The sequence below is a fragment of the Elephas maximus genome, chromosome X (genome assembly GCF_024166365.1).
Source record: "Elephas maximus indicus isolate mEleMax1 chromosome X, mEleMax1 primary haplotype, whole genome shotgun sequence".
NCBI classification, from domain to species: domain Eukaryota; kingdom Metazoa; phylum Chordata; class Mammalia; order Proboscidea; family Elephantidae; genus Elephas; species Elephas maximus.
The window spans coordinates 162,837,259-162,892,708 of NC_064846.1; the positions used below are offsets into that span (position 1 = coordinate 162,837,259).

Below are 55,450 nucleotides of genomic sequence, written 5' to 3' on the forward strand. Positions count from 1 at the left end.
TTTTTACATTAGCAAGTAGCCCTGTGGTGCAGTGGTTAAGTGCTTGCTGCTAAGCAAATGGTCAGTGGTTTGAACCCACCAGCTTCTCCAAGGGAAAAAGATGTGGCAGTCTGCTTCCTTAAAGATTACAGCCTTTGAAGCCCTGTGGGACAGTTCTACTCTGTCCTACAGGGTCGTTATGAGTTGGAATGGACTCGCCAGCAATGCGTTCATTTTTTATTTTACATTATTATCTTCATGAGAATATTATTCATATCCTAGTCATAGTGTCCTGTGAATACATTACTTTTTTGTTCAACTTTATGTTTTGTCTGAGTTAATAATTGCTTTTTTTTGGTTTGTTTTTAAAAATTAATTTGTGGTGAAAATATAACAAGAAGTTTGCCATTTTTACCTGTTTTTGAGTGTAGAAGTTAGTGGCATTAATTACAATCACTACATTGTGCTACCGTTATCTCTATCCATTTCCAGAAGTTTCCAAAGAGAGAAACTGGTAGCAGATATCTTGCTTTGAAATTGTGATTTTCTTACTCGGGAAACCAAATATTTACTTCAAAGAAATCACTGACCAAAATGAATCCCCCCTTCTTTCAAGGGAAATTGCAAATCCTTTCTTTCCCGTTGGAAGCCAGGCTTACTAAATTTGAATTTCAAAAGGCATGGCTGGGTGGGGGTTCTGAGACCGTCCGGTGAACTGCTATCCCTTGATCTCCGTAAAACGGGAGGGCAGGGTTCCACCAATCCTGTTAAGATTAGCCAATGGTTGATCGTCTGTATTTCTCCCTCCTCTTCTCTTTATATGCCCCATTGTACCTTGCTTCTTAGAGCCATTTGCTTTTTCTAGAATCAAAACGGGCTGCCTATATGCATATAGAATAAGTGCTCAGAATAAATTTTGGTGAGTGTTTATTATTTTTAACAAAGCTTTTCATCCCCCCAACAGAAACTCAGGCCCTCTTCAGCAATAACTCCCATCCCCTCCTCCTCTTAACCCCTGGTAACCACTAATGAACTTCGGTCTATATGGGGCGTCCGCCGAGACTTCCCCCCGCTCCGCCACGGCTGTCCGTGTCCCCGCCCCCCCGCCGCAGCCCCACACACACAGCCCACCAAGCCACGCTTCTAACTGCGGTTTGGTCAAACCAGCTGCGGCCCTAACCCTGGTGTCAGTTTGGTGCGAGAATCCTGCGCATGCCCGAACCAGGATTTTGGCGCATGTGCAGGACGTGGAGCACTGTGTCCTCAATCTGTCCTTGGACCGGAGCATCACCGACTTGGTTCTACACCCGGACCTCCAAATGAGGACATGGGAAGGCTAAGAGCAGAGAGTTCTGGGCACCAAACCCAACCCCCAGATGCCACTGGGGATAAACTCCCCAACCCCCTCAGACAGTGAGCACGTGGTCTTTGGGCTCCTGAGCCCCCTGTTGCTCCTTGTCTGTGCAAACAATAAATTTCCACTTTCTGTTTCCCTTGCAGCTGGTGGTGTGGCTTCTGTCTTATTTCAGTCAGCTAATAGGACAGGACAAGAACCCTCCTGCGGCTACAGATTTTGGCAACTCTGCCAGGACTTGCAGACTCTGGAACCTGAGCAGTGAGTATCCACACCCCCGCAACCCCTTAAGGTGTGCCCTGACCTATTTGGTCGGTAAGAAGTTTCGAGTGGCCACCGTGATCCCTGCCCCAGGTCGAAGGTTCGCTGAGTCCCCACGTCAGCTCAAAAACAGAAACTGGAAACTGGATGGGAAAGATCTCTGAATTAAGGTAAGTGGGCAGGACCAGGTTGTTCCACTGGTCATCTGAGGGGGGCTACAGTCCCCCAGGGGAGGTGGGCAAAGGAGAGGGTGGCAACAGCACAGTCCTAAGACCGGACCCCAAGGATTGTAAAATGAGAGAAGTGGGGGTCGTGGCCCCTGTGACCCATCAGCCTAGCTGGGGTCCCTTGCCGCATCTGAAACCAAGGGTATCAGGTTGCCCCGCCATTGGTGATGATTGGAGAGGTTGAGGCAGGACTAAAACATGTCAAGGCCTGAGCTGTAAGGAGGGATGGAAGCCCTGCTAAGATTGTCCTCGTCACTCCAGAGGTCACCCTGCCATCAGCCACGATCTTTCTTTGGGAACACTCTCCTTTCTCTTTCCCTTTCTCTCTCTCTACCTCTGCTCTCTGATAGCAGAAAATGGGCAACTTAGTTTTTCGTCGTTGATTTTGGTTAAGCTCAGGTTTTGGTTCTGTTTATGGTTTGGGTTCAGGGGATGTCCTTTTTGTATTGGTGTTCTTTGTCTGTCTTTCTGGTGGACGCTCTTCTAGGTTTGGGGGGACGTCTTTTTGTTTGAGTACAACTGGAACCAGTGTTCTTTGTTTGTTTGTCTTCGTGCAAGTGTATAGGAGTAAGAACATGGATAACACTAGAAGTATTCCGGAGTGTTCACCCTTAGGGTGTACTTTAAAGAAGTGGGATAAATTCGGCTGTGATCCTAGGGAAAAAGAAAAAGTCCACTGCAACCCTTTCGACCCCAGCGATGCATGCAGCTCCCCTTCTGGACCTGTGCCAGGAGGGAAGGAACAAAGAATCAAACAGGAAGGGCCGTCCAAGTGTCCTGGGGATCTTCCCTTGCTGTTGCCCTATACGGGGGTTGTGTGGCGGGGGGAGACAACACTCCATCAAGGGACTAATGTGGCCCAGGGTGCTGCAGAGCCAAGAGGGAGGGCCAGCTTCCAGCCAGTATCCCCTCTGCCAAACAGCTCCAGTGGCAGATGGGGGCCTGGTTCAGGTTCAGGTTCCCTTTAGTACAGTGGACCTGATTAACTGGAAGAAAAATACTTCAGGGTGTCAAGAGAAGCCAAAGAAAATGTATGAGCTGTTTTCTGCCATCTTAAACTCTTTTGATCCCACATGGGCAGACTGTCAATCTCTCTTAAGCACCTTTCTCTCCCTGGAAGAGAGGCAGATGGTCGTAGACAAGGCCTGAGAAGAAACCCAGAGGTGACATGACGCTCAGCCAACCGGAGATGCAGTTGATGACATCTTCCCCCTCCAAGACCCTCACTGGGAACACAGTCACACCGGCAGAGTACGGGTAGGCTCGCCCCGTATCGGGACTAGTGGGCCTTAAATGTAGAGTGCCTAGGCTCTTAAATTGGAATGAGGTATGTAAAATTAAACAGCATAAAGATGAGAATCCTTCGGCTTTTCTTCAAAGGATTTATAGAGCCTTTAGACGATATAGAAGCCCTGGTGGCGTAGTGGTTAAGTGCTACGGCTGTTAACCAAGAGGTCGGCAGTTCGAATCCACCAGGCGCTCCTTGGAAACTCTATGGAGCAGTTCTACGCTGTCTAGTAGGGTCACTATGAGTCGGAATTGACTCGACGGCAGTGAGTTTGGTTTTTTTTTTTTTTTGGTTTTAGACAATATACTGATCAGGATCCAGAGGACCCAGCAAATGCTCAAATGGTCAATAGTATTCTTATAAGACAATGTGCCCCAGACATTGGGGAAAAACTCTGTAAGGTAGAGTGGGGGAGTAACTATGAGTATCAGACACCTAGTTGGGATGGCATTCAAGGCCTATAATAACAGGTAAGACAAAGGCAGAAAACGCCAGGTTACCTTACCGCCAACAGCAGTACAGAATGGGCCCCCTGACAGGAGAAGATCTGCGGGCCCTAGCAGGGCCAGACCCCGAGCCCTGCTGGAAAATAAACAGTGTGTATACTTTAAGCAGGAGGGCCACTGGAAAAGAGACCGTCCCAAGAGAAAGAGTGAATACCAAGCAATTCAACACCAGGCCTCTCTGGTTGATGATAATCCCAGCATGTTGGCCCAATCTGTTGTCGCTCCACATTCGGCCACCCCTCTCCTCACTTCACCTCTGGGAGACTCCATCCACCAGGACTGTGTCCAGGCAGTGGGCCTGATCCATGCCAGCCACCCAGGCTCACAAGATCGATCTCTAGGGAACGCTGGTTTAGAAATCTTCACAGGCGAGAGTAGCTTCGTTGAGGGTGGCCAGCAGAGAGTGGGCTATGCGGTTGTCAGCCGCACCGAGGTCCTTGAGGCAAACGCTCTCCCAGACGGAGCCTTGGCCCAAAAAGTCGAACTGATTGCGATACTCCAGGCCTTGTGGCTGGCCAAGTCCAAGCGAGTGACCATTTATACAGGTTCTGAGTACGTGCTGTCAGTTTTACACGTACACGGGGCTTTATGGAAGCAGGGGGAGCTTCTGAATTGGGCCAGGAAAGAAATCAGACATGGCCAACAGATTTTACAACTCATTGAGGCGGTGTCACTCCCCGCCGCTCTGGCTGTGGAACACTGCAAAGGACATCAACAGGAAGATACAGGAGTGGCCCAGGGCCACCAAAGGGCCAACTTAGAGGCCAACCGGGTGGCGAGAACCATGACCCCAGTAGTAGTGGCTGATTCTAGCTTGCCGCAAGTTACAGAAGACCTGTATATGGGCCATTCATGATAATTGCAGAAATAGGGGCCAGACAGGGGAGAAAGAGCTAATGAGACTTGGATGGGTAAAAGGGTAGAAAGCAGGAAGAATGAAGAGAAAACAGAAAGTGAAAAAAAGAAAAGGCATAGAAGAAAAGAAGTAGAATAGCTAGAGAAGGAAAAACAGGGAGAAAGGAAGAAAGAATAAAGAAGTGAAAGAAAGGTGAGAAGGAAGTAAGAAGGTACGGGAAAAAAAGGGAGGGATGGCTCCAGACTGGACTGTCCTGGGTTTCCTGGAAAAACCTAAAAGTAAATATATTGATTTATTCTGCTACTGGATCAGATTTTAGAGTCTTGTGAGCAGTTGGCTCTGTACCACCTGTCACTCTGAATGGTCTCTCTCAGTATTAAAGACCACTATTTGCAAAAAAAAAAAAAAGACGTAACAAGATCTTCTCAGCAGCGTCTGAGGGGACTAAGCACCAAGGATATGTCCCAGAAGAAGATTGCAGGAAAACGGTAAACTAGACTATTGAAGCCCACCAGGCCAAATCTTGCAAGAAGACCTGATTAACATGGGTTAAGGCCCTTCCCTCGGCTCTGTTCAGGACTAGGGTTGCACCTTGAACTAAACTTAAGGTAAACCTTTTGAGCTTATGTATGGGCGTCTGCTCCTCTGTAACTTGTGGGAAGGCTTCCATTACTCTGAGTCCTGAGAATACGTTGGAGGCCAGAAAGGGAGCATGGATCCATCACTCTCGCATAGGGCCAGCTCGTACTCACCATACCGACCAACAAACCCTGCGGAACAGTAAGAATTGGCAGGACAGTAATAATTGAGAAACTCAGGCTCCAGAGGATTGAAAGTGGTAGACAATTGTGCCAGTTGATTGTCATCCCCTGGCAATTGTGCAGGTTGTTATTCATGACTCTGTTCAAGCTTACTACCTATATGTGGCCTTATATCCTGCTTGTTTATCTCCTATGTCTCTCTGGAGGGAAAGCAGGACCCCCAGAATGGCAGGATAATTATCTCATAAACACCTTAAACGCTCTCCACTTAAAAGATCACTGGGTCTGCTTCACCCCCCCACCCCCACCAGTTCAACCAGGGCCCAACTTCACAGGATATCTGGGTTATAGTAAAGGCAACAATTCCGAATTTAACATGGTGTCTTCCACTTGTAAGATCCTTGGCGATGGTCATCCTGCTGCTTGTATTTGGGCCTTGTTTGTTTAACGTTTTAGTAAATTTTGTGTCTTCCAGAAGGTCTACCTGAAGGTGATGCTGTGATGGGGATATCACCCCATCTCCCCTGACCAGGTTGCAGCTAGAGCCCAGTTCTGTGCCAGCGCCCCTAGCCAGCAGGAAGAAGCTATAGAAGATGAGGCCTTTCACCCTAACCCCTTTTAAGATTAAAAGGAACCTGTCAGAGGGGGATTGAAGCCTCCACCGAGACTTCCCCCTGCTCCGCCGAAGCTTCTAACTGTGGTTTGGCCTGACCACACTGCGACCGTAACCACAGTTTGAATTTGGTGCCAGAATCCCACTCATGCGCAAGCCAGAATTTTGTGCGTGCCAGGACCTGGAGAGCTGTGTCCTCAATCTGTCCTCGGACCAGAACTTCACCGACATGATTCAACATCCAGACCTCCAAATGTGGACATGGGAGGGCTAAGGGTGGAGAGTTCTGGGCACCAAACCCAACCGCCAGACACCATTGGAACTAAAAAGCTCCCCAACCCCCTCAGACAGGGAGCATGTGGTCTTTGGGCCGCTAGGCCCCACGTTGCTCTTTGTTCGCCCAAACAATAAATTTCCACTTTGTTTCCCTTGGAGCTGGTGGTGTGGCATCCATCTTATTTCGATCGCCTAATAGGACAGGACAAGAACCCTTGTGTGGTTACATCTATGCATGTGCAGGAATTTCTGAAAACATAGACAAAAATAGTGAAAAAGGTCATAATTTCAACCACCAGACAATTACCAGTAACATTTTGGTGTAAGCCTTCCAGTCTTTTTTTTTTTTTTTTTGATGTGCATACATGTCCAACAAACACAACACATGCATTTTCACAAGACACGGTGTAATTACATTCAATACATTTTTGTAACTTGCCTTTTGTTTTTCATCTGACATATTGTGAACCCTGGAGCCCTGGCGGCGAAGTGGTTAAGAGCTCAGGCTGGTAACCAAAAGGTCGGCAGTTGGAATCCGCCAGCAGCTCCTTGGAAACCCTTTGGGGCAGTTCTACTCTGTCCTATAGGGTCACTATGTGTTGGAATCGACTCAGTGCACACAACAACAATTCTGGCTCTACTCCTGCCTTACGGAGCAATCCCGTCTCAGTGCATCAGAATCACTGGTGGTGTAGTGGTTAAGTGCTACGGCTGCTAACCAAAGGGTCGGCAGTTTGAATCCGCCAGGTGCTCCTTGGAAACTCTGTGGGGCAGTTCTACTCTATCCTATAGGGTTACTATGAGTCAGAATCAACTCGACGGCACTGCGTTTGGTTTTTTGGGTTTATTGTGAACCTTCTTTCATGTCAAATACAGAACCCCGACATGATTTTTGTAAGAGGTCAACAAAATCCTTTAGCCTAAAGAAATCACACTCCGAGCCTTGATGAACCCAACAGATCCAATCAGTTTCCCAGGTAGAACGAAGACTGGGTTTTTCCCCTGCCAAGAAGGCTGTAGCTTTGCCAGGAGTTACAGAGTGAAGTTCAAGGGCGATGACTCATGTTCTCATTTGCATAATCAGTGTGCTGGGAACAATAGATATTCAAGTTAAAAGCTTTATGGTTTCTTTTAAAACCATGCTTTTATCTCAAAGAATGAGATTTTTCTTTACGCAGTTGACTGAAAGAGCTGCAGCAGGTATTTAAATTGGGATTCATTTCCACCCTCAGTGTACTAGGAGTAGCAGTTACCTGGCAGCTGTCAGTCCAAGCGTGGTGGCATATTCTGGTTTTCCTTCATATCGCATAAATCTTTCGCCTTTTACTAAAGATTTCCGTGGAGGGGAACAGATTTGAGTCTTAAACCAATTTTTTGGGGGTCCTGTTTATTCAGGGCTTGTATTGGTATATATAATATTAGACCTTCTCTTTGTTTTTTCTTGTTTATGTAGTATGTAAGTTTTTTGGCATTCATTTTTTTTGTTTAATTTTTTTTTAAATAACTTTTATTAAGCTTCAAGTGAACGTTTACAAATCCAATCAGTCTGTCACATATAAGTTTACATACATCTCACTCCCTACTCCCACTTGCTCTCCCCCTCTTGAGTCAGCCCTTTCAGTCTTTTCTTTCTTGACAATTTTGCCAGCTTCCCTCTCTCTCTATCCTCCCATCCCCCCTCCAGACAAGAGTTGCCAACACAATCTCAAGTGTCCACCTGATATAATTAGCTCACTCTTCATCAGCGTCTCTCTCCCACCCGCTGACCAGTCCCTTTCATGTCTGATGAGTTGTCTTCGGGGATGGTTCCTGTCCTGTGTCAACTGAAGGTCTGGGGAGCATGGCCGCCGGGATTCCTCCAGTCTCAGTCAGACCATTAAGTTTGGTCTTTTTATGAGAATTTGGGGTCTGTATCCCACTGATCTCCTGCTCCCTCAGGGGTCCTCTGCTGTGCTCCCTGTCAGGGCAGTCATCGATTGTGGCCGGGCACCAACTAGTTCTTCTGGTCTCAGGATGATGTAGGTCTCTGGTTCATGTGGCCCTTTCTGTCTCTTGGGCTCTTAGTTGTCGTGTGGCCTTGGTGTTCTTCATTTTCCTTTGTTCCAGGTGGGTTGAGACCAATTGCTGCATCTTAGATGGCCGTTTGTTAGCATTTAAGACCCCAGACGCCACATTTCAAAGTGGGATGCAGAATGATTTCATAATAGAATTATTTTGCCAATTGACTTAGAAGTCCCCGCAAACCGTGTTCCCCAGACCCCCGCACTTGCTCCGCTGTGTTTAATTTTTTTATGTGGTTTTGTTTCACCTGTATTTGAAGTCTGTGTAAGCAGTTATTCTATTCTTTTGGGTTTTTTTCCCCCCACAATATTGTGAGATTACTACGTGTAATTGTTGTTTCTTCGTGTTCTTTGCTGTTCACTAGGGTGTCACGTTGTAGTTCTAGTTCCATTCTACTGTTGATGGACAGTTGGGTTGGGTGCAGTTTGAGGACACTCAGAAAAACAAAAACAAACCAAACCAAACCCACTGCCATTGAGTCTATTCCAACTCATAGCAACCCCATAGGACAGAGTAGAACTGCCCCATAGGGTCTCCAAAGAACGGCTGATGGATTCAAACTCTCGCCCTTTTCGTTAGCAGCCGAGCTCTTAATCACTGCACCACCAGGGCTCCTTGAGGCCACTAGGACAATGCTGTTATGAACGTTTTTGCACATCAACCAGTGCACATGTCATAGGATAGACTATTTATCTTTCACTTTACCAAGCAATGCTAATTTTGTTTTTCATAAGTGGTTATGCCATTTTATACTCCCTAGGACAGGAATTGCTGGTGAAAGAAAAGTGTATATTCAACTTTTCATTTAAGTAATGCCAATTTTTTGCTTTTTTCCTGAGCGACTGTATGTGTATATACTGTACACCAGTATATTGACCTTCCAGTTGTATCACATGCTCACAGACTCTTAGTATTTTCAGACTTAAATTACACCCTGCTGGGGTAGTGGTTAGGAGCTACAGCTGCTAACTAAAAGGGTGGCAGTTTGAATCCACCAGGCGCTCCTTGAAAACTCCATGGGGCAGTTCTACTCTGTCCTATAGGGTCACTATGAGTCGGAATCAACTCTACGGCAACAGGTTTCGTTTTTTAACAACACAAGCAAAGGTTAAAATAGAAATTAGTAAAAGGGCTAGAGCAAAAACAATTCTTAATACCTCTATAGCACTTATTTTTATGATAGTTATTTACCGGTCTTTGTTTCGTCTCTTGAATAGCCACTTAAGTCTTTCAACTGGTTCATATATTTAAAAAGGCAAAAGTGGGAAGCAGACAAGCTTGCTGCTAGAGTTATGTCTTTTCAAGTCTTAGGAATATTACAGGGTATAAAATGGGCAAAACCATTGAAAGCTTCACGTTTTCACAAATTGGCTATAAACCATGATCTTATATTTTAAATTATCTTTCTTAATGACCATTGGTACAGGTTTCAGTAACTGACAGTCAGGAGGGTCTTCATTGGTCCAACCAATTTTCTATTCACTAAATGTTAGAAAAAAAAAAAAGGAAAGTCTTTTGTGTTCTGGCTTATGTGAGAGGTTCCCTAAAAGATATTTTTCTGTCTTAAAAGATAATTTCTAAGATTGTCCCATCTATTGTCTTTATCTCAGGGCTCAGTTGATGTGTCCTTGTGAGTCCTTGTGAGCTGGAGCTGGGTCACATTCTCAATGTTCCAATATTCTTTCTTAAATCATTCTCTCCTTTTGATGAGAGATTGGAGACAACACATTGATGATCAATACCTGGACTTAATCGAGTTCCTGGGTGGCGGCCATTGCAGGATCTTTAAACTCATGGTGCTGGTTTTCCACCAGATACCATCTGGTTCTTCACCAGGATCTTAAGTAAGAAAAAAGTTTTCATCAATTGCAGACTCAATGTACATCAACATTTTAGCCTGAGGCTTTTTGTTTGCCTTTTAAGTATGTAAGACAATAAAGGATAAATTTTATTATGCCTAATACTATCAGGACTATCTCTTGCAGTAGTGATCCAGTTCATGTACTTATTCTTGATGGTAACCAACCCTATAAATCTGGTGTTTGTAAGGGTGTTACAGTGTGTAACCAAGTAGCTTGCTGGCCAATTCTGTGAGTTCTACTTCTGTGTTATGTGTCTAAATGCAACAAGAGGTATTTGTTACAGCACAGATTACACCCTTTTTAGGGGATAAAAAAATCTCAAGTCTATTTCGTTATCTCATGTCACCTCGGGTTAATGAGGTCAGAGATCGCGGTTGTGTTTTCATCCCAGTAGCAACTTTGTCTGTTACTTGTCCCATAGTGACTGATAAATTTCTTAAAGATTTCTCTAATTCAACTATATCATAAATAGGAATTAAATCTACCAACCACACCCTGAGTGTTGGAACAATAGACTTTCTTCTGACTCTTGTTTTTCAATGGGTAACAATTTAACATTCCCTTTCTTATATTTACTAGCATCATTACTATGAATATCTAAAGGCAATGTTAAGGTTCTCAAAGTGCATTGTCCCACGCATCTGTCAGGACTCTAAACAAGAGATTACTCACGTAAATTCACTGTCAGTTTGAAAAGGATCATCTAAATTGGTTTAGTTTAATCTATCACACACAAAAAACATATCTATAAAGCACACAAAGTTTGTCTAGAGAAAACAGACGGTGTAGAAAAATTTACATGTGACAAACAAGTTTCTATTAAAGAATACATGATTAGCAAGATAATACAGGATGGACTTCACCTGTTGGAGGTTTCCAGTTAATTTGCTTTAAACATACTAAGTGTTCTTCCCAAGTGCAAGCTGTCCCTCCTTGGTTTACCTATTAACAGTCAGGGTCACTTTTTTAGAAGCAGAAGTGAAACTCGAGAGAATGGAGTCTGAGTCATGAGGTCAATTTCCTCTGAGAGCTTGGTTTCTTTAAGATACATAATTCTTTGTATAGCAAGAGGGTGAGAGTTTGATTACAAACATTAGACAAGTATTTCATACAACATTGTCCTGAGGACTGATTAAACTGATTACTGATTTACACTAAACATAATTCCCAGTCAGTTTCTCAAAACAGACTGAATTCTTCAAAAAAAAGCACAAAGTCCAGAGCAAAATGGTCTTGCTAGTTTATCTGGACTACTGTTCGACTCAAAGTGGCTTCAGGAATCAGTTTTTTTCTCAAAGCTCAAGGTTCAAAAGGACACACACCCAAAAGCGATGGCCTATGTAGGTCGCCCCAACCTCCATGAAAGCCAGGAATCTGGATTCCAGGAGAATTACATACAACTCTCTCATGGTTCCCTTCTTTGGATCATGACCTCGTTATAGAATCTTTGATCAAAAAATGCTTGATAAACGGTAATTTGGCACTATCTGGTTTTTAAGATCCCAGGCACCATACAGCAAATCAGGAGGCAGAATAGAAATACTAACAATACTATTCGGCCAGTTGTCTGACATAACCGGTGAAACCATGACTCTAAGGGCTTTGAATCAAGGAAACAAATTTCATGAGGTGTTCGTTTATGCATAAGCAGCATCAGTAACTGATTTTCATGTGCCTCAGAAGCAGCTATATTTTGCAAAACCTCAGCTTGTATATTAATATAAATATAGCAACAATTATCTATTAAGGCACAAAACTGTTCCGAAAGAACTAATAGGAAATCTAATGCTATTTTAATTTGTAAAATCATAGGTCAAATTTCAGACACTTCTCTGGTTATGATATTTACAACTTTGTTAAATTTATCAACAGGAACTTCTAATTCAAGAGTTATAATATTTAAACCCACTAGTTAGATTTTTTTTTTAGTTTAGTTAGATAATTTAGGAGAAAGGAGTATGACCCTAATACTCCCCAGCATGTTTTCTCTTTTTCAAAATGGGCGACTGAGAGGTGGACATAACTAAAGCCTTGATAAACCTGTAAGTTCTCTTTTTTCTGTCTGCCCCCTCTTTCACATACCTCTGTTAATGACTTTGTTCTTTGTTTTAAACTGATGCAAATAACTTTTTTTTGTTGTAAGTCTGTCTACCCATGACTTACAACCCTCCACATGGAGATTAGAGCCCAGGTGTCTGATATGCATGCCCTTAGCCCCCCCCCCAAAAAAAAGTCCTGTTACTGTTCTGCAGTGAAAAACTCTTCCCACCATCTGTAGGCTACAAAGATACTTCTAACCCCTATAAAACCCCACACAAGCTCTAATGCAAAATCACTCCACAGAGACAACCTGTGCCCCTGCGGGGTCCCAGATGATGTACACATCTGTTAAACAAACCTTTTCACTCTTTCTGACTTGGAGTACATTTCATTGTCTCCACTGTTCCAGGGCACCGACCCTAATCAGGCAGCAGGAAGAAAATGGTTTTTTGTATCTAGATAGTAGGATCTTAAAGCATTTCTTATTTCTAGAAAGAAAGACTTTAAAACATCAGCAAAATTCTCACATAAAACCCATAGTATGTTTTCGATTACTCAGTCTTATTTTTTTTTTTATGTAGTTAATTTCTGTTCCAAGTGATTCTGGATTGACTGCAGTCTGTGAACCCATCAACTTCTGCATAGGAGTTCTGGAAATCTTGACTGAGCCTAGTCACAGTCCTTTTCATAAGTCCAGTATAGTCCATCTTTTTTTTGTTGAGATATTCTGGTCAAATGTTTTCAGAAAATCAGCAAAGTAAAAACTTATCTGCAGATGACAATACTTAGTATGGCCATGATTAATTTATAAACATAACTCTTCATAGTGAAAGACCTGATAGAAATTAATTACAAGCATAACATAAAGGCCAAATAAAATCAGTTAAAAAAACTTTAGATAAAAGTATTTGTAAATATAACCATTAACCGTATTTTTAAAGAGCTTCAGATGTAATATATAATAATCTTGAGACTTAATACCATTGATTTAGGAAATAATATTGGAATCATTATTCCTTGTCCTTGAGCAGAGAGAATGTGACCCAGCTGGAGCTGGGCTCACAAGAGCTCACAAGGACTCACAAGGACACATCAACTGGGCTCTGAGATAAAGACAATAGATAGAATAATCTTGGAAAATATCTTTTAGGGAACCTTTCACAGAAGCCAGAACACAGAAGACTTTCCACTCTTATCTTTTTCAATTAACATTTAGTGAATAGAAATTTGCTGGACCAATGAAGACCCTCCTGACTATACTCTTACTGAAACCTGTACCAACGATTGTTAAGAAAGACAATTCAAAATGTAGGATCACGGTTTCTAGCCAATCTGTGAAAAGGTGAAGCTTTCAGTGGTTTTGCCCATTTGTAATGTTAATGCATACTGATGACTCTGTAACCTCGTCCATTTTCCCCTTCTTGTTTATTCTATAACATTCTCTGGACTCCGGCAGACATGGCTCTGGCAGCATGTTTGTCCATTTTCTCTGAACTGAGGAAGCCATGAGTGTGGCAGCATGCTTGTCCACTTCTCAACTTTTGTCTTTTTGAATATATGCCGAATAAAACTTTCTTTTTGCTTTACTGAACTTTGTGATGTTTTTTCCCCCCAGAACACCATATAGACAGGATATATTAAGAATATACCAGGATTATCAAGTCTCTAAATACCTGAATAGTAATAAAAATAACTTCATAGGGAAATTCATAGTATGTGAATTCTCTAATCAAACCATTGGCTTTAATGATGCTAGATTTAAAAAAAAAAATTGCAACCAAGTTAGCAATAAAGAAATAATAATAAAATTAATGACATAATATTATGTGTTTGCTGTCTAACATTAGGCAAAAACACAAGAGGAAATACTAACATATACATTTTAACCCAAAGAGAAAGAATCAGGCACTTCTCATGATTTAACTTGTCGGGAGTTTATCATAAGTTACCAAGAAACAATACTTTAGTTATTTAACTAAAAATGTTAAAGTAAAAACCTTAGTTTTTTTTTTTCCCTAAAGCCATGTGGCTTGGTTTCTGACTCAGGAATCTTATTGTAATGACAGACTGAACCTTAGTCTTTGAAGCAGATTACACAGAGAAGAGATTAACTCTTTAACTCAGTAATCAAAGAAAATTTTGTTATTTTAACAGCAAGAAACCTAATTCTTTGTTTTATACGCTATTTGACATTAAAGCTCTTAAAAATCGCACAGATTAAACCATTAAACTTTAGTCAGACAGATAAAACTTTTGACAATTATCAAGTAAATTTCTTTTTTTCAATAAACCTCTTAAACATTCTTTGTTATATATCTCTTATAGTACCTCCCTTTAAATGGCAAAAATGAACTCACTCATTAGCAGACCCAAATATACACATATATATTTTTCTTTTTGGCTTCTTAAAGTTCTCTAACAATAGAGAGAACTTGTTTATAGTTCTTTTTTATGATTGGGATCCACCCAATTTCTGATAACTATAATAAAACAGCAATTTTCTTTATCTTTTGTCTTAAAAGGGTCTCCACCTAGTTGAAAAGAGTCTTCAAAAGGTTCTCTGGAGAACCCCTGAGGGAGCAGGAGAACAGTGGGATGCAGACCCCAAATTCTCATAAAAAGACCAGACTTAATGGTTTGACTGAGACTAGAAGAATCCCGGTGGCCATGGTCCCCAAACCTTCTGTTGGCCCAGGACAGGAACCATTCCTGAAGACAACGCATCAGACATGGATTGGACTGGACAATGGGTAGGAGAGAGATGCTGATGAGGAGTGAGCTACTTGTATCAGGTGGACACTTGAGACTATGTTGGCATCTCCCGTCTAGAAGGGAGATGGGAGAGGGGAGATGGGAGGGTAGAGGGGGTTAACCCCAACCCAGTGCCATCAAGTTGATTCCGACTCATAGCGACCCTATAGGACCGAGTAGAACTGCCCCATAGAGTTTCCAAGGAGCGCCTGGCAGATTTGAACTGCCGACCCTTTGCTTAGTAGCCGTAGCAGAGAGGGGGTTAGAAACTGACAAAACGGTCACAGTCACGAAAGGAGAGACTGGGAGGAGGGAGCGGGCTGACTCATTAGGGGGAGAGTAAGTGGGAGTATGTAGTAAGGCGTATATAAGTTTATATGTGAGAGACTGACTTGGTTTGTAAACTTTCACTTAAAGCACAATAAAAATTATTTTTTTTTAAAAAAAGCTTCTCTGGAGCTATAGGACCCTGGAGAATAGGGACTGGGGGCTGAGAAGGCCTGATCTTGCCCCACCCTACCTACCTTTTAACTGATGGTGGAAGACAAGATCAGGCCATTCTAATTCATTTACATATGTTTAAGTTGACCTAGACATTTTTGAAAGGCAAAAGATAACTTTCCCTTTTACTGTTCTGAAACTGTTATTTTTACTTTAAGACAAAATTATCCTTTTTGGTTGTTGTTGTTGCTTGGTATTTTGTACACTCTCACTTTTAATGTCTTTTTTTCTTTACACCAGCTGCACTGGTCTCTTTTTAAAGGGGTGTGGGGCCTTCTTGGCTCCTGTGGCATTGGTCTCCCTCCTTTTCTTTGTTTTCTTGGGGGATGGCCTTTAAGCCTACAAGGCAGCAGTTAGGAAGACTGCCTGGCATTTTTGGTCTTCAACTTTTCTTTCTTTAATTGATTGTAAGAAAAGAATTGCCGATGTTTAAGAATGCACCCTAGGGGTGAATCCCCTGGTACGTTCTCTTGATTTCTCATTCTGTCCAATTAACTGTTCCCAAGAACCTAGCTTTTTATTTTTATAGGTAGTTGATACCACCAGCTTCTTCTTTTAGTCCAGCAGGAATTTATTTGTCTCTCCTGCTCTAGCTAAGAGTTTTCTCAGCTCTGGGAGAGAACCTTTTTAAAATCTTAACACTCTGCCGGGAGTGTTCTCTGTATTGTGATTCAAATCCCAGTCTAGACTGGAAATCCATTCACCTTCTGCATTTCTTTTTTCAGCCCAATCAATAAATTCTCAGGAGTCTCTATAAGTATGTTCTAATTCAGCCTGAATTATTTTTCCCACCAATTAATTTCTATGCATCATACATAAATTACACATAAGACACAGACAGAGGCGATGGAGATAATCTTGCAGTCTCAACCTCCCAGCCAGCCAGCCAGCCTCAACCTCCCAGACAGCCCCGGCCACACATAAGATTCAATCATAAGACGAACAGACAAACAGAGTGCTTGGACCAGACAAGCCAGAAAGGAGAGGGGGAACGAGGATGATCTTAGCGAGGTCTAACATATTACTAGGAATGTCTGAATCTCAACTTCAATCCTCCAGATAACTCCTATCCCCAGTACCAGACGGAGGGGCTTCAATCTCCCAATCTAAACAGATAGAGAAGTCTACATCCACTCCCCAGAACCAGGGTGCACCAACCAGAGACAGACAACATCCAGACACACAAAACCGATGGCCGCCACACACTCATGTACCTCCAAATTCTAGAGTCATTAAGAGTCCCTCCTTGCAGTCCTACTCATGGGGACAGTCATCTAAGGCACCACTGGCCTTAGAAACCAATGGCCCAGGTCCAGTTCCAGAAGCTACACTGGCTGGCTCTACCCACCCAGCCCCCGTGTACAACAGGGAGAGAGTCATGGACTCACCTCAGGATCCTAGTCAAGTCTTGACTTCACCCATCTCTTTGGCACGGTTGGGCACCAGTGGTGCTGCAGCAAGCCTGGGTCCAGGGACAGCCTCCTGGGACAAACTGAGTCCCCAGCAGCTGCTTGGTGGAAGAACTGTTGATCGGGCCCAGGCCCCACCACAGGGCCACCGTGCCTCAAAAGGCTAGAAATCCCTGTACGGGCCACCAAATTGTTACCACAATTTCGCAAGTTAGAGCTGCCTGCCACAAACAGCCAATTCTTGAAACAGGGGTGAGGTGGGTGGCAAGAGCTTTATTAAGATATATACTGGTATATGGAGACAGAGGGGAATGATCTCCTCCTAAAGCTATCTCCAGGAACTGCAGGCCAGCTAGGGTTTTAAAGGGAAAAGGGGCCATAGGTTTTAGGAACTTGTAGAATGTGCATTCCCTGTTTGGTTTCGGTGGTCCTATTTCAAACATGTTGATCTTTTCTTGCCATTATCCCATCAGCTCAAGGGGTGGCTGGCGCCATCCTTCATCCTGTTTGACAGGCTTAGATTGATATCACTTGTTTTCCAGGGTCCTAGGGGAAACAGTAGTTAACATTTAACTTTTAGAGGAGTTAACAGAGACAGGCTAGGGAAAGGAAAAATGGCGCAGGTTCTGTTCGAGATATGGCTGAACACAGTGGTGGTCTCATACCATATTTGTACTTTTGTGATTGACTTATTTCACTCAGCATAATGCCCTCCAGGTTCCTCCATGTTATGAAATGTTTTACAGATTCATCATTGTTCTTTATCGATGTGTAGTATTCCATTGTGTGGGGGGAATATACCATCATTTATCCTTTCATCCATTGATGGGCACCTTGGTTGCTTCCATCTTTTTGCTATCGTAAACAGTGCTGCAATGAACATGGGTGTGCATATATATCTGTTCGTGTAAAGACTCTTATTTCTCTAGGATATATTTCAAGGAGTGGGCAGTGTATAGCGTCGCTGTGATTTGGAAACAACTTGAGGGCACCTAACAACACAACTTGGGGTGGGGAACCTCCCACAATAGCCTTAGAGTAGAGGCCTACTGACTGTAGGTTAGAATGACCTTTTATTATTTATTATGAACCCACTGAATTTGAGTAGAAGTGTATAGTTAAATGTGTTCTTACAATTCAACATCATCTCAAGGCAGTTTTACTTCTAACAGTGGGGGCCTACATACCACATCACTTGGAAACATTTACAGGTCCTCTTTTACCAGAATAGAATCTTTATTTAGGAAAAACCATTACAATTTGTACCTTGCCACTAAAAGTGATGTGTATTAGCTAGAACAGAGTGTAATGTAGTTTTTCATTTTGGAAGTAAATTGGGATACAGTGATATTGATTAAATGCTGTTTAAAAAATCCATTTAATAACTGAAATCCTAAATGGTTTCACTTAAACAAATCCCTTAGTGTGAAGAGCAGATATTTTGATGATCTGAAATATATAACTGCATAAGATTAAAGCTTCATGACTATATATGTCATGTCATGACTTGTTAATTTCCTCTCTAAGCACCATCTTTTTTTTCTGATACTGTAACATGTATTTTGGAAACCCTGGTGGCATAGTGGTTAAGAGCTACAGCTGCTAATTAAAGGGTTAGCAGTTCAAATCCACCAGGCGCTCCTTGGAAACTCTATGGGGCAGTTCTAACCTGTCCTATAGGGTCACTATGAGGCAGAATTGACTCAACAGCAATGGGTTTGGTTTTTTTGGGTTTTAACATGTACTTTGTAATTTAATTTCTTCATATCAGTGTAAGCTGTGGAAGTAATCATCCATTAAAAGGGCCCATCCTTCTTACAATAAAACTGATTATAAACCATATCAAAAATTCCACCACTTATATTTTTAAAAACGTAAACTTTTTTTTTTTTTTTGCTAAAATTAAATGCATCTAGTTTTCATAACTGAAAAATCTGTACTTAAAAATTGGGGGAAAAAATTTAATACCAGAAAGTGACCATATCAAATTAAGTTATAGAAGCACATTCGGATCCCCAGCTCTTATACCAAAAACAATCAAGGAGGTAAATCAAACAGCACAAATTGGACGTGATCTTGTGTTTTCTTTCGTTGCCGGTTGCTGTCAATTCCGACTCAGAGTGACCCCATAGGACAGAATAGAACTGTCCCATACGGTTTTAACAATTTTTACTCTGAAAAATTATCCTGGTTATAATAATAGGGCATCTTAAATCACTGAGTCCGAGTACCACTTTTGAGTATAAGGAGAGTCTGACAGTGTAACTGAGTTTGCTGTAGTGGAGTAAAACCTTTGGCTCAATTGGCAGCACCAGCCAGCCAGAGACTTACCTGGTTATTACAAAGCCGCTGTCACCACAAATATTATTTTGGTTGACTTCATGGGTGTGAGCACTGCAAACACGGGGACCACCACTGCAGCCAGCATCAGACTTCAAGTCCTATCAGCTGATGCAGCTCAAGCACCTAAGTGAAAGCTGGTGGTTGTCAAAGAACCTCCTAGAAGCAGCCTCTGTAGTTATTTTCCTTTGAAAAGTACAGTATCAGAAATGTCTGGATTAGTACGCTTATTCATCTCTCCCTGGAAGCTTGCTTCTTAATTGTGGTAGGGCAGCAAGGGGGAGTCAGCAGTAGGTGACAACTGCCATACCAGAGGAGACACCTGTAACACCGACTAGCAGGACACTGTTATCCAAGGACATTCAGCGGAACGGTAAGCAGCAGAAAGCACCAGAACGTCAGCTGCCCTGAAGGCATTTGTGTATTAGTGCAGCGCTTCTTAAAACTGAAGTGTCCACTCCAGTCCCAGGGGGTCTTGTTAATAGGCAGACTGATCCAGCAGGTCTGGGGCCAGCCCGAGACTCTGCATTTCTAAGCAGCTCCCAGGTTGCTGCTGCTGCTGGTTCCCGGGCCACACTCTGAGTAGCAACGTAGAACACCCATCGTGTGATGAAATATGTTCAGTCTCACTTTATGAGGCTTGTTATGTTTTTAGGCTTAGTATATCTTGTTGGCTAACCCCCAGCCGTGTACTAAATACTTAGAAAGTTTCCACCCAACATGGCTGCAAATTCTCTTGACCTTCAATAAAGGAATCACTCTTCAGTTACCTGTGTAATTTACTAAAGCAGAACATTTTACTCCTTGATTCCATGAAAATACAGCATTATTATATTCTGATGGTCTGTAGAAAATCTTAGCTTATCCTTTCATTTTCATGGGGGAATGTGCAATTAGGTTATTTTTAAATGCAGTGCATGTCCTGTAAAATTGTTAGTAACGACCACACTGCATTTCAGTGGTTATTTTAGGCTTGTTCCTTTCTCTGAAACCTTTGCTTTTTTTGTGTGTTCCTTCAACATTCATCGGTAAGGATTTCAGTGCACATACTCAGAGCCAGGCCCATCATGTTCTGATCTGTTTGCGTCCAGGAATTGTAGCTACTTACGCACATTTAACAGGTCTCTTTTCATCCAGGAAATCCTATGAAAACAACTTTTCCTGTCAATGGGAGTATTTCAGAAGTTGCCAGCTACCATGATCTCTGAACCCAAACTCAGTAACGGACAACTGTAGTACTGCAAGGGGGAGCGTGTGGTCACGGGGTCCGTGGTTTCAGAGAAGACGAGTATATTACTAGAACCCAAGTGATGCGAGCTGAGAAAGTCAGGCTTACTTCCGTGTGTGTATCCCAAACTCTGAATGGAAGAGCAATGCTTGGCCCTGGGCCCAGTTCTCTTGTTGACTACATCTTGGCCCAGAGGACACGGACTCATTTTTATGGGGCCAAGAATATGCATATGTACATTTTGCTTACAAAGCAATTTTTGAATTCTGTTCTCCTTTATGAAATAAAAGGCTCCCTGAGAAATAAGAAAGGCTCTAGAAGCAAATGCTTCAGAAGTTTTCTGACATTAAGCACCTTGTTCTTATAAAATAACCATATTCTAGGAATACGTGCTTGCTGGTGTAGCAAAATACAAGTAGGATTCATCAATAAAGTCCCATCGGTTGCACTCAGAAGAACACGCTCTTAATAGACTGACAGTTTAATTAAGATAAACAAAGCTAAAACATTTATACGTAGTGATGATTTAAACAAGAGACGCTGAAGCGGACAGACTTCTGAAGGTCCTTAATACAAAAAGGATCAAAGGCCCTGCTTTCTACAAAAATCACGACATGAACTTTAAGAGAACATTATTAAATGTGGTATAGTTAAAAAAAAAAAAAAAAGGAAAACCCCAAAGAAAAACAAATGTTTTTGCACAGTATTTCTTAATGTCAAATTGTGATGTTTAGACCGTTAAAACTGTTGTAATTATTTTATCCTTTGGCTGCCACACGGAATTTTAGAAAATATCCATCGAGAAAATAATTTTGCAAGTACTTCCTCTGAAGTTCTTTGGTGTAATTTGGTCATTCTCATAGTCATCAATTCATGTATTAAGTCAGCATGTTAACGAACATGTATCAAAGAAATCACAATGAGTACAAATGTTTACAAAACCATGATTAAAGGATAAATTAAGTTATATTTTTTGACTCATAGAAAACAGAGCTCTAATATTTTCACTTTTGTTTCTGTGACAAAGATATCCATATTGACTACAAGGACATGTGTAACTAGTTTTATATTAAAGAAATATTACATTAAACATCCCTTTTCAATTATTAGGATAACTGTTCTAGATAGATTTTTTTAAGTAGAAGAAGCAAGTTTCAGCTTGAAAAAAGGATAATGCTGGCTGAAGCAATTCTGAATTTCAATCAAGTTATATTCTTCTCTGTCTTCTGGTTCAGTAAATCTGGACACCTAGGATGTTAGGGATTATTTGTTTATTTCAGCAAACAGCTAATTTTCCTCTTGAAGCATTTTCTCTATTTCCTTATCCCAGTTTTCATCTCGTTTCTCTGATTCTGCCACCACTTCATATTCTTGAAGTTCCTGTTGTAGCTCTTTTTCCCAATCTGCAGAATCATCTGGAAAAAACCAAATGAGAAGGCAAAGATTCTTTCTGAACTCATAATGCTGGTCTTAACACTTCAGTCAACTTTAACGACGTACGTCAGCCCTAGCTGTGATTGTTCATGTATCAGACCTCATCACCATGTAGCCTCAGAAAAGTGGAACCAGTTTTAACAATGACCAAAGAGAAATTCATTGTTAGTGTAGCAGCAAAGGTATTATATGTCATCAGTAAATTTTGGGTGTGATTTTGCCTTATCTAGGCTTCGGCTTTTCCTTTTATTTAAATAATTGATAATTAGTATTTGGTAGCAAGTTAATTTTTACCACCACCAATGATGATGATGGTAGCAAAAACACCCAACTGTTTATTGAGCACATACTGAGCCAGACACTGGGCTAAGTGCTTTCTGTTTATCACTCTTTTTATCCTTAGAACAACCCATGGACCAGATACCACTATTCCACACATTTTATAGATGGGGGGACAGAGGCTTAGAGATTAAGTGACTTACCCAAGACCACATGGCTCGACAGCCACAGACATGCGCCTGGCCAGCCCAGTTTTACACTTCCCACTTGCTTCCCTTTTCCCTGCCAGCTCCTCACTCCTTCCTGCCCAAGCCCCTCCTCCAGGCCCTCTTCCAGCACCCCCCGCCACTCCAGCTCAACTTTGGGAGGCCAGTTTTCTCATGGGACATCCAGCTGGCAGAGCCAGCTGAATGAGCTACTGCTCTTTGTACCACCGTGGGAACAGCTGGCTTCTTGAAGGCACTGCACACCCTAGAGGGCTTCATGGAACACTCTTCGTGTGATGACGATTAGCCAACCCTTTGCTTTCCATCCAGCAGAAAGCAAGGAACATGGCTGGATGTGCCAAAGAAAGCAGTGTCCCTCTTGCTTTGGTTCTCTTTTTTAAATTAGTAATTGAAGTGATGTTCTTGCTGTACGCAACAGCTGGGAAAGGAACCTTCTACTCGCACGTATAAACCCAGGCAAATGCCAGCCTTTCAAGTGGAAGGCTGGAGAGCAGCATCTCCACGGGGATGGTGCACACGCATCTCGCCCTGACCTAGCCACATGTCTTTGGAGCTGAGGTACCTTGGGCAGACCAGTTAACCTCCTGGGTCTTGGTTTCTCCCTCAGCAATGGGGGTGGGGCTGGAGAGGGTTTCATCAGAGGAGCTCTAAGATCAAAGCAGACTCCAAACTCCTTTGGTCCTCTTCTGGTCATGCTTAGGGCAGAGGATGTGAGGTCTGGTCATATTGACTGGAATCCACCTTCTCGTGAGGAGCTAATTCAACATTTTTTACAATTCAGTGACAACTGATTACCTTCATCACGTTGTGCAATTATCACCACTATCCTTCTTCAAATTATTCCACCACCATTAACAGAAGCTCAGGGCCCCCTACACAACTTATTTTGCATGTCTGCTTCAGAATAATAATTTTCCACAATCAATTTAGGAATTGGGGATGAGAACAGTTTTTCTGGCTTGGTTTAGTTTTTACCTTCTAGCACAGCTGTCTCCTCTTCCTTTTTGTCAAGCACGAGCTGCTCCATTTCTTTCCTCAGATCCTCCTGATTGAAGTTACAGGCATCGAAGGCATCGCTGACAAACTCAGAAACACCTGGGCTGGTCGAAATCTCTTCCTCATCCTGAAATTCAACAAAGGAGCTCTGGAAGCGGTTGTCTAAGTGACATTTATGTGCCAGAGTTCTTGTTACAGTCCTCTCACAATTTAACTCAGCGTCATTTTCACTTCCTTCCTCTTCGAGGTCTATGACAGGATGGTCACTCCTCTTCAGCCTTCTAACTCGCAAAGTTGCTCGGTAACTGAGCGAGTTACCACCTGAGTCTATTATTCTCACTTACAGTTTGGATCACTCGAATCATTCTATCTAATCCCCAGTGAGCACATCTAGAATTATCTACACCAGTAAATCAGCTCATGTCTCAGCTATAGATTCTCGACTATTCAAGCCCCGGATGCCTCTTCTTCACCACAGATAAGACCCATACTCCTAAGTCGTTTTAACTGGCATCTGAGTTAGTTAACACAGATTTAACTTCATTTCTAGACATCAACCCGCTAGGTACAATGTAAAGCTGTATTACCTCTTGAGTTTTAAGCTGAGATTTGATTACAACAGGTGGCGTTTTGGGCCGTACTGCCTCTAAGAAGTGAGAATAAAAGAGACAATAATTGCTTGATTCAATTCTGAATACACGTTATAACAGCTAAAATATCCACAAGTATGATGATATGAAATAATTCTCCAAAATAAGGTTTTGTGTTATGCTTTCAGCTTTTCTCAAGTTCTTACAAGAACTAGCCATGTGTCATGGATTGAATTATGTCCCCCCAAAATGTGTGTATCAACTTGGTTAGGCCATGATTTTCAGTATTGTGGTTGTCCTTCATTTTGTGATTGTAATTTTATGTCAAAGAGGATTAGGGTGGGATTGTAACACCACCCTTACCCAGGTTACTTCCCTGATCCAATGTAAAGGGAGTTTCCCTGGGGTGTGGCCTGCACCACCTTTTATCTCTCAAGAGACTGAAGGAAAGGGAAGCAAGCAGAGAGATAGGGGGACCTTATACTACCTAGAAAGCAGTGCCAGGAGCACAGCGTGTCCTTTGGACCCGGGGTCCCTGTTCAGAGAAGGCTCCTAGTCTGGGGGAAGATTTGACGAGAAGGACAACAGACAGAGAAAGCCTTCCCCTGGAGCTGACGCCCTGAATGTGGACATTCAGCCTTCTAGGCAGGCAGTGAGAGAATAAATTTCTCTTTGTTAAAGCCATCCACTTGTGGTATTTCTGTTACAGCAGCACTAGATGACTAAGACACCATGTGAAAACATCTTACTCTTGGGGATATTGTTCAATATATCATATTCAATGCCTTTTATATAAGATTTCAAGCAGGAAATCCTTTTTTACGTCATTGCTAAGAAAATCATTATAGAATAGCTCTGTGAGTTCTTTCAGGATAATAAGAATTAAGTTATTTATCAAGTTTCCCCTTTTGTCATGAGGCTAGAAAGCAAAAAAGTCAAAATTAATGCTCAGTCCGGTTAGCATCCTTGTCTTGCTCGCTGGCCCTCTTTTCTATTTTATTAACCATACCAGATACATAGTCTTTATGGAACACTTTCTTAAGTCCATTTTGTTATACAGGCATGATTTAGTCAAGTGGCATTTTCTGGTAAAATAAACAATGCTAAAGACTGACAACTGGGATTTGTGTTAACATCTCTGTACAAAATGGCAAACTTTCCTGTGTATAGCAGCTTCATTATATTTCCCTGGCCCTCCATGCAGTGGCAGATCACTTCCTAATAAGACTGTAGAGCCTGGACCTTATGACACGCTACTGTCTTGGTTAATCATTTAACACTCCATAAGCCACATTCCCCACTTCTTGTGGGGCCAGCTTCCAGTTGTCATTAGTACCTAGACACAGCAGGTGCTCATTTAATGTTAAAAACCAACATAAAACACATTTCTTGTTTCAATGATTATTACAGATAATTTCTTATTTCAATGATTATTACAGATATTGAAATCGTTGCTAATATTATAAAACCTCTTTCCCAACAACCCAGGATAAACTGTCACAATGCGAGTGAGCAAAAGGTTTAGTTTCCTAGTGCCTAGCTCAGAGCTGGGGATTCGTAGCTTGGACTGGAACAGAGTTTTGTTCTGCTCTACCAACTCTGCTTATTCAGGAAACATCAGGCCTAATCGAAGACAGAGAAAGAACAAAGAGGAGGTGGCGTGAAGTAGAGAGGAGGAGAGCAGGTCTGAAAAGCCCCCTGTGGTAAAGGGCAGGGAAAGAGATGTGGGGATGACGATCAAGGGGGAAAGAAGAAATAAAAACCAAGGGATGAGAAAAAGGCAAAGTACAGGACAGCCTGGGGAGGACATTTGTGAGCTGGGTCAGAGGGATGGCAACAACGAGTATTTCCTCTGGAAAGGATAGACTTTTTCCACAAGATGATGACACTTCTGGTATATACAAGATGACAAGCTCATGACAGTCCCTAAGTTAAGTTCAAAACTTTTAAAGTCATTCTTTCTGCAGAGTGAAGTATTCTTCTGTGAATGTACCTGTCAGCGGCAAATCCCCTTCTCTGCTGTGGCTTCTCTCCTCCTTTCCTGCGGCCTGCTGCTGGGCAGCCAGGGCAGTCAGCTGAGCCGACTGCTTGATCAGGGAGACGCGGTAAAAGTAGTTCCTCCAAAACACCTCCTCCTTCACACTGTGACAGAGACAGCAATCCATTGAGAATGCGTGCAAACCAGTACACACAGGGGCTTTCTGTTTAGAGGTGAGCGGAACCGGTGGCATTTAGGAACACTTTCTAATCCAAATGAGGATCAAACGAGATTCTCATTTGCTTTAGAACTGAAAAGCTGAATACCAGCATAAAAAGAAGAGTTATCTTCTCCGCAGCAGCAAAAGACAGCTTACGGAAAACCAATGAAACCTCAGCATTTCCTGGGATTTTAATAACATCACTCTGCCCTAAGCAGAGGAAAACAGGGTAGCTCCTGAGAAAGCTATATGATCAATTTGAGAGATGGGCTGCAGAGCCAGGCCTCTATCAATTAATTGCTGTTTAGTGTATTAAATGCTTTCAAGCAGTGAAAAGAAAAGATTAAAGGGGTTGTTCCTTTTGAAAGGAAATGTTTGGCAGCTTTCTGATAACCAGCACTCAATAAGAGTTAACGACGAGGTGGGAGACGGTTAATAAAAAGATCTAAGTACAGTTCCACCTGAGAACCCTACAGGGCTTCTCAAACTTGGCTGCATATCAGAATCATCCGGTGCAGGGTACTGGCACCCATGTGGGACAAAGGTAATTGTCTACACAGGGGAGTGGCCTGGAATGGAAATCAGAGCTTGAGCGGGGAGAGGAGGGTGTCTGAGCAGGGGAGGAGGTGGCAGAGGAAACGGGAGATCGGTTACATCCAGGGGGATTGACCAAGTAAGTAAATATATTAAGCTTTCTCACTGTTGGAGAAGGGAGTTACAAACACAGAAACGGAAAACACTAGAATGGTCCCTGAAATGAGGTATCACTGTGAATACATGGTGTTCGATACAGATGCAATTGAGTGTATACATGTGTACACAATACACACATATTCCCCAGCTCTGTCCACTGAGGGCCACAGTAGTGATACATACCTCAAGAGGCATGAGCACACCTAGCGCCCAGCTCTTGATTTCTAAATACCATTTTCCACTAAAATGAACCAGGGCTCCTTGGATAAATGGCTGATTCTAGGGTTAGAGCAGGGAAAGTACAAGATGACCATGGAGACTCTTGTGGCAGAAAGCAAGGAAGTCCTCAAAGAATGATGGGACATGTCAAAAGGGCACAGAAGCCAGCCTGAGTGGTTCCTACTGGCCAAATCTTATTGAACATCAAACTAATTAACGATAGCAATGGACAATAACCTACTCCATAAAATAGGCCTATGAGTCCATACTGATATAAATACATCAATACATTGAGAGTCTGATGAGGAATGGAATATCTGTGTAGTTTCATAGTACCTCCCCACAAAGTACTTATTAATTTCAGAGAGCAAAAGAGTAACTTTACAGTTAAGAAGCCTGGCAGACTCCACCTTAATCAAGTGATCAAAGGGAACAGTAATGGGGCAAAACGATGGCATGTGCCACCTGACAGGACACAACACACAAAGGAGAATGAAGACACAAGAAAACCAAGTGCAACGGGTGAGTCTGACCTGGGTCCTTTTGCTAAAAAAGACACCATTGGGAGAAATGACGGCTTGAATAGAGTCCGAGAATTAGATGATGGTAATGTCCAAAGAAGGAGCTCTGATGGTGTAACGGTGACGTCCTCGGCTGCTAACTAAAAGGCTGGCAGTTTGAATCCACCCTGTAGCTCTGAGGGAGAAAGGCCTGACAATCCGCTCCTGTGAAGACTGCAGTCTAGAAAACCCTATGGCACAGTTCTGGTGTCATATGGGGTCACTATGAGTCGGAACCAGCCTGACTGCACACAACAACAATGGGTAAATGGTAATTTCCTGACCTGGATGGTTATATAAGAAAATTCCTTGCTTGCAGGAAATACACACTGAAGCATTTTGAGGTGATACGGCATCCGGTCAGCCATTTACTCTCAAATGACTCCAGAACAAAGTTCTTTAGGCTGTACTTCTAACTTTTCTGTCAGCTTGTGATTGTTTCAAAATAATAATAAAAATAAAAAACATGGATGGCTGTGCTCCCCTTGGAGCAATTAAATAAAAATCTCAAAGGTGGAAGACAAAACAAGACTGAATAAAAACATAAAACCTACCCACCCTAACAGGCACACCCCCAAACCAAGGGGGCACTGAGGTACGGGTCCAGTGACCTGCAGGCTATGTGCAGTGTTTTCTTTTTCCTGGAGGACTCACTAATTTTGTGTTCTAAAAATGTCTTGCTAGTGGAAATGACAAAACCAAAAACCAAACCCACTGCCATCAAGTCAATTCTGACTCATAGCGACAAAAGGGTAGGAGAGCGCCCCTCTGTCCCTGGTGTACTAGTGAGGATGCTGGGCTCTTAGGATGGGGGGACATCTAGCATGAAGGCAAGACAGAAAAAGACCCTGGAGGAGGGGAACAAATCAGTGAGAAGGAACAGAATACACTGACGTGGGCTTCTGACTCAGGACTGGCTATCCTTAGACAAAGACGTCAGAATGCAGGATTACCACATTCGCAAATGGTGAAGCCCGGCGAGGTAGCTGGCTTTTTAAGCGAGAGGGAAAATGCAAGATGATCTACATAGGCTAGGCCAGGCAACAGGAAGCAGCCCGCCTCTCTCGTTCGTTCCTGATTCCACAAGCATTTACTGAGCACCACAGGCAGGAGGACCATGCGAGGTGCTGGGGGCGCAGGGATGAGTAAGGCAAGGTGCCAGGAATTACAGCCTCTGGCTTTTTATGTTCTTAACATATACCAAGTGGCATTTCCCAAACTTCTCTGCCTGCTGAAATCTTTCTCATACCATCTCTTGGAAGTAGTTCTGCAGGAGGGGGACCTGGCTTGACAGCAGTTCATGAGGGCTTGTAAGTGAGCACGAGTTTTAGCTGAGCAAACAAAAGTACACTGTAGCTGCTGAAAGCCCTAAAGGAACGTGTTTTGTAGTAAAAAGTGCACGATATGACGTGCTACTTGGTGGCTGGACAACATATACTCGTTTCTGGGAACTCACTCAATGACAACACCGACAAAACCAAGGGTATTCAGAGGTTTAATAACTCATATGGTGAGGTGGTATAGACAGAGACGAAGGCACCTGGGGACCAAGTGAAGGAACTGGGGCTGTCTGCCCTGATAAGTTCAGGGGTCTTACCCCCACCTCAAGCTATCATACGGACTAGAACCAGATTTATCCTGTGTTGCTCTGGAAAACCCATTCCTGTGTTGCTCTGGAAGACACTAAAAAAAAAAAAAAAGACAGTACAAGGCTATAGATTTTGGTGCCACCTAAGAAATGACGTTAATAAGAAGCGCAGCTATACAAAAGGGAATTTGGCCTCTCCAGCAGGAAGTAAGCTGCCTGTCGATCTTCAAGGCCCCTTTTAATTCTGAGCTCTAAGGAGCATGGGCAATGCTTGCTCTCTTGATTGATAAACACAAATATTCAGATGATGTTTGCTTTCCCAGAGTCTCTTGCTCTCAGTGTGAGGAAGAGGTCCTAGAGGTACATTCTGATGTTGCAGAACTGTTCTGTTTCCCTCTGGGGAGTCACAATACAGGTGACACGCTAAAGGCTCTGAGGAGTCCTATACGAAAGAAGTCCGTTTGAAGTAGCAACTCCCAAACGTTTACTGTGGAGTCTATAAGGCATTCGGATCCTGGGATCACCCTCTGGGAAACACTGGGCCAGTGTCACAGCCTGAGGCTGGGAAGGGCTTGCTGTTTCCCTGTCTTCAGAGAGGGCCTCAGAGGGGCCTGTGCCTCACCAGCAGGGCCCCGCTCCGCCAAGGCATTCAGTGCCAATGCTCAGGTCCCAGGGACACGCTAACAACTACTGTGCACTTTGAAAGATGGAGCAAGTGCTTTTTGCTTCCTTTGGTTTTCTAAATTGTTCCTAGTTAATGATGGCTTCTGTTCAGAAACGGACTCTCGAATTATCAAAGCTGCACTTCTGTGTGTCAGGGGCTGTCTAGAGAGGAAAAGTCCGCAAGTCCTGTATTTGTGTGCCATGGCTCATTTTAGTCTTATTACGGAAATTTCCAACAAGACAAAAGTGGGGAGACCTGAACAATGAAGCCCCCCTGTACCCATGACCTCACTTGGGCAATTATTAGCACGTTGCCAACCTTGTTCCATCCATTCTCCCTGCCCCTGCACACACACGTTCCTTCAGGTGGGGTTGCAATAGTTCAAGGCAAATGCCAGCCATCACAGCCTTTCCTCCATAAATCCTTCAGTAAGCATTTCTAACATGTAATGACTTTTAAGAATTAATAACCATAATTTTTATGTCACACCCGAAAAAATTAGCAGTAACAAACTGGCCCACTGAGTGTTCCGTTCCAAAGCCAGCTGCCGTGACACTGACTCCAAATTATGGCGACCCCATGTGTGTCAGAGTAGAGCTGGGCTTCACAGGGTTTTTGATGGCTGGTTTATCGGGAGTATATCGCCAGGCCTTTCTTCTGAGGTGCCTCTGGATGGACTTGAATCTCTCACCTTTCTATTAGCAGCCGAGCACTTAACCATTTGCACCACCCCGGGACTCCCCCAGTTCAGTTCAAAAGGCCTGTCCATAGACATGGCTGCCAAGCACCCCTTCTGTACAGCGCCTTTAAACAGGAAAGGACAGGTGAAGAAAGCCTGCAACATGAAAGACAGAGCCCAGAACAAACATGGCAATCCAGAGAAAACCATACAGGGAAAAGGAATGATCTCACTCGTGTCCTCAGAGAACAGAAGACCCTGTTGCACCCATATAACAAGAACGGCTATAGTCAGTCGTTGTTGAGCTAATTCCGTCTCATGGCGACCCCATGTGTTCACAGTACAGCTGCTCCACAGGGTTTGCAAGGCTGTGACCTTCTGGAAGATTGCCAGGCCTGTCTTCCAAGGTGCCTCTGGATGGGTTCAAAGTGCCACCCTTTTGCCTAGTAGTTGAGTGCTTAACCAGCTATTCCACCCAGGGACTCTATATAACAAGAATAGAGTGCTCACCAAAGACACAAGGTAATTATGAGCCCAAGAGGCAGAAAGGGCCACATAAACCACAGACTACATTAGCCTGAGACCGGAAGAACTAGATGGTGCCTGGCTATAACTGATGACTTTACTGACAGGGAACACAACAGAGAACCCCTGGGGGAGCAGGACAGCAGTGGGATGCAGACCCCAAATTCTCATAAAAAGACCAGACTTAATGGTCTGACTGAAACTAGAAGCACCCCAGTGGTCATGGTCCCCAGACCTTCTGTTAGCCCAAGACAGGAACCACTCCCAAAGCCAACTCTTCAGACAGGGATTGGACTGGACTATAAGACAGAAAATGTTACTGGTTACGAGCTTCTTGGATCAAGTAAACACATGAGCCTATGTGGGCAGCTTCTGTCTGGAGGGGAGAGGAGGAGGCAGAGGGGATCAGAAGTTGGCTGAATGGACATGAAAATACAGGGTGAAGAGAAGGAGTGTGCTGTCTCATTAGGGCTAGAGCAATTAGGAGTATATAGCAAGGTGTTTATAAATTTTTGTATGAGAGTCCGACTTGATTTGTAAACGTTCACTTAAAGCACAATAAAAATTAAAAAAAAAAAAAGAGTGCTATGAAAGGGGGACATCCGCAGTGTACGAAAGAGCTCTGACTTTAAAAACACGGTAAACTCAATACAAGGGACTGGACTCTAGGTGAGAAAACCGTGTAAGTACGAAAGCACCACGGTCGCAGAGAGGAAGGATGCCCTCAGCTGGATGGGCACATCAGGGCTGCTTTACAGAAAAGATTGTGCTCGTGCTGGAGCTCTCAGGGCAAGCAGGGGGTCTCTGAGTGGAGAAGGGCTTCAGGCAGCCCGGGAACGCTGCTGCTGGGTGCCGCCGAGTCGGAGTGGTGAACAGGCTGGGGCCCAGCTTTGACAGGCCCTGTCCACCCGAATTACCTGAATTTTATTCAGTAAGCCACAGGGAACATTTGTGGTTTCTACAGGAACGTGTATTCTCCCTTGTAACTGGGGATAAAACAGCACGTCTCACCTCCACCCCAAATATCCTAGGAAGCCTGCTCTCAGTTTGGGGCCCTGCTGGGAATCTGCTAGGGGTGGCAGAGCCCCTTGTTGTGCACAGAGAGTCAGGGGCCCTCCAGGCCTCATTCAATAACACTCCTGTGACGCTGCATATTAACATGGCCATCAGGAAATGCACATGTCCGCTCGTGGGCGGTGGCGCACCAGCTTACAGTTTTGGAACCAGGGCGAATCTCATCCTGCTCAGCAGCTCGTCTTCTTGCAGCATGACCAAGGCGACTGGGTACAGCTGATCAAAGTCAAAACTGAACTGCACACCAGCTGGGGGGTCCCGCAGGAAATTTCTCTTGTCCTTTGAGAAAAAAGAAAAAACTTGCAGTGAAAACCACAAAATGCAGTTACGACCTAACAGTGTATCTCTGATTTGACAAAGGTTTGACTAAGACTTCAGTCACAAAGTCCACTGAGCTATCACTAACCTGCCCACTTAAGAGAGACCTGAGAAAAACGGACCCTTTGTATATTTTCTAACAATCTCAGCTGGAAAGAGCTTCTCGGGAGGCCAGGAGATTAAACTGTGGCAGTTGTTGTTAGCTCACATCGAGTCAGCCTCTGACTCACGGTGACCGCATGTACAACGGAACAAGTCATCAGCCATCCCCAGGATCGGCTGTGAGGAAAGATGCAGGGTAGGGGGTGGGGAGAGTTGCAGGAAGAGGGGATGGCGATCAGAAAGCCTGGTTGTGGAACAGAAAGAAACAGCGAGGGCGGAATGCTGGAGCCAGAGGAGTGGGCATGTGGAGGAGAGGTGGCAGAGCCAAGGCCTTAGAAGCTAGAGGTGGGAGCGTAGGGTTTAGTCTAGGAGCACAGAGACATCGTTAGAAGGTTCTATGTAGGGGAGCCACATGAAGTGATTTACGCCACCAATGGCTCCCTCTGACTGCTGAGACAACACTGTAATGGAAAGGGGCCAGAATGGGAAAGCAATCAGGTCGTAGGTAGGAGACCTGGGACTAGGACCACAGTGGTGGCAGAAGCAGACTGGTGTCCATATTCTGAAAACAGAACTGTCAGGACATGCTAACGGGCTGGAAGTGGGGAGAGGTGTGACTCGAGGGAGACCCCTAGGTTTCTGCCTAGAAAAATCAGTGGAAAACTGGAGTCGTATTCTGAGCTGGAGGAGAGCGGGAGAGGAACAGGCCTAGGGGCAGAGGAGCTGCGGTGACCTGACTGGTGAGCGAGCATCTGAGGCTGGCCCTCAACTGACACTGACTCTCACTACCCCAGGTCTCTTCTCGGGATAAGTGACCCCAGCGTCAAGTGTGGCTGCAAGAGGGTAAACAAATACAGGGTATTGACACGGACGTGGAAATGGACGCTCAGGCCCATAAAGATTTTATTAAACGGAAAGAAAAAAACCCTTCAAATGCTCTTGAGGGGGTGGCAGCGGGAGGGAGCTGAAGTCCAGCTTTACGTTTGTATGTCTTATATACTGACATTCTATTTATGACTTTGCCTGACTAAAAAAAAAGGAGAGAGTGGGTTAAACACAAAAGCTTGGAAAACCACTGATACAGTATAAGACAGTATAAGGAAAAGTAAACATGACAGCTCAGTGGGCTACTCATGGAGTCATTTGTCACCTGTATGTGGAGGATGATGAGATAAAAATCAGCCTTTGCCCTCCAAGAGTTCACAGTCAAGTGGAGAACACAGATAATAAGAGTCAAGTAACATTTGAGAGTCTCGGCTCCCTCACCTGTCAAGTGAGGATAAAAGCCCCGCACCCACCTTGCAGACCTGTTGTAAGGCTCAAACAAGACCATGGATGAGAAAGTGCTTTTGGAAACTGTTAGGTGCTACACAATTATTAATTAGTATTGTCGCATTTCCTCTGAAGTCAGTCTTGAGGTAGGTTTTCGTCGATCAGCGTGTGGAATTTGACTTCAATCAATTTCCGTTTCAAACAAACATATATATAGCAGTGAAAGAGAAAAATCAGAGTACAGTCGTTTCATACAGAAACAGAATGCTGTTAGGAGATTAAAGATAAAAGGTTACCATAATACTATAAAAGAATCATTTTAAGGCTGAAAGAATTATTTCCTGTGGTAGGTTATATTTCACATCAAGAAAAAAGAACTAAAAAAAAAAAGAACTTTAGAATAAGCAAATTAAAAGTTATGTGAAAGTTCCGAACATCTCAAAATATTAAAAAACTGTGCAGAAGAGAAAAAATTCTGCTAAGGACAAAGTCGTGCCAATACAGACACAGCACGATGGGAAGGAAGGATGTTCCATAGACAGTATCACACAAGAAACTTACCGCTGATAAGGCCAAGATTTGTTGTTGAATTGTTTCTTCATCATTACTGTCGACCCACGGAGGCACTGCTGCTTCTAGCAGGTTTTTAATGGTAAGAAGAAAAGAGAAAAACAGGGGACAATGGTTACACTACAATCTGTAGTTCGAAAGAATGAGAAAATTTCTACAGAGCCATTTAAAATAGCAATTTACAATGAGTTCCAAATATGAAGGTTTACCTTAACACCCAGACTTAATTTCTGAGTCTTATGCATGGATGCATTTGGTAAAATAATTACTCTGCTTGAATTATACGGTGGGGAACTGGACAACACCTTGACCAGGTGATCTGAATTAACATCACCAGTGAGGGACAGATAGACATCATGGGCCTCCAGATGTGACCCTGACAGGGACACAATATCACCAGAAGTCTTCTGGCCAAGAATGGACAGCCTGAGCTAATCATAAGGCAATAGGAGACCAAGCTCAAATGAGGAAACATTCTGTTAAAAAAAAAAAAAAAAGGAAGGGGGCAATAGTCTTCAATAACATTAATGTGATAAAAGACAAAGAAAGGCCGTGGAAATGTTCCAGATTAAACGAGGCCAAGAGACCTGACAAAAAACGTAACACCTGACCCTAGACCTTTTTTTCACATTATTTACTAGAACAGTTTGTTCTCCATTTAGAGTTGATTCACCCTGCGTAGCCTCTCCTAGTACTAACCACCCTCAGGTTACAAGGCCTCCCAAGGCTGAGGGGAGTAGGGATTAGAACTCCCAGGGAGGTGGTGGCTCCTATTCCGCCTCCAACCCCCATTCTACTGCAAGTGGTCTTTTCAAGGTGACCAGTAACCTCCTGCTTATCTAAACCCATGGATACTTCTTAGTTCTTTTCTCTGAGAAAACTTCCTTATCTGGAAAACGGAGCTAAGACTAATTAACTTCACAGAGTTTCTGTGACCATTAAGTGAACTCGTGCACGTGACACACTTCGCACAGTGCCTTACTCCTGGGCACTGGCCTCACTGGATCTCCCTGGATCTGGCCCGCTCTCCCTGGAAGTCCCTCTCTCCAGGCTTCCAGGGGCTCTCTCCTCCAGGTGTCCTCTCACCTGGGCAAATGGGCACAGGTTTTGAAGCCAGACTGAGCCTCCTCACTCACCAGTTGAGTGACCTTCAGCAAACACTTAACCTTGCTGACTGCATCATCTCCCTTTTATTAAATGAGCTGCTATAGGAAAAATGGCCACCTCTCAGCAAGGCCTGGGTAACTGCCAACTCCCTCTCTTCCTCCCCTCCCCCACACTGGATCTCTCACATCTCTCTTCACGCCTGACACCTTTCCACAGAGGATCTTCCTGCTCTTGCAGGTTTTACATGACTTGACTAATACCCGTATCACTAGATGGAATTCTCCACGCTTCACATGGGAATAAACTGCCAGGCTGGGTTCATTTCATCTCCATCAGTGCTGACCAACAGAACTTTCTGCGATGATGGAAATGTTCTAGAGGTATGCTGTCCAGTATGGTAGCCGCTAGACCCAAGAGGCTATTGAGCACCTGAAGTGTGACTAGTGTGACTGAGGAAGGGAATTTTTCCTTTTATTGATTTAATCCTAAGTAGCCACATGTGGCTAGTGGCTGCTGTACTGGGCCGTGCACATCTGGATGCCCCACAGGTATCTCAAACACCCTGAGGTTCTCCTGCTTTCCCTCCCGGCTTTTGTGCACGTTCCTCTCACCCGGATGTCTAATGGACACCTCAAAACTGAAATCGCCTCCAAACCTTCACATCACCCCCCGCCCGCAACAGTTCCTATCTCAGAGACAGCGGTTCCTACACCAAGTCCCCAAGCCAGGATCAATTTTTCTGCTTCCAATCAATCACTAAGTCACGCTAACTCAAATACAGTCTATTTGTCCCAAGGAGCTGCTTCGCACTGTTGAGTGTACTTCGGTAAAACAATGCCTGATGGCTGATGGTAACTCACCACAAGACTAACCGTAGCTCATGGCACAGCTCAAACTCATTGCATTATTTTATGTGACTTTTGCCGAATTCAAAGACATGATGCTGAGTTTTGCATTTGAGCACCACCGAACAGTAAAATCAGGCACTTTGAGGCCTTATAGCTGCAAGCATTTAAAACAGGCATATTTGTCAGTAAGTAAATGTATTGAGTAAGTTTCCTGAACACCCCATGATTTGTCATGGCCCTGTCACTGCCAGCATTGGTCACTCCCCTAGAAGGCTCTCCTGAAGAAAATGGGGAGGGAGCCAACATTTGCTAAGCGCTAATATGTAAGTATCATCCACTGTGTGGCACACGTTCCATGTAGCATGAGAAATGAAAGCTTACTCCTGCTCTTTCAGAACCAGCTCCCCAGAGGGGCCAGCACTGGCTGACCCCAGTTGCAGGAACGATTTACTCCCTTCCTTTGAACTGCAAAGGCTTATGGGTTTGTCTCCCTGACCAGTCTATGTGCTGCCCAAGAGATGGGGGCCGTTTCTTACATATTTTTGTACTCTCAGAGCCTTAGTGTGGTGCCTGGCATGTAGAAGGTACACAATAAAATCTGGCAGATTAAATAAGTCACGTAACACAAACCTATACCATACCTGACTTTTTCGTATGTTGCTCCTGGACAAATTTTTTCTGTTCCTTTTGGAAATCTCCTATAATTGTCTGTTAAGAAAAACACATCAAGAATGAAATTACTTTGAAAAGTTTACTATTAGATAAGAAATTTAAGATTTCAGAAGTCTATTAGAGGCATTTTACTCATTAAATGATAAGGCTAAAAAAGTGATACTTCTCCATTTCTCCAGTAAGAGGGAGTCTTGGACGTTTTTGAATTTTAAGCATATGAAGGATTATCTTTTCAAATGCAAAAACAAAATGACTTAAAATTTAATTTTTTTTTGCTTTTTAAAGTTTTTTTTTATTGTGCTTTAAGTGAAAGTTTACAAATCAAGTCAGTCTCTCATATAAAAATTTATATACACTTTGCTATATTCTCCTAATTGCTCTCCCCCTAATGAGACAGCATACTCCTTCCCTCCATTCTCTCTTATTGTGTCCATTCAACCAGCTTCTGACCCCCTCTGCCCTCTCATGTCCCCTCCAGATAGGAGATGCCAACGTAGTTTCATATGTCTACTTGATCCAAGAAGCCCACTCTTTAAAATTTAATTTTTGCATTATTCCATAAAATACTAAAACTCCAAAAAACCAAATCTGTTGCCATCGAGTCAACTGTGACTCATAGTGACCTTACAGGACAGAGTAGAACTGCCCCAAAGGGTTTCCAAGGAGCAACTGGTGGATTTGAACTGCCAATCTTTTGGTTAGCAGAACAATAAAGGACAGGTCAAACCTCATGCTTACAAATAGTACACACAACAAAAATATCTAAATAACAATATATCTAGGGTTCAATTGAAGTCTAGGTAATTATGAACATAAATGAAATTCCCTAGGCCCACCCGCCCCACTGCAACAAATGAACTCACTCCTTAGAGTCTTAACAGGGTTTTTCTTAATGGGTTATGAATTGAAACACTTAACCTTGATACGAAGGCATAAATATATTCTGAAATAGTTATATTTTAAAATTAAAGTCACAATATGAAAAGTTTAACTCAAAAGTATCAATGTATTTTAGAACACATTCAGGGAAAACCAAAGTTATTTAAATCAGGTAATTTAGATCATTGCCACCTGTTACACAAAAAGAGAAAAAAACTAAGAATCTCAACAATTAATATTCTTTGTACTTGGGTTAATAATAAAGCTCATAAGGAGAAGGGATATTAGCAGTTAATGAATTGCATAAATGTCGACTTCCACAAGGTACTGAAACGTACCTTATCAATGAGGTCATCTATTTTTCCTTCTTCTACTGATTTCTTTATCGTTTGGGCTGTTTTGGCCGCTGATTCAGTTATCTTTTTCGTAGCCTCAGTTGCAAAGTTAAATAGATAGTCTGCAAAGAAAACAAAAAGAGTCTATGTTTCTGTTCAAGTATAACAGTTACTGCATTTGGGATTTTTCCCTTCTAGAAATCTTTTAAGAATCTAAAACTGTAGCGTAAGTTCCTTGCAAATTAGACACAAGGGATGAGGCCCACTGGCAGTATTCCACTTTCTAGGTAGCTTGGCCGTCCACTGAATTCATCTCTCTCAAAGACAGATAGCCAACTCTCCCTAGCAGCTGTTTGAAATTTTTCTTGCCCAGTTCTAACAGATCTCAGTAAATAATTCCCCCATTGTACAATTCAGATCAAGGCTCCTTTACACATTCCTTCCTTTCTAGCCTCCGTGTATCCCATCTTTGCTTTCTCCTCATTCTTCTTTCCTATTCAAAGAAAAAAATGTACTTCATGTCCCAGATTGGAACTCTGGTGGCACAGTGGTTAAGAGCTTGGCTGCTAACCAAAAAGGCTGGCAGCTCAAATTCACCAGTTGCTCCTTGGGGCAGTTCTACTCTGTCCTATAGGGTTGCTAGGAGTCGGAATCGACTCAATGGCAATGCGGTTTTTTCCCCCAGATTAACCCACCCCATGATAAATCTGGAGGAATTTTTAATAAATAGGAATCTCGGCAAGCCCTAACATAAACACTTATTTAGAAATCTTTCTTTGTTAGCTGTCGTCGAGGCAGCCCCTGATTCATGGCGACCCCACGCACAACGGGATTGGAACTTGTGATCAACAGGGTTTTTTCAATGGCTGATTTTTTGGAAGTAGATTGCCAGGCCTTTCTTCCTAGTCTTTCTTAGTCTGGAAGCTCCTCTGAAACCCATCCAGCATCACAGCAACATGCAAACCTCCTCTGACAGATGAGTGGTGGCAGTGCTGGAGGTTCATTGGCCAGGAATCAAACCTGGGTCTCCCATATGGAAGGCAAGAATTCTACCACTGCACCACCACTGTCCCCATAAATCCTTCTTAGCTAATAATGACAGACAAGTATGTGGGACAAGATTAAAACTGGAACACACAAACTTTCATTTTTACATAACAGAACCAAAACATGAAATAAACTTCCCTGAAGACCTGAAGTGCCCTAAATACCAGGGCTCTATTGCATTCTATGAAGGCCAATCAGCAGTCACATGGTACTTCAAAGTCCACACACCTTACAGAACCTGGCCTGCAGGAAGAGGCCTAGGGCAGGTCCTGACGCTGGGGAATGCTCCCGTACAACTCACCGGTGACTCTCCTCCCCTCACAGTAAGGGACGTTTTACAGCTGTGACGTCTACCTTTGAGGAGCAGACATGTACATTCACAACGGTCAGGCAAGGATGGCAAAGGGAGCTTTGCCACCTGATTAAGTCCTTACTGTATTGGTGGTATCACTTCCAGGGAATCAGGTAACTTGTACAGAAATTTGGTACTTTATAGCATTATCTCCAAATCTGAATGACCGTGTTGCCAACTTTCTATATCCTTTACCATTAAATAAAGTCTGCCTTCTCCACTAATGTCTGCTGGCTTCTGTCAACCACACCAACATCCCATTGTGCCTATACCACAGGACGCTACTTATCTATCCTCTGGCCCCATTCTTGTCACCCCCTAGCCCCATTCTACATTCGTATGACCACACAGAAATTGTTTTAGTACCTCTGAAGGGGCCTCAAATATGTTATCCCCTCAGTTTCTCTGCCCTCACTGTCTGGCTAACTTTTACACAGCTTTCGGGCCCCTGCTTACACATCATTTCCTTGGGGAAAGATTCCGTGGCTCCCTGGCTGGAGTAGGGTCCCTGCGAGGCATTTGCTCAGCCCCTCATCAATACTCACAACACTCTGTCGATTACTTGGTTAATGCTTGTCTTTTTGGCTAGACTGCAGGCCCATCCCAAGCCCCATCAGGTCAGGGACGGGGACTGTCCGGTCCACACTGTCTCCCCAGTGGGTGAGCAATAAGTACTTGCTGAGTGGATGAACGGGGAGTGACATAATATGTGTGGAGCTTTAGGGAGATCACTTATATCTCGTGTTATGACTAGTCTGTTTACCCAGAGTGATGTGATAAAATTGGTAGACAACCACAATACTTCTTCATAAAAACATTCTTTGTAGGTAGACAAAGAAATCTGAAGTTCTAATAGTATCGGGTTCTTTTTGTTGAGATTTTTCTCAGGGATACATTTTGAATTGGTCTTTTTTATTCTGAGGGAGGACGGTTATTTAAAACTAGTATTTTATCATAACAATCTCGAGTGCCAACTAGATTATCAATACTCTGTGGGTGGAGTACACTGAACCCATAGAACATTAAAGAAAGCACAGTTTTAGCCCTCAGGGACTGTCCATTTCTGAGGAAGAAAATAAAAGAGTCAAAGACAACAGGAGGAAGAAGATTACTCATTAAACACAGGAGGAGGCACTCAGAGAAGGGAGGGAGAGCTGTCTCCCAAGAGCAGCTGGAGAGAGGCCTAGATTCTGAGGCCAGTGGGAGAGAACCACAAGCCTCCAGGCAAGAAGCAGATAAAGACAAGAAGCTCCTTATTAGTTTCTCAAAGAGCTATCTAACACCAAGTTACAGACAGTTTGCTAAGTGCTTAGGAAAAATTGAGACTAAGAAAACATTCGATAAGAGTTAACCAGAAGTAATGAGAGTACAATGTCCACTTCAGGAACTCGGGAACAAAGAGAGGGTCTAAAATGACGTCGTAACCAAAGAAGAAGTCAAATTAAAATTCTTTGAGAATGATTACGACTTAGCTAACATTTCAAGTAGTTATTTTATCTTTACTTTCATTATGTCAATTTATTGTCACAAGCTTCCAGGGAAGAAGAGTAGGTATACTATACTTTCACTCAAATAACACGTGTAATACACATTTTTGCCAACTGTGCAACCCCCTCACATGTTATTTTCCTAAGCGTGCTATGCGTGTTATATGCGTGGGCGTGTTATTTACGCGGTCACATTATCATCTGCAGGGGTGAGGGGAAACGGTAATCTGCCCAGTTTACAGATAAGGACGCTGAGGCTCAGAGAGGATAAATCATTTGTCCTATATGATGATGACAGTGGCAAAACCTGTTGACTACCTACCCAATAGCCTATATCCTTCCTTCTTGCCAAAACCACCCCAACTGTCTGGCTGCCAATGAGACCAGCCCTAGAGAATGAATCATGATAAGTCCACACCAACCAAGGTAACAGTACCCCCTTGGCCAGGATTCTCTGCCAGGTACTTGCTTTCCTGGAGCCCTCTGAAGCTTAGAAAAGCCAGGCAGCACAGCTCTGGCTAAGATGTAAGGGGAAGCCTGCAAGGTGGTATCTGGGACTCATTTTCTCTCCTAATACAAAGGGAGCTGTAGGAAGACAGAGCCCCCTTTCTCCCTTTCTGCTTTGGTTGCTGTCTTGTGAGCCTGAGGGACCAGCTGAGGAGGGAAGCATGGGGAGGCGATTCCTTGATGACATCTTTGAGCTGAGGAACCAACCCCAGGATCTCCCATCCCCAGATTTCTTGTAAACTGTGCAGAAAAGAGTTAACACAGCAGGCCTGAGCTTGCTCTCCTTGGAAAGGTCTGCTTGCCAGGCTGGCCCTAGGCTAGTCCTTGGCTGGTATCTGGGAACTTAGATTTTGGGAGGGTTCCCATTTTTGAGAGATAAGAGTGGCTCATTGTATCCGAACTGTTTGTGAAAACAACATGTTTTATGGGGAACAGCTGCTTCCCTTCTGAGAGTCTGAAATTTGGTACAGGCTATGCAGAGGGTACCTGTTTGACCAGCACACCCTGGGCACTGAGTCCGTAATGAGCTTCCCTGGCAGATAACATTTCACACAGGTTGTCACAACTCGTTGCTGGGAAAATTAGGTGTGTCCTACATGACTGCGCAGGAGAGGACCCTGGAAGCTCGCGCCTGGTTTCCCCCAGACTTTGCCCCATGCACCTTTCCCCTTTGCTGATTGTATTCTGTCTCCTTTCACTGTAATAAATCCCAGCCATGAGTACAACTATATGCTGAGTCCTGGGAGTCCTCCTAGTGAATCATCGGAACTGGAGGTGGTCTGGGGGACCCCTGACACATAAGTAATAAGGCTCTCTCGTTATGCCTATGTTCATTGGATTTTCTGTAATTTGTAGCCAAATTTTCAGTAATTTGCAGCCAAATTTTCTGTAATTTGCAAATGACGTAACAATACAGACAGCATCGTAAGTACTGGGAACCCAAACACAGAATCACAACATCACAACACAGAATATGTGTCCCTAAATCCCCAGCTCATACCCCACCCCATACTGTCTCATGTCAGATGAACAATTGCTATCCAGATAGCCCCACTTCCAGGGATGAGAAGGACAGGACTTTGATGGATAGCCAGCCGTCTCTAATTAGAAAGTTCTCTTCACTGCTAACTCTTTGCCTTTGATCTGTTCTTGTAACTAACATAAAACGACTTCCTATTAAAAAAAAACCTTTTAGAATTCTGAGCAATGTCCTTAAGTCTCTTCAAGTTATAATCCCCAGCTCTTTTAAGTATTGCTCATGAGCCATGGGATCCAAGCTCTTGACTATTCGCATTGCCTTGCTCATAGGAAACCTGGGTTTATCATCAGAACCCAATTGAATACTTCCAGTTCAAAGCACATACACACTTTCCCAGGTACAAACTCACATTCGGAGCCCCCTTAGTTTGCAGGTAGGCACCTGCAACTTGAAATGCACTTTCTTCACAGAAAAAAAAGGAGGTTGGCCCAATTAACATAGTTCTCCTGCAATACTCCCAACACTCTTCAAAGGAGAAGAAAGAATAGGCGGCCCTTAATCCATTCCTGGGCATGGACTGGTTTTAGGAACATTTTTGAAAGAGCCAAAGCTCACCTTTGGCCACCCTCCCACTATTTTAAACTGTGTGAATGACTCAGATATTTAACACTCTCAGAGGTACAGGTATTTTTTAAAGAAAGAGGAAAAATACAACTCTAATTTGGCCAACTTTAACAAATACAAAAACCAACTATTTTGTGCTGAGTAAGAAAAGTTACTTTGGGATGGGGGCCCTTCAGGTAAGGAGGAGATCTTAAATGAGTCCGCTATAAACTGTTCCTCCTTCTGAAGGAGGTGATCATAGGAGATCATACGTTTCTCAGGAGGGAGGGCCAAGGATCAGAAGGGTTAGTTTTTGGGTGATGGAATGGAATGCAGTCCTGGGTGTGCACCACTGGTACGTGATTAGTGGCCCAAATTTATAAATTGGTGACCAGAGACCAGGAAGTATTTAGGGTCCAATCTTGAAGGTAGGTACTCGCAAATGTTTGCAGAACAGATGGGGCTCCCAGGAAATTCCACGTAGATTTTAAAAGACTAAGAAAACTAATCTACTCAGTGGGAGTCAGGCTCAGAGATGTTTAATTTCAGCTTTCAAAACATAGATCAGTCTTTTTGAAGATAATATACCTCTTAGGATCAGTAGGTAGAATTAAAAAATACCTGATCATCTCTCTTGTCTCTCTGAAAGTCTGTGTGTAAACCAGACCCGTTAGGTCTGTCTAAAATCACATACACTTCAGAAACCAAAGCGCCCTCCTGTATTCTGATACTTGAAGTCCGCAATGTGTGTGTGTGTGGGAGGTGGCTGGAACGGGCTTCTCCCTAACCCTAGCCGCTCCAAATATCAGAAGAGAGTCTGGTGAGGAAAGACAGAGATGGCAGCATTCTAGAAAGACACAAGTGCGTTAGCTCCAGAGCAGATATCCGTATCGAAAGCACATTTATTAAAAAATATGCAGAGGCCTTTCCTAAGTCCTCCAAGCATGAGGTTTCAAGGTGACAATAAAGCTCTCACTAAGTTTTAAGAAAGGCGTCCTGGTGGCGCAGTGGTTAAGCGCTCAGCTGCAAACCAAATGTCAGCAATTGGAACCCATCAGCTGCTCCACAGGAGAAAGAGGTGGCAGTCTATTTCTGTGAAGATCACAGCCTTGGCAACCCTATGGGGCAGTTCTACTCTGTCATATAGGGTAGCTATGAGTCATAACCGACTTGATGCCCACAGGTTTTTTTTTTTTTTTTGTAAGCTTTTTAAGACCACCACCCATCTATCAGTCTGTCGTATTATGGTGGCTTGTATGTTGCTATGATGCTGGACGCTATGCCATTGGTATTTCAAATGCCAGCAGGGTCACCGAGGTGAACAGGTTTCAGAGAAGCTTCCACACTAAGACAGACTAGGAAGAAAGGCCTGGTGATCTACTTTTGAAACTTAGCCAACGAAAACCCTATGGCTCACAATAGAATACTGTCTGATAATAGTGTTGGAGGATGAGCCCCCTAGGTTGGAATGCACTCAAAATACACAGTGGCTGCAACAATGGACTCCAGCATACCAACCACTGTGAGGATGACGCAGGATGGGTGTCATGGATTGGACTGTGTCCTCCCAAAATGTCTGTCAACTTGGCTGGGTCATAATCCCCAGTATTGTATGACTGTCTACTAGTTTGTCATCTGATGTAATTTCCCTATGTGTTGTAAATCCTATCACTATGATGTAATAAGATGGATTAATGACAGTTATATTAATGAGACCTACAAGATTAGACAGTGTCTTAAGCTGATCTTTTTTGAGATGTAAAAGAGAAGCCAGCAGAGAGACATGGGGACCTCATACCACCAAGAAAGCAGTGCTAGGAGCAGGGTGTGTCCTTTGGACAGAGAAGCTCCTAGACCAAGGGAAGACTGATGACACGGACCTTCCTCTAGAGCCCACACAGAAAGCCTTCCCCTGGAGCTGATGCCCTGAATTTGGACTTCTAGTCTACTAGACTGTGAGGAAATAAATCTCTCTTTGTTAAAGCCATCCACTTCTGTTATTTCTGTTACAGCAGCACTAGATAACCAAGACAGAATTTTGTACCGAGAGAGTGGGGTGCTGCTCTAACAGATACCTAAAATGTGGAAGCAGTTTTGAAACTGTGAGTGGATAGAGGACGCAAAAGGAAGTGAGAACTATTAACACCAGAGATGGCGCAGATGGTAAGAACCACCACCAGAGAACTGGCAGCAGCACAGGACCGGCCACAGCAGAGGACTAGCAGAAACAGAACCAGGAGACCAGCATGTCACAGTGCTGGAGCCAGCCCAGGAAGCGAGAGAGCTGACTGCCTTTGCGCAGGAGGTTCCTGGCAGAGTGGAGTGCCTCCGGGCACTTATTGGTGGAGCTAGGCTTCCCGACCCACAGAGCAACAGAGCTGAATGCCTTCCAGCCGAAGTTTACTAGTGGAGTGGGGTGCCTCCAGGCACTTATCGGTGAGCTACAGATCTTTGGAACACTTGCCCCAGCGGGCAGATGCAGGCCTGAGGCCTGAGGGCCAAGAGGCCAAGAAACCAGGAAGCAGATGCTGAAGAGACAAGGAACACAGGAAGCCGAGCTGCCTCAGTCTCTCTAAAGGTATGGCCAGGACCTCTGGGGTTTCAAAGGGTAAAGCCATGGACTCTGGTGTTTCTGAGGGTGGAGCTGCCACTCAGATGGACTAGGAGAATGGTGCGCCTAAAGCCAAGGGAGCAGAGTTGCCATCCCAGTGGGCCTGGAAGGCGGAGCTGAAGCCCAGGGCTGAGGGGCCTCCACTCAGAATCCGGAGAGTGCGGCCAATACCTAAAGTCTGGAGGGCAGGGCTATTGTGTAAATGGTCTCAGAGAACTGAGGATTATTTTCAAAGCCTTTGAGGGCTACTGTAATGTGTTTTGCTGACTTGCTTGGTGCCTGTTATGCCTTCTTTCCCTCCAATTTCTCCCGTTTGTGATGGAAATGTCTAGCTTGTGCCTGTTCTGCTGTTGGACCCTTGGAAGCAAGTAACTTGTATTCTACATTTCACAGATGAAGAGGAATTTTTGGATTTTGGACTTGGAGTTAGGACTTTTGCTATGATATGACGTGGTGAATATGTTTTGCATGTTACAAGGATGTGATTTTTGGGGAGCCAAAGGGCAGAATGTCATGGATTAAACCGTGTCCCCCAAAAATGTCTGTCTACTTGGCGGGGTCATGATTCCCAGTATTATATGCTTGTCTACCATTTTGTCATTTGATGTGATTTCTCTATGTGTTATAAATCCTATCACTATGATGTAATGAGATGGATTAGTGGCAGTTGCATTGATGAGATCTGCAAGATTAGATAGTGTCTTAAGCCAATCTTATTTGAGATATAAAAGAGAGAAGCGAGCAGAGAGACATGGGGACCTCATACCACCAAGAAAGCAGTGCCGGGAGCAGAATGTGTCCTTTGGACCTGAGGTTCCTGTGCAGAGAAGCTCCTAGACCCAGAGAAAACTGATGACACGGACCTTCCTCCAGAGCCAACAGAGAAAGCCTTCCCCTGGAGCTGACGTCCTGAATTTGGACTTGTAGCCTACTAGACTGTGAGAGAATAAATTTCTCTTTGTTAAAGCCATCCACTTGTGGTATTTCTGTTACAGCAGCACTAGATAATCAAGACAATGGAACCATGTTTTGTTCTATTATACACAGGGTAGCCATGAATGGGAACCAACTTGACAGCAACTAACAAGTTTTAAGAAGCTCCTGGCGATAACTGAAAAAGGCTATTTTCCATGAAAAGGAATAAACACCCATACCCTGCATTTCCTAGCTTGGTCCCACTTTTATTTATCCTCACCAGCTAACCTAGCCTCTCTGCTCCAGTCAAGTTTATCTCCTTACCATCTTCTAAGGAGTTCCTGTGTGGTGCAAATGGGTAAGCGCTCGACTACTAGTTGAAAGGTTGAAGACCACTGGTCGCAAGGTTGATGGTTTGAACTCGCCCAGAGGCACCTTGGAAGACAGGCCTGGCAATCTGCTTCTGAAAGATGACAGCCTTGAAAAGCCCATGGAGCAGTTCTACTCTACACACACAGGGTCGCCAGGAGTCAGAATCAACTGGACAGCAACTAACACTACCACCACCATCTCCTGAATATTCCAAACTCCTCCCTTCCCAATTTTCTACACTAGAAATAGTCATTCCCTCTGTGGTGATTTCACTGCACAGTGGTAAGTTTTTACTTCTCTGTGCACTACTTGGGGCCCTTGGGCTGAGATTATGTACTGTCATTACGTGAGATTACATCTGTCTTCCTGATCCCTCCACCCCACAGGAAGCTTTCTGAATGTTAGGAGGGCCTTTCTATTTCAAATGTGTGTTTCTACACTCCCAGGCTCACCCTCTCCGCCTCTCTTGCCTTTTAGCAGATTCTTAAAAAAACACGCTAAATTTAAGATCTATCTTTACCACAGGGGTGCTTGTAATGCTGTCTGAGTTAGGGTCCATCTCCTAAAAGACACTTTCTTTGACTACTTACGCCTGGGAAGATCTCTCCAGAAACAGAATCACTACCAAAAACCAAACTCGTTACCGTCGGGTCGATGCTGACTCATAGACAGCATGTGTTTATTCTTCATGCCTACTATCTTTCCTCCCCTTCCTAACTCAAAAAGAGCACAGGCTTTGAGATTAGACAGACCTAAATTCAAATTCAACTTCTACCACTTACTCTCAGTATAACTTTGGGCCACTAATTCTGGGCCCATTCCCCCAACTCAATGGGGTGTTTAAGAGGTGAAATGTGAAACTGTTCATAAAACATCTAGTACTGCAACCTATACACTGTCGTTGTTAGTTGCCAGTCCAGTTGATTCTGACTCGTGGACACCCCATGTGTACACAGAACTGCTCCACAGGGCTTTCAAGGCTGTGGCCTTTCAGAAGCAGATCACCAGGCCTGTCTTCGCAGGGCCCTCTGGGTGGGCTCAAACCGTCAACCTTTAAGCTAGTACTTGAGCACTTAACCGGTTGCACCGGCTCCGTTCCCATAGCAACGGTTTTTCCACCTCCATCTTAAAGTAGCCCTGGTGGCGCAGTGGTTAAGCGCTGAGTTGTAATCTTCCGTAAAGATTACAGCCTTGGAAACTCTACGGGGCAGTTCTACCCTGTCCTATAGAGTCGCTATCAACTGAACGGCAGTGGGTTTGGTTTATTTTTGGTTCCCACCTTAAGGGAAAAGGTCTCCCTGCTCCTAAAAAAGAGATTAGCATGACGGACAGCCCATTCTTCCCTAACAGTAAAGACCGTTTACAACCAACTCCAGCCTGTCAACATTCCCCGTCCAGGGAGCGGAGGGCGGGGGGAGAGGGGGAAGCTGGCGAATTGAACAAAAAAGATTCCTTGTTCAACCTGCAGACGTCGGGCCAAACCGCTTTACTGCGGTCCTTCTGCCAATGTTTACAAACTTTGCAAAGACTGACATATCACCAGGAACTTCAAGAACAAGGCTTGACTGCTAGATAAAGCCTCGGCCTTCAAGTCCTTAACGATTCCACCCGTCCCGGCGAGGACCGACCGACACACACCTTCCTCTCCTTTCCCCTACTCCTCAACCTCTAGCTGGTCCGGCCAGTCCCCCCAGGGGCGTCGGGTTCCAGGACCCCGGGGGAGACTCACTGCCGAGGCCTTTGGCCTGGTCGAGAAGGAGCTCCTGGTCCCCCGCTTGCTGCGGCTTCTCCTTCACTGACTCCGCCACCACCTCAGAGCACTGCTCGGGTGGAGCGTCTCCCTCCAGCTGCCTGTCTCCCTCGGACGGCGCGCCGTCCGCCGCCGGCTGCTCCAGGCCAAACCAGCTGCTCAGACCCCGGAACATCACGCCCGCGGGGCCGCCGCCGCGGTCCCGGTCCCCGGAAAGCCCCGCAGGTGCTGTCAGCTCCGGTTTCTCCCCAGCCCGTCTTCCAAGGAGATGGCCGGAAGTCGGAGCGAGCCAGGAGTGGGCCCTCTATCCGTCTCCGTGCCTCTATGGCAACTCCTCCGTCGGTTGCGTGGGTGTCACTTCCGGCCGGAAGGCCACTCCCGCGTCGGCCGTCGATTTCGATAACTTTATTGTCCATATAAAAGTGGACAATGGCTTTCCTTGGGTGGCTCCGTTCTGCCTGTTTCCCCAGTTTTGGAGGTGCCTGAGCCTTGATCTAGGCGTGTGGACGGCGGTTCCTTTGCCACAGCGCTACTTAGTCTCTCCTTTTATGATTACTTCTAGGCAGCTTTGCTGTAGACTTAGCCTCGGCTGTTCAGGTCCGACTGGGCCAGGCTCCCACGAAAACAGGTCGCTTTAGCCTCCTCCTGAGCTCAGTCAAAACTGGCTCAAGGCCTCTAAGTCCAACTACCAATTTACAAGGAAAAAAACAGCACGGAATGATGCCAGCAGAATCCAGAAACCGCAGGACAAACGACCTTGTTTCTCCAGTTAAATTGCAAAGAACAGAGAAAGATGGAGGGGGAATTATAGATTAAAAATCACTTAAGAGACATAACCCATGGCAACGTATAAAGAAGTTCTTATCTTTTACTGAGTCATACTGAAATATTTACCAATGAAATGGTACAATGTCTGGAATTTGCATCAAATTAATACAGAATGAGGGGAAATGGGTGATGATATAGATGAATAAGCCTGGCCATGATTTGAAAACTGTTGAAGTTGGTTAGTTATATTACCATGTCTACTTTTCTATATGTTTAACTTTTTCCATAATAAAATGGAAAACGAATAAACAAAAAAAAAAACTGGCTAAGCAAACAACTACCTCTTCAGAGCACGGAGTTCATATCTCCTAAGTACAGTCTCTGGCAATCTGTTGGTGAAGGACACCCCTCATTCTTTGCCCAGCCTCTGCCACCACCACCACCACCATTTTGAGAAGCATTAGTGGTTCAGTGGTTGAATTCTTGCCTTCTATGCAGAAGACCCGCATTTGATTCCTGGTCAAGGCATCTCATGCACAGCCGCCACTTCTGTCAGTGGAGGCTTGCTTATTGCTGTGATGTTCAACAGGGTTTCAGTGGAACTTCCAGACTAAGATGGACTAGGAAGAAAGGCCTATTGGTCTACTTCTGAAAATCAGCCAACAAAAACCCTGTGGATCACAATGGTCCAATCCGAAACCTCTCATAGGGATGGCACAGGACCAGCAGTGTTTGATTCCATTGTGCATGAAGTCACCATTAGCTGGAGCCAACTCAACAGCAGTTGACAAAAAGAGGGAAAGCTCCAGTGGCCTGTGTGAGGAAAACAAAATATCCCAAGTATGATTGGAAAGAGCCCTGAATTTGAGTCAGAAGCCTACGATGGGGGTTCTAACGCCACTATCTCCCAGGTGAATAATGTTGACTTGTTACTTGTCCTTTTGGACTTTCAAGCTTTCTCACCTGCAGAAGGAATACGGTGCTGGCCCGTTCCTACAGAAGAGGTGGAGCCCATCCCATTCGGCCTTACTTCTGCTTTATCTGCCAAACCAAAAAAAAAACCCAAACCCACTGCTGTCGAGTCGATTCTGACTCATAGCGACCCTACAGGACAGAGTAGAACTGCCCCTTGAGTTTCCAAGGAGCGCCTGGCGGATTCAAGCTGCTGACCTCTTGGGTAGCAGCCGTAGCACTTAACCACCACGCCACCGGGGTTTCCGCTTTATCTGCCAAAGCACCTAAAAGTACAGTGAACACTGTGCGTCCCAGGGGATAAACACCTTTACAACTGTTCTGAAAGGTAAAATTCATCAAAATAAAAGAATGTAAGTAATCAACTTAACGGGGGACTTCCGTTTCATTTCTTTTTGATCCTCTTGAGGGTCCAGCACAATGCTTTGACTACAGTTGCTATTGTTCGTTGTCACTGAGTCGATTATGACTCATGGGGACACCATGTGTGCAGAGTAGAACTGCTCCACACAATTTTCAAGGCTGTGCCCTTTTAGAAGCAGATCACGAGGCCTTTCTTTTGAGGTGCCTCTTGGTGGGTTCAAACCAGCAACCTTTCAGCTAGTAGTTGAACGCTTAAGCATTTGCGCCACCCAGGGACCCCTTTTGTATATAATAGGCCACGAATAACTACTTGTTTAATGAGGACACACCCTTATCCCACACAATTCAGCCACTCCACGTCCTGTTATTAAATTTGTTTTTCTATTCTTTTTTTCCATTTTAATGATACAATAGTTATCATAATAATCCCTGTGTATTTAAAAAATTTTTTTTTTATTTACAAAATATCTTTCATCCGTTAGCCTTGTAGATTAAGAGAATTCTATTACTAGATGAAACCCTATATCCTGTGGAGAAAAGTCTGGCTTTGGAGACAGACATTTTGGACCGAAGTCCTTGCTTTGGCACTCACATTAACTCATGTACATTTGGACAAGGCACTTCCCATCTCTGAGCCTTGGGTTCCTCATTAGAAGAGTATAACGGCCCTGGTTGTAAATTGGAAATAAAGTACTGAAATATGGAAGGAAAGCCTTGTGTACCTGGCAGGTAATAAGTATTACTGTTGAGATCACCTATTTCACAAACATCCTTTCCACTGGGTGCTCTAGAAGGCTTGCTTCATTGATAAACCCATCTATCTGTATCTCCAGCCTTTTCACAAGGTGTTTCCTCCTTATTTCGGCCTTTACGGAGACCTGGGTCTCCACTGGAGCCCTGGTGGTGCAGTGGTTAAGCATTGGGCTGCTAACCAAAAGGTCGGCAGTTCAGATCCACCAGTCACTCCGTGGGGCCCCCCCATGGGACAGTTCTACTCTGTCTTATAGGGTTGCTATGAGTCAGAATGGACTCTACAGCAATGAGTTCTTTTTTTTGTAATGAGGATCCCTAAGGATGACCCCGAGTAAAGCCTGTGCTCATTTTCTCAGAAGCTGACATCAGTATCCCTAGCCCCTTACTGCCTCTTCCACAACACATCTCTTTCACCCTTCATAGGAGAAAGTCTCCCTTTTGTTTTGAAACAAATTTTGCTATACAACTCTTTAGGCAGCTGTGTGGGGCAAATGGTTAAGTACTTAACTACTAGCCAAAAGGTTGGCAGTTTGAACCCATCCAGAGGTGCCTAGGAAGACAGGCCTGGTGATCTGCTTCCGAAAGGTCACAGCCTTGAAAACCCTATAAAGCCCAGTTCTACTGTGCACACATGGGGTCGCCATGAGTTGGAATCGACTTGACAGCAACTAACAACAACATACAACTCTTTATCCTTCTCTGTTGTCTTCATCTGTTAGCTCCAGGGTTACTTCCTACATTCACTGAAGATTTGGGTCCTGGGCCTCAATTTACTCCTCAACTCCCACCTCCTTCATGCAGCCCTCAATGCCCAATACACTCGCCTTGTAAGTGCTAGATCCAATTCCAGTGATCGCCATCTCACTTTTTATTCCGTATGAGTGGTCATACCCTACATCTTATCATCTCCTCTAACTGCTTCCCCTTTGAAGTCTTTGACTCCCACATCACACTCTCTGGTGACAGCGTACCAGTTCTCCCATTCTCATAGGCCCTCTTTGAATTGAGCCTCCAGTCTTTTTTTTTTAATAATTTTTAATGTGCCTTAAGTGAAAGTTTACAAATCATGTCAGTTTCTCATACAAAAACTTATATACATCCTGATTTACACTCCTAATTGCTCTCCCCCCAATGAGACAGCACACTCCCTCCCTCCACTCTCTCTTCTCTTGTCCACTCGGCCAGCTTCTGGCCCCCTTTGCCCTCTCATCTCCCCTCCAGATAGGAGATGCCAACATAGTTTCATGTGTCTACTTGATCCAAGCAGCTCATTCTTCATCAGTATTATTTTCCATCCCATAGTCCAGTCCAATCCCAGTCTGAAGAGTTGGCTTTGGGAATGGTTCCTGTCTTGGGCTAACAGAAGGTCTGGGGACTATGACTTCTGGGGTCCTTCTAGTCCCAGTCTGACCATTAAGTCTGGTCTTTTTATGAGAATTTGGGGTCTGCATCCCACTGCTCTCCTGCTCCCTCAGAGGTTCTCTGTTGTGTTTCCTGTCAGGGCAGTCATCGGTTGTGGCCGGGCACCATCTAGTTCTTCTGGTCTCAGGCTAATGTAGTCTCTGGTTTATGTGGTCCTTTCTGTTTCTTGGGCTCATAATTACCTTGTGTCCTTGGTGTTCTTCATTCTTCCTTTGAGCCTCCAGTCTTTTGATCCTTCTCTTTTCTTTTTTCCCCATCTCTTAGCTCCCTGCTGGGTTCAGTTCCTTTCCTCTACACACTAGACCCCTATTCCATTACTACAATCTCACTCTTTTAGCACCCTCAACTCCCTCCCCGTCTTGTCCTTCTACTGTACCCAACCAGCAATCTCTGCTTTTATCATAAGTATCTATATTTTTTTATCTATGTTTATCTATATATATATTTGGAAACCCTGGTGGTGTAGTGGTTAAGTGCTACAGCTGCTAACCAAAAGATCAGTAGTTCAAATCTACCAGGCGCTCCTTGGAAACTCTATGTGGTAGTTCTACTCTGTCTTACAGGGTCCCTATGAGTTGGAATCAACTCAACGGCAATGGGTTTGGTTTTTTGGTTTTATTCTATATATCTTGCAAAATTATAGCTGAACATCACTACACAATTATGGTTCTTAAACTTCACTAGGTCTTCAGTGAAGTCCCTGAGTGGAACAAATGGTTAAGTGCTCAACTACTAATCAAAAGGTTGGTGACTGAAACCTACCCAGAGGTAGGTTCTCGTGATCTGCTTCTGAAAGGTCATAGCTTCTGAAAGGTCATAGCCTTGAAAACCCTATGGAGTGTAGTCCTACTCTGCAACACATGGGATCATCATGAGTCAGTCAGAATTGACTTGATGGCAACTGGTTTGAATTTTTTTTTTTTTAGTGACACTTGACTAACTTGTCCCTCTAGTGTCTCAGACTGGTTATTCAAAACTTTTACCACTTTCTTAAACCTTCCATTTCACTTCAAAACCTTCTATTTTCTGTAGATAGCCCTGGCTATACGATAGAGAAAACAGAAGTCCTCTTTCTGGGCCAAACTCTTTCAGCTTCCCATCCCTATACGCACACATTTTCTGTATTCTCACCTTTCCTTACCTCTTTCCCTCCAATCTCAAAGGAAGAGACATTTCTCCTCTGGCTGAAAGCTAATTCTATCCATCTGCACTCTATATCTCTTCCCTGGGACTCTAATCTTCTCTCCTGTATCTTTAACTTCTCCCTCCTTCCCTTCAACCCATAAACATACTTAAAATTTACTTACCTATCATTTTTCTGGAAACCCTGGTGGCGTAGTGGTTAAATGCAACAGCTGTTAACTGGAAGGCTGGCAGTTCGAATCCACCAGGCACTCTTTGGAAACCCCATGGGGCAGTTCTACTCTGTCCTATAGGGTCTCTGTGAGTCGGGTTTTTGGTTTTTATCATTTTTCCACTGCTTCTTTCCATTTCAGGCTTTGCAAAAGGCTGTCTTGACTTACCATCTCAATTTTCCTTACTCTTCGATCCATGAGCGATATGGTTTCCGACCCCACTGCACTGCTGAAAAAGAGTTCCCGTGAAGACGCTGGTTGCTCTCCCTAAATTGGAAGTGTACTTTTCAGTCTTTACTTCCCTGTGTTCTCTGAGGCACCTGGCAGACAGCTCAGGAGCACCTGGCTTTCTGAAAAAAAAAAAACGATCCTCTCCTGCTTCTTTCCCTTCTTGTTTGCAACCGCTTCTGCTCCTATTGCATTTGCTAGTTCTCCTTCTAGGTAGGGCTTAGCTCTGAGGAGAGAAGGGCAACACCTTTCTTTGAGATAGCTGGGAAGCAAGTACAGATAAAGAACAATTCAGATCAGTGGCCTTACTGGCAGACAATTTTTAAACAAATTCCCTTTTTACATATCATTGGTGATTTCCAGTCCTCTTTTTCTTTCTCTACACTGTTTCCTTACATAAGTTCAACACTGGTGGCTTTCACTACCTATATCTCTAGGTCCTTTTCCTGATCCCTAAACCCATACGCCCAGAAGTCTAGGAAGACCTCTTACCCTGCTGGCTCCTAGATCCCTTAGTTAGGCCCATAGCTGAAGGAGTTCTCCTCCTTGGTTCAATCTGATTTGTTCCTCTGGTACTCCCTGATTTGGTAAAGATAGCACTGTGCATCTGTGCCTCCTCCTCATCTTCTACTTGGACCACTCCAAAGAAAACCAGACCCTTAAAAAAAAGACCCTTAGGCCCCTGAATATAGTTCCTAGAATATGCACTTTGTTTTCCTAAGGTAGGAGGGGGTTAGCACTAACAGCAAGACTTTGCAAGGAGAGACCCCTTTTAAAGGCAGTAACTTAGGGTCTTTGAAACCAAATGCCCTTATTTGTAAGCC

General features: G+C 43.9%; 2 protein-coding genes and 1 non-coding gene across 7 annotated transcripts; 2 read left to right on the forward strand and 1 right to left on the reverse strand.

Annotated features, from left to right (window-relative positions):
• Window positions 1-1,243: 1,243 nt before the first annotated feature.
• On the forward strand, window positions 1,244-6,271 carry LOC126069728 (uncharacterized). 5 transcript variants are annotated; one of them, XR_007516021.1, is made up of 4 exons: window positions 1,244-1,594; window positions 1,688-1,764; window positions 2,942-3,078; window positions 5,708-6,271. XR_007516021.1 is itself a non-coding variant. In XM_049873396.1 (2 exons), exon 2 carries the CDS (start codon window positions 3,815-3,817, stop codon window positions 4,469-4,471), a length of 657 nt encoding a protein of 218 aa, XP_049729353.1. In that variant the 5' UTR covers window positions 1,244-1,594; window positions 2,942-3,814; the 3' UTR covers window positions 4,472-6,271. The 5 variants fall into 5 exon arrangements, 1 of the variants encoding a protein (XP_049729353.1); XR_007516022.1 differs by having other exon boundaries at window positions 1,244-1,392; window positions 1,480-1,594; window positions 2,942-6,271; XR_007516020.1 differs by having other exon boundaries at window positions 2,942-6,271.
• A 1,132-nt stretch (window positions 6,272-7,403) lies between these two features.
• On the forward strand, window positions 7,404-7,520 carry LOC126069779 (U5 spliceosomal RNA). Its single transcript, XR_007516050.1, has one exon. It is a non-coding gene; the product is annotated as a U5 spliceosomal RNA (small nuclear RNA).
• A 13,233-nt stretch (window positions 7,521-20,753) lies between these two features.
• On the reverse strand, window positions 20,754-49,091 carry SYAP1 (synapse associated protein 1). Its single transcript, XM_049873389.1, has 9 exons — window positions 48,745-49,091; window positions 38,146-38,264; window positions 36,898-36,964; window positions 34,293-34,366; window positions 32,179-32,318; window positions 25,833-25,981; window positions 23,837-23,895; window positions 23,229-23,376; window positions 20,754-21,728 (listed from the first exon to the last, which is right to left on the reverse strand). The coding sequence occupies exons 1-9, from the start codon at window positions 48,938-48,940 to the stop codon at window positions 21,601-21,603; spliced, it is 1,080 nt and encodes a 359-aa protein (XP_049729346.1). The 5' UTR covers window positions 48,941-49,091; the 3' UTR covers window positions 20,754-21,600.
• Between the last annotated feature and the right edge of the window lie 6,359 nt (window positions 49,092-55,450).

Excerpts from the sequence above, each read along its gene's own strand:
- LOC126069728 (XM_049873396.1), top strand. The coding sequence starts at position 3,815 with ATGTTGGCCCAATCTGTTGTCGCTCCACATTCGGCCACCCCTCTCCTC.
- SYAP1 (XM_049873389.1), bottom strand. The coding sequence starts at position 48,940 with ATGTTCCGGGGTCTGAGCAGCTGGTTTGGCCTGGAGCAGCCGGCGGCG. Across the intron at positions 38,265-48,744 it reads CCAGGCCAAAGGCCTCGGCA|ACTATCTATTTAACTTTGCA; the intron begins GTGAGTCTCCCC and ends TTTTCTTTGCAG. Across the intron at positions 25,982-32,178 it reads TTCGCCCTGGTTCCAAAACT|TGTGAAGGAGGAGGTGTTTT; the intron begins GTAAGCTGGTGC and ends TCTCTGTCACAG.